Source organism: Saccoglossus kowalevskii, chromosome 1 (assembly GCF_978046115.1).
Source record: "Saccoglossus kowalevskii chromosome 1, keSacKowa6.1, whole genome shotgun sequence".
In the NCBI taxonomy this organism is placed as follows: Eukaryota; Metazoa; Hemichordata; class Enteropneusta; family Harrimaniidae; genus Saccoglossus; species Saccoglossus kowalevskii.
This window is the reverse complement of record NC_140641.1, coordinates 16,661,064-16,730,943: the sequence shown is the minus strand read 5'-3', so window position 1 is coordinate 16,730,943 and position 69,880 is coordinate 16,661,064. Positions and strand designations below refer to the sequence as shown.

At 38.6% G+C, this 69,880-nt stretch overlaps 3 protein-coding genes and 2 long non-coding RNA genes across 6 annotated transcripts in view; 4 read left to right on the top strand and 1 right to left on the bottom strand.

Moving 5' to 3' along the window:
• LOC100378395 (uncharacterized) overlaps window positions 1-1,691 on the top strand; it is a 3,282-nt gene extending 1,591 nt beyond the window's left edge. Inside the window, exons 2-4 of the long non-coding RNA XR_013422801.2 lie at window positions 12-164; window positions 286-383; window positions 881-1,691. This is a non-coding gene — a long non-coding RNA (uncharacterized LOC100378395). The remainder of the gene's footprint in view (window positions 1-11; window positions 165-285; window positions 384-880) is intronic.
• Window positions 1,692-9,211: 7,520 nt separating this feature from the next.
• Window positions 9,212-23,652, top strand: LOC100378243 (neutral ceramidase-like). Its single transcript, XM_085496521.1, has 20 exons — window positions 9,212-9,356; window positions 10,760-10,845; window positions 11,174-11,323; window positions 12,399-12,575; window positions 12,919-13,070; window positions 13,249-13,326; window positions 13,438-13,564; window positions 13,826-13,951; window positions 16,301-16,387; window positions 16,551-16,664; window positions 16,845-16,926; window positions 17,446-17,558; window positions 17,912-18,006; window positions 18,221-18,260; window positions 18,701-18,805; window positions 19,573-19,668; window positions 19,774-19,917; window positions 20,537-20,590; window positions 21,150-21,229; window positions 21,505-23,652. The coding sequence occupies exons 1-20, from the start codon at window positions 9,212-9,214 to the stop codon at window positions 21,923-21,925; spliced, it is 2,472 nt and encodes an 823-aa protein (XP_085352647.1). The 3' UTR covers window positions 21,926-23,652.
• Window positions 23,653-25,020: 1,368 nt separating this feature from the next.
• LOC146750396 (glycerophosphodiester phosphodiesterase 2-like) lies at window positions 25,021-27,617 on the top strand. The gene is made up of 4 exons (XM_085496519.1): window positions 25,021-25,138; window positions 26,194-26,372; window positions 26,723-26,826; window positions 27,470-27,617. The coding sequence occupies exons 2-4, from the start codon at window positions 26,283-26,285 to the stop codon at window positions 27,615-27,617; spliced, it is 342 nt and encodes a 113-aa protein (XP_085352645.1). The 5' UTR covers window positions 25,021-25,138; window positions 26,194-26,282.
• A 139-nt stretch (window positions 27,618-27,756) lies between these two features.
• On the top strand, window positions 27,757-35,463 carry LOC144364025 (glycerophosphodiester phosphodiesterase 3-like). Its single transcript, XM_085496516.1, has 12 exons — window positions 27,757-27,813; window positions 29,215-29,274; window positions 29,626-29,724; window positions 29,976-30,069; window positions 30,211-30,368; window positions 31,624-31,709; window positions 31,983-32,133; window positions 32,361-32,585; window positions 32,731-32,834; window positions 32,954-33,101; window positions 34,461-34,546; window positions 35,139-35,463. The coding sequence occupies exons 1-12, from the start codon at window positions 27,757-27,759 to the stop codon at window positions 35,194-35,196; spliced, it is 1,326 nt and encodes a 441-aa protein (XP_085352642.1). The 3' UTR covers window positions 35,197-35,463.
• Window positions 35,464-66,464: 31,001 nt separating this feature from the next.
• The window catches only part of LOC144364020 (uncharacterized), a 13,215-nt gene continuing 9,799 nt past the window's right edge, over window positions 66,465-69,880 (bottom strand). Inside the window, exon 3 of one of the 2 annotated variants that reach the window (XR_013422800.2) lies at window positions 66,465-66,865. This is a non-coding gene — a long non-coding RNA (uncharacterized LOC144364020). The remainder of the gene's footprint in view (window positions 66,866-69,880) is intronic. The other variant, XR_014930126.1, reaches the window with a different exon arrangement.

The window sequence follows — 69,880 nt, the reverse complement described above, 5'->3', positions numbered from 1 at the left end:
TTTTTTTTCAGAGCAGTCCTTGAGCAGTGGAGATATAATGAGTGTTAAGACAACTAAAGTTGAGAAGTGGTGCACGATTGCAATCACCATATTTGGCCTGGCTGCTCTCGTACTCTTTATTTGTATGGCTATATGGTTTGTACCTGAATGGGAACAAGAAACAGGTGAGTGTATATTGATTGGCGCCACCAACGTCGACGTTTTACAGTTATATTGTCTTTTGCATTTACATTGTTTCATTTACATGGACACTCAACATGTTTTATTTGTTGTTGTTTTTTTCAGTGGAGTCAACGACAATCGTAGGAGTGAAAAATATACTTGGCGGGATAGAAGATATTGCGGCAAAAGGGGTCGTTATCGACGGAGCCAGTTCGTTAAAGGTATGTTATCTTAGTAAAAGAAGTTGTTCCACTTTATTTATGTCATTTACGGGAAATTTATTTATGTCATTTCCAGATCACTCTAAACATAATGATGTCCTTTGGTTCAGTCGATTTGGTTGATATTGCATAAACAAGCACAACTACGTTTACTGAATAGACTACTGCGCTCTGGCAAAGATGCTTTCGGTGTTCTAACCGCAAGGAACTCTGGGAGGGAGAATTCGACAAACGCGAAACTATTTTGTTTTTGGATTTCCACGCTTATTAATACACGTTTTATGGGGGTCAATTTTGACGAAGTAAAATATCTCAACTTCATATTCCCCTCAGAAAGATAGAATATTGAACTGTAAAAATGAAAAATTAAAGTTCAAAATCTAATCATTCGATTTTTGCGGCAGGCGTTGGATCCTTATCTTTCACGCATTACGCGAGATCTCGCAGTAAACTGAAAATCACCTATTAATTACCCGTACTTGTTTCTTTCTTCACAGGATCAATATGTATGAACAGCATGAACACACTGGCGTAATGATTCAACCAAACAGTGCCTGGATATATATGAGTTGTACAAGATGTTAGAAACACAAACACATTATATAATACACGTGGTTATAGTCGGTCAGGTCTATTCGACCTGCAATAGTGTATATTATGCGTACGTCAAATTTTTAAAAAGTTGCATTCTCACTTTGCGTGTCCTGTGAAAAATCTCTCACTGTCCCCCGACATTTCCACTTTGTGTGATCCGTAGAACACCTTTCACTGACCCCTGTAAACATAAGGGCTTTGGATTTTGTACAGTTAATTGAGAAATCGTATCCAAGGGAATCCAAAAATCAAATATACAAAGACATCAAAAATAAAGTGGGCTTGAATGATTACAATGATGGCAATTATGTTTGATTTTGGTGATGAAATACGTCGACTTTTTGGGCAGGCTAGCTTTAGTACTAGAATACTTCATGATGATTCATTACTAAAGCAGCTGATTGTAATTATTTTTTCACAAGTTGATCACAACAATTAGACTAAGTAGGAAAGGTTCTTTATATATTACAAAGTGGAAATGCAACTTATATTAACATACACATCCGTAATAAATCCAAACAGCATACGTTGCTTCGAATTTGTCCGTATGTCTGCATATGCGTGTTTCTAACGACTCAAAGTTTACAATATAAATTAAGGGGTTAGCATACGTTCGCTGGTTCATTTTTTTGGCCTCAATTTACAGACTGAAACATACATTTTACCCATGCATGTTATATACCATAATAAAGATCTTGTTTCAAACTTTGGAAATATGGCAATTTCTTTAAATTATGCAAATACCAAGTCACGTGATCACAAGAATACGCGAAAATGGAGTAAAACGGTTAATGACGCAATTAATAATTAATTTGCAGCACGATTGAATATATTTTTTTATGTAAATATTATAGAAGGGTGCTTCATATATAATGTTCTTCGTTTTTTTGCAACTATAATTTGTTTTTATGTAGCCTTATTTCAAATGTTTGGACGTTAATACCTGAGTAAAAACAACATGTCTCTATATAAAAATAAGCAAAAAAATCAAAACGAAGGCAGACAGAAAAAAATCCAGGAACATTCCTCCAGTACTCTATATAGCGGTAAAGTTGACCAAAAATTGCGACGATCTGAGCTTTCGTTTGTTAGAAATTGCGTACTGAATCTGTAGAACTACTTAGAAATCAATTTCAAGATAAACGCAAAAAACGTCCAAGGTCAATGAATCTCAAACTAGGTCTAAAAAATTTGAAAAATATGAAGTTATAATTATTGAAACATGTCTGCCTAGCGACCAGCTACTAAATAATGCCTTTTAATGGCGGGGCTAAATGTTATACGCGTTAAAGACAGGATGAAATATGTTTTGAAATCTCAGAACGGCCCTACCGTGTGTCAACCGACAACGTGATGACTTCCCGCGAAAGTGACGTAGTGATTTGCATATTACTAATATGGTGTGGAGGCGGAGTTATTCCAAATAAAGAAAATGGTTTAAGCCGTGTGCACAAGATATTTTCAAGTTTGTTTTGATTACTGTTCACTGTAAAACTGATAGCCGGTGGCACGTAGTAGCAAGCGTGCGAACACGGTTTCTTTTTTAGTAACCGTTGTGCGAACAAGAGCAATGACTTCGCCTTTTTTCGCTCGTTTTTGTGACCGCTTGTTGAATTCGACTGGACAATTTCCGCTTTATTTTCGATCGCGAAAACCCCGAAATATCACTGCCCGCTCGCTCGCAGAAAATTTCCGAGGTTCACATGGTCTTATAATAGTCTTACTGGTTTTTATATATGTTGAACAGCCGACACAAACTCAAATACTTTTCGTTTTAACTACCTATAATTATATGCACGCAATCTGACCCTTTGACTTCGATTTGGCTTGGATTGAATATTTTATTTTAAACAACATTCTGACGTGAAATACAAAATGTATTTCAACACAAGTACGACATGGTTGTCTGGGTTTTCTTGCCCGATTATTGAGTCTTCGCAATGTGTTTACGGTTTGTATAATTATTGTTGTTTTCCTCAAGGCGAAGACAAGCTGAAGGACAATGAAGCTAAATGGCAGTTCCATGCATGGGCTGAGTGAAAGAAAATATTTAATCTAAGCCTAAAATAAAACCTAATATTACACTTCTTTGTGTATTTGTTAATTTTACATGTTTGTCATGACAGTACATCTATAAAATCTCCTCTTTCGTTGATAATTTCCATTGTTTGGAATGTCTGTCGACCGTGCCCCAATAATTTGTTCGGGAAATCGATCCCCGTTGGTTTCTCCATACTGAGTTTAGGACGGACGTCGGTCCCGACGTCCGGCATTCATCACAAGCAGCCGAGACAAAACATTGACCGTAATTTGTGGGCTGAAAACCCAAATAATTAAACAAGTATTATTATTATATATATTTCATTTTACATCGCGAAACTACAACAGAGCTTGGTTGTTCGCGGTGAAACAGCCGCCTTGAAGTCGATACAACTTCAACTAGCCATTTCTTACCTTGGAATCAAAAAAATAAAGATTCCAAGAGCATCGGGGAATATATTAATAACCATTTTTAGCAATCGCTAGATTTATTTTATCCGAATACATGAAATGCACGAGATTTTCGACATTTATTGGCAACTTCCGCGGGGAAAATGGTTGAAAATGTGGGTGTGGTTCTCTCGCAAAATACTGTTGATAATACGGACAAATATGGTTCTGTGACCCAGGTCGTGCTCCGATCAGGTGACTTTCAGCAAATCAATGATGTTGTAACAAAGCATATTTGACGCTAATTGAAGGGTCGTTATACCGTCCAATCTCCGGCTTCGATTTACATAGTTTTTTTGTTCTGTGACAGGCTTCAAAATTATTTACTGAAAAACATCGGTATATTTTGATTAACGGAGGGGATTTGACCTCAGTTCAGAAAGAAGAAAAACTAAGCTGAGTCCACGGTGAATCAGTTTTCTTTGCTAGTCGTGGAATAAGGTAACCCAGAGTAGGGTCGATGATTTTCAGCCCTGAAGGACTTCCGCGTGAATCCTGATTTTCGAATTGTTCATTGTCTGGCCACCAAATATTTATGGCTATAACTAAATTTGACACGTTTTTTTTTCTGAATTATTCATTTATGTCAAGCTCTGTTCTATTTTTTCAGAGCACATGTGGCCGTTTTAGTCAAACTATTTTTTGTGGGAACACTTTTACGGTACACATATAGATCGAGCTCATTCACTGATCGTGACTTAATTTTGAAAATTTAATGAAAATTATACCAGACCGACCGCCGTGGACCGACGTGGTTTTGGTATCGTTATTTTTGGAATTATTCATTAACATTTTCCTCGTTTCTCTGCTCTGTCGAAAGAAGTTACCTATGCCCTTTTCTCGTAACTGTCTCATTAAAATAAAATATTACATTTAGAACAAGCATCGAAAACACGTAACAAGAGGTCCCAGTTAAGTTGCTTTGACCATGGACGTACTACTACTAGTACGTCCATGCTTTGACGATTGAGTGTCATGCAACTATTAGATTTGAAAAACCACCATTTTGACTACTCATGTGTGATCAGTGTTTTGGCGAGCAGTCAATGTTTTCAATGAGCGAGGGAAAAAAAAAGAGCGATTAAAATGCTGTCGGTTTCCGGTCGGACAAGACCGCGTGGTCGAAAATCGAGCAATAAGCTGTGGGTGTAAAAGCGGAAGGCTGGGCGAAATTAGTACCGTAATTACATAAACTTTGTAGTATTGATATGCAAATCGGATTTTTCATCAAGTGTCAATTAGGATTACTTTCATGCGAGTGTTGTGCTTATGTTGGTGGTGTTTATAAACAATCACACGTGGCAATGTTTTGAAATAGAAAAAACGTCGAAATATGCCTTATAAAATGGAGTTTTTGTTTAGACTAAAAGCACAGTCATAGATACTGTCATGACCATCAATAATTTAAAATAAAATAAAATATTGAAAAAAAAACACATTAAACGTATGCTAACCCCTTAAGATTAGTATTTGTTGGTCGATTTCAAATCGGCACATAAAAATATTTCAGATTATTTTATTCTTTGGTAATCTAAATTGTGTTGAAGGTGATGAATAGTTTATTTTGTTTGTAATTTCAGATTTTTTATATATGTATTTGTTATAGTAATTGTAAAAAAATTGCATGGTTTTGTAATAAATATTTTAATTTACCCCGTCTGCTTTTAAAATAAAAAATGATTTGTTCCATATTGTGTAATGGTGATTTCAAATCGACGTGCCGCTAATTCACGTTCTCGTAATGTCCCGTGTGACTCGAGACTATATCACTGCATGTCTCATGACTACTCATTCTCTCCTTCATACGTCTTGTTCTCTAAAGTGACAAAGACATACATTTTTCTCCAGGGTGCCGTTCTCAAAATCGATCTTTTTTTTTTAATTCGTAATATGCCTCATCATGTCACGCACTCACTAATTAGCTAAATGTACTCGACTTGGAAAAACAACGATTTCTCTATATGAATTGTTGATTTCAAAATACGCACCGCTTATGTTTGGCGCCATGGACAATACACGTCCGACGCTATGTACCCGGGGTTGTAAATGTGAGTAAATTTGCCCTATATATTCCCACGAAAGGACGAATTTGAGTCACGTGTCTGGCATCACAGTTATTTGTGGATGTGTCAGATAGGTAGCGTTATCTCCTTTGCTTATCGAATGAAGACATCGTCGACTTCAGTGAGCGAATTGCAACGCACGGGGAGGAGGTGCCAATTTTCATAATTTACGGTAGGTTTGAGCTATTTACCAGCACGTTTTTGAAAATATGTACATGCTTATTGTACACAACGGTCTGTCGAACAATCTCATGGGTCAGCCTGTACGATATAGATGCCTAAATTGACGACATTGATCCGACGTAGATTACCGAATTGATTAAGAATATATCTCCTGTAATAATAGATTATGTATGTATATATGTATAAAACACAATGGTGGAATGGTATCAGGGAATAGTTATTCGGCTAGGGACTCTTACTGTATAGTATTGTCACAGAAAATATAAACCATGTTATGTTAAACACGGGTTAAACAAGGAGTCTTGCTCCTAAATTATACTTTTATAGCTAGGAATTTGGATCATGTCCAAACCACAGCATCTGCAAACTGCGAATTCAATTGCTGTCAAGGTATGCAAAAACGACTCCCACGGCACACACTGTCACCAAGCTTCGTATGTTTCATAGTAGAGAGCATTTAGTCTCCAAGGTGTTAACTATATACTCATACCAGCGTGATTCAATAATATTATGTACCAAACATTTTGGGGGCAAGACGTCTAGAAAATATTCACTGACTTTAATTCAATAATACAAACACAAGTTGATCTTTATTACCACTATTTTGCCATCGACCCCCAAATAAATACTTAATGATTAGAAATACAGTAGCCCGATGGCTCCCCTCCTGGTATGGTAAATATACACAAAATATGATAAACAATCATCGTGTAAGTAAATTGAGAAATTTGGTTGAAGTCGAAGGAGTGAAGAAACAAATGTAGTATATGTATATCTCGAATATGAAATATAAAAACCGCCAATGCCCCATCCCCCAAAAAACGAGAAGTCAATAATACAATCATTGGGCCATGAAAATATAAATGAAAGACGCATAATAAATTATCGCGAACCCATAACTATATTGTGGTGGTTCCAATATGAATCATCGTGTACACAGGAAGACAGCAAATGTTTACTTTCATGGAGTAAACATCATTACAGTGCTACCCTATTTACTGTATCATCTTCACATATTTATATTAGCTTTTCTGTCAAGGACTCACACCATTATCGGAGTCAATGCAAAAGCTACATAGATTGTTTCTAATTGGCAACACGACGCTAACACCCAACAGTCAGACCAATCAGAGAGAGTCGTTTGTTTGTTGACAGTTTGTTTCGACGTATCAAATCTTTTCTTGCATATATGCTCCAACGCGTAACTGGATTATCGATCCATCAAATGAGCTCATTGTTATCGATGCATGGTACGATGTAGAGCAACAATTGTGATCTTTGCTCGGAACTTCGGACTTTTTTACGAAGTTCAATCAGCCTCCGATATCACCACTTCTGCTCTATTATGATTTTCTCCGCTGTGACGGATAAGCTGACCTACCCGTATATTTATATTTATATAATGACACCGACAGATAGTCAAATAAATCTCGTGTCAATCTCGGATGACTCAGAGATTAAAAATAATAACTATCAGTATCAGCCAAATCAACAAAGTCAAGGACACGCGTAACACAGCAACCTTGCCCATCTAACAGTAGTAAACCTGAGTGTGTACATAACCTCTGCAATACAAAACAGACAATTTTTGAATTTTGAATTTAAAGGGCTGTAGTCGTCGCGCCGCGCATGCGCAAGATATGGGTCTCAAAAGAAACAAAGATGGCGATTTTGACTGTCGCGCTCACCAACTAGCACAAACTGAGAGGTTACTAAGCTTTAATTAATTTTTTTTGTGTGTTTGGGAGGTATCAAACGAGTTGCCGTTGGTAATTAGTGAAAGTGACGCCCATGACAAGACTTGTACCCATGATTTCATTAGAAAAAACGCTTTGGATTATGGGTAAATCAATGTTTATCAACACAAATGTCGCACATGTGCGGCGCGACGACCACCGCCCTTTAATGGGGTATATGTGGCCAATTGTTAATTGCTTTCCTAGGTCCGGTCCGTGTACAAACATTACAGCGTAATACTGAAAATATAACAGGCCCAAAGTAGAATAAGATTCTATATCTCTCAATTTTAAAACGCTTGGTGCAAAGGCTACTATAACTTCTTTGGCGGTAGCCCAAGCAGTATGAGCTTATTCACTTTGGTCGTAATATTGAAACCTCATGTCGATAATCTCAGCACCGTAACAATATAATAAATTCAAATATTATATATGAAATAAAAAAGTCGGCGGAATAGCAAGAAATTGCGTCTCCAAACGAGTAAACTGGCTAAAATCGCATATTCAACTTCTACCTCATGCAAGATAAATGATGACAGGTATAGTTGACAAATACACAAATGTCTGGTACGAGGTGGTGGACGACGGACCCTGTGGTAAACATAGATGTAGGTCATATTCTAGAATTAACACAGCTTTAAAAGTGGTCAATACTAGTATATCTGATAGAAACCAATCTCCGATTGTTTATTTGTCTGGCCAGTAGCCCGATGCGTGTACGTTATCAGTGGATGTGTGGATGTCAAGCTATCTCCCCTCGCTCTATTGTGTATTTATTTAGTTTACAAGGCAATGACATCAATACATAACAAACAACAGTAAGGAAATATATTAAATGTACAGTTTTGTATTAATATAATAGCATTTAGCTACTCTTGGAAACAGACTATACTGAACAGCCCCCACGCCAGTTACATCACCAAATTTATTTAAAGGGGCATTTGGAAGATTCCCCTTCAAGTCACGAGGCTTATGAATATGCTGGAAATTGTCGAAATTCACGGCCTGGTGGCAAATGTGAGAGTATGATCTCAAATAACCTTAATGCACGGAGCTAAATGATATTAAAGGCTCTTTTCATAACAAAATATTTGCTTCTTCGTTATAAAACCTTAACTTGTTTTTAGTACCTTAGCATCTATTAGAACACTTAGCAGCTTATTTTTATTTACTTTAGTATTTTGAAGATCAATGGAAGCCACTGTCATTCATAGGCTCAATTAGATAATATTCCCGTTATTCGAATGAAAACTACTCACTGCAACAACATTACTGTGATTTTGTTTCGGTGCACTAAGAACACTATCACTCGGAACGGACAGTTGTTAACGCTCCAATTCGGCTGATCTGCACTGGCTCGGAAGATGAATTCTGATTGGCTAAAAAAACAAAAAAACTTGTGGCGTTGAATGCACGTTCATTGTCAGTATTGTTATGCAAATTCAAACTAGCTAATCATTTACAACCTTCCGAGCCAGTGCAGATTAGCCCCTCCAATTCGATGCAAAGCCAATCTCTCAAAGTTGTGAGCCTCACAGAATACAGTGCAGTCGGATAGGAATATCGTACCCACATCATCCGTAACGCCAATGTACGCTAAACATTGTACAGTACCCACGTATTTTGATGTGTAGTCATTGCGTACCGATATAGATTCTTGACAACAAATTAATACATCGACACTTCCACACGGAAAAGCGGAACCACATAGTTATTTTTGTGTGTGTTTTTGCAGAGACACAGTTGCGACAATACCACCACAATGGTCGTTAAGGAAAGAACGACAGCAGAGAAATGGTCAACTCTTGTCATCACATGTTTTGCCTTAGCAGTTTTAGGTTTGTTCATCGCCATGGGTGTTTATTACGTATCACCCGCCGACGACCAAGACGCCCTCGCCCAAGCGAGTAAGTGCATCCTATATAACGTTTAACTTAAATGGACTTTCACATGTAGTATACTTGTCAGGTGATTTTATTTTATTTTGGACTTGTGGTGTCACTTTCCGGATTATGATTGCTGATTCCCACCACTCTTCCTCTTTTATGTTTATCCATGTGCCTTATAACGCCTAAATGTCTGAAATCCTGACTATTTCTAAGAGTAATGTTTTTTTTATTGGCTGTTTGATACAAGGTGATTCATAAAGCAACCCGACGGACAACACCCGAGGCAACTGATTAATTAATTAATTAATTATTTTTAAATGACGGATTAATTAATTAATTAATTAATTAATTAATTAATTTATTTATTTATTTATTTATTTATTTATTTATTTATTTATTTATTTATTTATTTATTTATTTATTTATTTATTTATTTATTTACATTGTTAGGGATACAGGTGACATGCTACACATACAATAAAGCAGTCACCCATGATCCTCCATGATCTTTAGCCGTCATTTAAAAATAGATGGAAGGCAATCATCAGATTTCCATATTAGATTTACTGGTACTGTAACGTAAACAATCTAATGTCGCGCGTTTCATAGACTGGCGTATAAAGAAAGTGATACAAATTATGCGGCAATGGATTTGCGATACATAGTCTTGATTAAGCACACAACCTTGCCAGATACGAAGCGTGTTTTCACCGAGTTGTTTCTGACCAATGTTACTGTAGTAGCAAGCTCGACGTTCTATACATTGATCGATGCGTTACATCATGAATTACATCATCGGCATTGAACTCTTGCTACTACTGCATGATTAAAGTGTTGTTTTTTTTAACTTCAATGACAAGTGTTTGCAATTTTCGAGAAACAAAAATAAGTCAGATTTTTTAAAATTTTTTAGTGAACTAGTTTCCTCAAAAAAGTAAGCGGGCGTGCGACATTTGTATAACCGACGCATGTCTTCGTTTCTGAGTTTGTGTTATTATTGGTGTCTTTCGTCTTGATCTCTAATGTTCGAATTTTACTAATTATTAATAAATACAAAATTACGCACGAACACCACCCTGGGCCCCGAATTGGCTGACCCATAAAACAACGAGTGACACCAATTTAGAGCAAAAAAAAAAAAAAACAAAAAAAACAACGGCAGAGATACTCGCAATAGGGGGTAGGATGTTCTCAATAGGCTGCAATAGGGGGTGATTTTTCTTCAATATGTCTGCTCTACTAAATTTAAATTGTGTCCGCAATAGGGGGTATGGTTTGCCAATGTTCTGCCAGCCCCAGGGGCCTTTTTTTTTTTTAGCAAGAATGCACATGGTGTAATGTTTTAATATAGGGTGACCCCCCCTGCGTGTTTCGCTAACTAAACGTGTTATCTACATGACTATTGTGTTGATATTTTACAGGGGCGTTGCCGGCTACGACTGGTACCAAGTACATGATCGGTGTTGGAATCGCTGATGTTACGGGACCTGCAGCCGATGTCGGCATGGTACGGATTGGACTATTATTTCTACAGGGGTTGGTGGGGCGGGGTGGCATTAATTTTGTGTTAATATTTCACAGTTATGTCAGGGAAGTGTGAAGATTCTCTGTAACTAGTTATTATCGCTATTTTAAGCAAAAACCACCCCATAAACCCAGACCACTGAAAGATATCAGATACACCCTTGTTATGTTGTCATAAGAAGTGACATCCTATAATTTAAACATTGCTTTTAAGAAATAACATACCCTCGTTGTGTGTCGTCACTTTTTATGTTTGAAGCATACTAAATGTATACATATTCTTTACATTTCCATATACATGTGACATTTAGATGGGGTATGCGAAGCTCAGTCAGCAGACAGGAGGAATTCACCAACGGCTATACAGTCGTGCTTATATTGTCGGGGATGAAAATGGTGGCAATCGTTTTGTGTTCGTCAGCGCCGATATTGGTATGGGATCACAAATCGTCAGACTGGAGGTGAGCACATTGCAACGAACACGCCATAGTCGCCACAACGTGCCATGCGCATGACACAGGTTCCATCCAGTTGACGTATGCAATGGATTGTTCTGTTTTCCTATTTGTTTCGAAATTACGTTCTAATTTCTGAATACCGGAGAGAACCAGATCGCATTGTTTTTTCAAGATAGCTAAATTATTATTTCTTTCCCAACTATCATGTTGATATATATCTCAAATAGCGCAGAATGGTGGTGAGCGTTTTCTGAAAAACTGTTTTGTTGCAAATGTTCTACTAAATTTGTTCATTCATTGGACAGTTCAATTATTTTTTGACCGAAAATGTCATTCTGTGTTTACACAGAGATTACGTGACTATACTCGTGAAAAATAGGCTTTCCATCAATATATTGCTTTTCGTGGTTCAGTACATTTTATATGGAAACATCAGTTTGGAAAAACAATACCAAAGGCGTATATAGCACCCTTAAATACACTGAAACTAAACAATGGTATTACGTCGATGGTGGTGCTTCAAACACACAGACCAAAATATTGGTATATTACTAGGACGCAGTTGTCAGCGTGACATGTATGCGCCTATAGGCTCTTGTGGAATCTGATGTTGTCACAAATAAAGCAATCGCGTTCACCTTTTTTTCGCAATCTACTCTGAAACTATTTGTTCAATAAAAAACACAAAAATAAGAGCCTGTTTGCATATCTGCATCTTTCCTTGTTTTCCTTGTTATTTTTTTTTCTTTTGTTTATTTTGCGGTAACATTTTATTTTCGCGATAGCCCAGCTTTCGCCATTTACACACTCGCATGATATTTTATTTGATTGAAAAAAACACCAACAAATAAACAAGAGACCGTATGCAAGTCTCATTTATAGTCCACGTCACCAATATTGAGCCAGGGGCTCATAACTTACGATTCATTTCCTAAGAAATGAAATAACTTCTTATAAGGAGCTTTCTGAACATATGTGCATATATAATCCGATTATCAACTTACATAGTACGTACACATCTATCCATGACACTCTAATACTTAACTATAATACTTAAATAGTACATCTATTCTTATAGGTTCTTAAGCTACTAGAGGCTAAATATCCAGGAGTTTACACCAATCAAAACGTGGCATTCAGCGGTCAGCACACACACTCTGGTCCAGGTGGATATATGCAATACCTCTTGTACGATGTTACAACGATAGGATTCAATGAGCAAAGTTTTCAAGCCATAGTCGATGGACTTTTTCTGGTAAGACACCATTATTAAAGGGCGCCAGTCGTCGTGCCGCGCCCTGTTCGATGTGGGACTCATAGCGACGTATACAACGCGTGTAAAATACATTGTTTATTTACATGAAATCGAACACGCGCTGCGCGACGACCACCGCGCTTTAAGCAAATACGTGTCTACGTACCACTCTATCAATAGTTCCCTCCACTTCATACACCTCACGTTGTTTAAATCACATATTAAATAATTTAGTATCCTGTCTGTTTATTTGAAAATTGAAAGCAAACCACCTGGAAGTTGGAAGAACACCTTGTGACTGTTCTAATGAATCACCATGTATTATTTTTCCTCGTAACCATAGAGCATACAAAGAGCACACAATAGCATCCAACCTGGATACATTTATATGAACAAAGGCGACGTAGTGGACCCTACTGGAGCCGATTCACACTGGGCAAACAGAAACAGAAGTCCAGCAAGTTATGAGGCTAATCCACAAGAAGAAAGAGACAAGTAATTACATAATATATAAAACAACCGCAACCATTTATTGTCACTCAATCAGTAAAGTCAAGTAAAGCATAGTAAAGAAACACTAAATTGTATTCATTGTTTCTGTCACACATGTTAACCTGACTCGAGGCGCGACAACTGTGTCGCTATGAATGTTATATACTCTTCTTCTATGCAGGTACACGTATGACGTAGATAAAACCATGGTATTGCTGAAATTCGTTGCTGAAGATGGTAGAGACATTGGAGCACTGAAGTAAGAACATTGCGATACATGCAGCCTAATGTATTCAACATTTATTGTTTTGATTTTGTTACCCAAAACATAGACGTAATTTGATAATGATTGACTGATTGTATCTTGTAGTTGGTTTGCTGTCCATCCAACCAGTATGAATAATACCAATCACTTGATTAGTGGAGACAACAAAGGTTATGCTGCTTATCTAATGGAACGACATTTCAGTCCAGACAAAAGACCAACAGATGAAAATGTGGGTAGACTGCTTTTGTTGTTAGTACACTTAGTTTGGGAAGTATGGTGAGAGTGACTTAATCATAAACTAACATTCGTTAGCTAGGATTAGCTGTAAACCACACTTTCACAAAATTGGCAAATAAAAAAAAAATCAGGAAGTTCATAAGTTTTGAGTTGTTGAAACGTATGTTTTTTTTTATAGATTTTGTTTTCAAAGAATGCAAAGTAAATTAGTAGACTAACATATCTCAATGTAATGGCTATATATATATTGCAGATTTTTGTAGCAGCATTTGCTCAAAGCAACCTAGGTGATGTCACACCCAATACAAAGGATCCTCATTGTTATTATGCCGGTGAAGATAGCCATTGTGACTATTTGACGAGTGATTGTCCAGATAAGGTAGGATTGGAAGAACTATGGATGATTGGCTTGACATGGCGGGATGGGGGAACTACGGGTGATTGTCCTGACATTGTAAGATATCGAGAACTATGGATGATTGTCTTGACATGGTTGGATGGAAGAACTATGGGACATTGTTCTGACATGGTGGGATGGGACAACTATGGGTGGTTGTCCGGACATGATAGAATGGGAGAACTATGGATGATTGTCCAGACATTGTAATATGGAAAAACTATGGGTGATTCTCCTGACATGGTAGGATATCGAGAACTATGCTGATTGTCATGGCATGGTTGGATGGAAGAACTATGGGAGATTGTTCTGACATGGTAGGATGGGAGAACTATGGGTGATTGTTCTGACATGGTAGGATGGGAGAACTATGGGTTATTGTTCTGTCATAATAGGATGGGAGAACTATGGGTGCTTGTCCTGTCATAATAGGATGGGAGAACTGTGTTTGATTGTCCTGATATGGTATAATAGGGAGAAATATGGGGTATTATCCTGACATGGTAGGATATAGAGAAATATTGTGTGATTGTTCTGAAAGGATGGATGCGGAAAATATGGGAGGCTGTCCTGATATGGTAGGAGGTGGGAGAAATATGGATGATTGTCTTGACATGGTAGTTGGCAAAACTATCGGTGATTGTCCTGACATAGTAGGATGGGAGAATTATGGGTGATTGTCCTGACATGGTAGGATATACAGAACTATGGGTGATTGTTCTGAAAGAATGGATGCGGAGAAATATGGGCGATTATCCTGACATGGTAGGATGGAAGAACTATGGGTGATTGTCCTCACATGGTAGGATGGGAGAACTATGGGTGATTGTCCTGACATGGTAGGATGGGAAAACTATGGGTGATTGTCCTGACATGGTAGGATGGAGAACTATGGGTGATTGTCCTGACATGGTCGGATGGAAGAACTATGGTGATTGTCCTGACATGGTAGGATGGGAAAACTATGGGTGATTGTCCTGACATGGTAGGATGGGAGAACTATGGCTGATTGTCCTGACATGGTAGTTGGCAAAACTATGGGTGATTGTCTTGACATGGTAGGATGGGAGAACTATGGGTGATTGTCCTGACATGGTAGGATGGGAAAACTATGGGTGATTGTCCTGACATGGTAGGATGGAGAACTATGGGTGATTGTCCTGACATGGTAGGATGAGAGAACTATGGGTGATTGTCCTGACATAGTAGGATGGGAGAACTATGGGTGATTGTTCTGACATGGTAGTTGGCAAAACTATGGGTGATTGTCCTGACATAATAGGATGGGAGAACTATGGGCGATTGTCCTGACATGGTAGGATGGGAGAACTATGGGTGATTGTCCTGACATAGTTAGATGGGGGAACTATGGGTGATTGTCCTGACATGGTAGATGGGCGAACTATGGGTAATTTTATTGACATAGTAGGATGGGAGATATATGGGTGATTGTCCTGACATAGTAGGATGGGAAAACTACGGTTGATTGTCCTGAAAAGGTAGGATGGGGGAACTATGGATGATTGTTCTGACATAGTAGGATGGGAGAACGATGGGTTATTGTCCTGACATAGTAGAATGGGAGAACTGTGGGTGATTGTATAAGATATAATAGGGGGAAATATAGGCCATTATCCTGACATGGTAAGATATAGAAAAATATGGGTGGTTGTATGGAACAGCTATGGGTGATTTTACTGACATAGTAGGATGGGAGAACTATAGGTAATGTTCCTAACATAGTAGGATGGGAGAACTATGTGTGAATTTCTTGACATAGTAGGATGAGAGAACTATAGGTGATGTTCCTAACATAGGAGGATGGGAGAACTGTGTGTGATTATTCTGACATGGTAGGATGGAGGAGCTATGGGTGAATGTCCTGACATACTAAGATGGGAAAATTATGGGTGATTATCCTGACATGGTAGGATGGAAGAACTACGGAAACTTTTTCTGTCAAGTTTGAATGGGGAGAACTACAAGTGTTTCGCCCAATATGATGAAATTGGGATAACTATGCACGATTATCCTGACAAAATAGGATAGGGAGAATTACACATGATTGTGTTTAGGCGAACTACTTAAGGAGAACTGCATGTGATTGTCCTTACACGTAGGATGGGGAGAACTACCCTGGATTGTCCTGACCTGATAGTATTGTGAGGACGTGATTGTCTCACGCTCTCTGTCTGTCAGTCATTTATTTGTTTGTTACTATATAATCTAGTAGTCTTATTGTCGTCATTTATATTGTGACGTTCTATATCATCATTTTAGTGTCATTTTGCAACAAATGGAATAGTTGTTAACTTTTTCCAAATCCAACAGGAGGATTTCTGTGTTGCATTTGGTCCAGGGGACAACATGTTCGAAAGTACCGCTATTATTGGTGAGCGGCAATATGCTAAAGCACTGGTAAGCAGAATATATGCTATACTTAATGCTCCCAATATTAATGTCGATGCATTAACAAATATGTGTATAATTTCGAAATAGGAGGTTTGGAGCAGGATATTTTCACATCGAATATTTCTTGACAGTCTTATGTAATCATTGTCGATTCCAACTGATTTAACAGGAATTATACGAAGACGAGGCACAGACGAGTGTACCTTTGACAGGGCCAGTTGGTTACATTCACCAATATGTAGATATGGGTAACTTCACTTTTCCTTTGAAAAACGGAACCGAGGTGGGTAACTCTCGTAGAATGTGGGTCGTGCTCGTCTAAAATGTGTCTATATTCTATGACAGGCGTTTTCACTGACATTTCTCTAGCATTAAAGTTTTAATTTAGTTGTACAGAATTTAAAAGAAAATTTATATTTAACATTATATCATTCGAATAGAATACATTTCAATTTCATTCCAGGTAACCACGTGTCTACCTGCCCTTGGTTATAGTTTTGCTGCGGGAACCATCGATGGTTCAGGAGCTTTCAATTTCACTCAAGGTATATCGAACTACTCTAATGACACGATAGACTACAAACTGTAATAAAAAATTAAGGACTTCAAGACGTACTAATATATTTTGTGACACAAAGCCCCGCAAATGTTTTAACGGCAAAGGATCGATGTTACCCAATGACGACGAAAGTGCGTTATACACCTGCACGGATCAATGATATCACCCAAACTGACAAAATCATTGAAACATACTTGATTGAATTGCAAATGCCTAAGTGATTAGACATTGGAATTTATTAAATTCACATGTCACAAGCTCTGGGGCAATTATTTGTAACTGGTAGTTAAAGGGCGACTGCAAATATGCTAATTGTACTTAACAGGGTGTTTAGGTCGATGTTCTAGTAAATTAGCCATATTCAGACACGCATGAATCGCCAATGATGTGATTTGGGTTCATGACCCCCAAGATTACTACATATGTTAACAAATTTCAAATAATGTAATAGATAATGCAACGTTAATTTACTATATACATTTTTTTGTTTTTTTTTTATCAAAAGGTGATACTACCGGCAGTGCATTTTGGGATAGCGTCCGTGACGCAATTAAAGAGCCTACGCAAGAGCTTATTGATTGCCATGAGCCTAAACCAGTACTGTTGCCCACTGGAGAGGTTAGTTCACTGGTTCAGAACAGATATACAACATTATCAAATGCCTCTGTACTTTCAAATAACCACAGTTAGTATAATCGTATGAGCCGTACATAGTTATCTGGACATTCTGGTGCAATATTTCTATGTATTTACCTATAATGTCTTGGTAATTTTTTTTATTAACTGAATATATTAATCGATGGTGGGTTCAATAATTAGAAAAAATGCGAAATTTGACTTTCGTGGAAATTTTCGAGGAATTTAAAGATGACTATTATTTGCAAAGACAAACCTCTGGTATTAAGAATGTACAGCTGTGTTGTGATAAACTCAAACCAAAGATTATTACGTTTGTATATTGTTAATATCAGGCCGATGCTACCTGGGACTTCCATCCAACGATTGTCGATACGCAAGTGCTAACCATTGGGGGCTTTGTCCTACTGGTGGTACCAGGCGAATTCAGGTGAGACATGCATTCGTAGGACTGTCTGAATACATTTTCATATCACAGTGATTTGGAATAAACTATTATGACTTCCGTTTACCCTTAAACTTGTTTCATTTCGCATTAGTATTTAAATGCGCAACACAAAAACCCAGTATAGAAATGAGTAATTACTTTCGCTGTTATTATTAGTTACTTCTACCTTAATTTTGTTTAATCGTTTGTTTGTTAGCACCATGGCTGGAAGAAGAATTCGAGATTCCGTGAAGCAGGTAAATAAACTGTTTGCTGGTTTCAGCGTCACGTGATCTTGCTATCTGAGTATGTCACGCATTCCTATATTGTTCATTGTAATTCGTAGCCAGTCGGGGTATAATAACTAACATATTCCACAGTATGTGTCATATGTATCACAGAACAACAGCACGATTTGGTGGGCAATTGTTTTTTTGAAAGTAAAGCTGAAAACACTTTAAATGTATAGTCGATTAGTACAAATTTGTGTATAATCGAATTTGCCACCATGTGACTGTGAATTTTCTTGGAACGAAGCTACACGTGATGACGTAATCGGAGACAATATATAACACACACGAGGAAGCTTCATAGTGGCTTCCGTACAACAAATGCATCGATTTTCCATATCAAAGTTAGTTCAAGTTAGCACGCGCTCGCTTGGCACCAAAGTATGACATTTTCTCTCGATTCGCAGAAACTCGTTGATGAAAACAAATGGGTGGAAGAGGACACAGAGGTTGTGATAGCTGGTTTGAGCAACCTATATACTCACTATGTTACCACCTTTGAAGAGTATCAGGTATGAACAACCTGTCTAAAAACGTGATCGGGAGGGGATGGTCTCCCGTATGTGAGCGTTGTACTAGTATACATCTCAACTGGGTTGCAAATACGGCACCTAATCACCTAGCTTTACGTAACGACACATTTTCCCCACGGCCACCAGACATCCTCCAAAAACAGGACGCTTAATAACCGAGTTTATTACGTGCAGAGAGCGTGAGAGCTTAGCCAGACATTGCTTCAAAGGCCTGTACAGCCAGATATGTAGCACCGGTTTGAGTCGCACATGCAGTACCCATTTACTTTGATTTGATGTATCATTTACCATGCCGTTTATTCGGTGTTATTTGCTTACTTTACTTTCTATGTCAGCAGCTACTATGAGTTTACAATTTATTCCCCGTTTTAGATTTTTTTCTGAAATAGGGACTATACTTTCTTGGCCATTGGTTGATGGACAGAATATTTTTAACAAATCTTTAATCGGCTCTCTTTCCAGTTTAGACATAGAAACATCCTATACGTGTATATTCTTCGGTAGTAATGAGTATGTGTATTTATTTTGTGTGGGACCGGTTATAATGTTTGCCAATTTTGCTTTAGACATGATACACATTTTGACAATTTAGCTCCAGACATGGCCAACATTTTGACACATTGGTCTCAATCCAGTATCACGTCTTTTACCATGAACACTTATTCCCGGGTGATAGCTTCTGTCACGGTTGTTGATTTCTTCTACATTACGTTGTGGGTATAACATGTGTGTCTATTTATTCACAGATTCAGCGTTATGAAGCTGCTTCCACCATTTACGGTCCGCACACCTTGGAAGCATATCAGTACCAATACGAAAATCTGACACAAGCCATTGCAACGGTACTGTTTTCGTAGATTTAATACACGCCTAAACATTCTTAGAATCCTTCTTCTTTTCATTGAGACTGAATTTAGACAATATGTGTTCTTATTTTGCTTACACAGGGTGAAGAACTAGATTTGGGTCCACAACCACCAAATTTTTATGAAGATGGTACAGTTTGGGGTTGGCCATTAACAGTAATAGTAGATGATGAAGGAGAAGAATTTGGTACGGTTCTGCGAGACGCTGATGCATATTACGAAAGGGTGTGTGTTCATTTTCTGTAGCTTTCATAAGGGATGCCTCTCGCTTTACTCACAAAAATCGTCACGTATTCCTGTACGGTAGTTATCCAGACGCGTCACGATTTATGAATTCTAAGTAGATTTCATTTTCTAATGAAAATATCTTGGTATTTGATGAATGCGTAACGGATCGAGATCTTGTAAACAAACAATGCATTTTTATGTGTATACATTGCACGGTTCCCATATTTAACACGACTCTTGTGACGCTTTGATCAGCTCGAACACTGATGATTCCATAGTACAATCCAAGGAACGGAACGCATTCCCTTTCAGTCACTCTGTTTACATACTGACTGATATTTTGAAATCACATGACAAAGCAGATTCAGAATGTAACTTTGAATAAATTGCAGAAAGGTTTCGCTATCTGGGGTCAAACTGTGCACAGACACATTTTGAGCTGCAAAACAAATATTTTAATTTCTGTACTTAAATATTCACTAAATAATCAATTACGTCATATTAGGGGGTCTGTGCAGAGTGACACAATATGTGACAAAGGACCCACAGCCGACACCGAGTTTTATTTATTGTGAACAAAATGCACATACAAATAATACCGTATGTGTCGTTACAGGGTGACCGTGTTAATGTGACATTCCAAGCTGGAAACCCTAGAAACGATTTGAAGGTACGTACATCCATGAAATGTCATGATATGATACTGTTAGTTTTGGGACATCACGTGAAGCAATGCAGTGTTTTGTTCCATGGGTACTATACCTTTAAACTACTACGTAGAAAGCCAGTGGCGGATCTAGAGGGGGGTTCTTGCGGTCCGGACCCCCCCCCCCTGTTGGAAAATTTATTCAAATTGTGTTTGTATAATATAACAAAATCATTAACTTAGTCTGGCGATTTTAAAGTTTGAACCCCCCATAAAAAATCCTGTATCTGCCCTTGAAAGCACATGTAACTATGTGAGCTACGTGATTCTACATTAACGTCTCAATGGGTGTGGTCCTCTTCATCCCACACCGGGCGGGACATAAGGCTGCAATCAGGTTCTTCCATTCCTGTCTATCCTTGGCCACCATCTCTGCTCTACTCCAGTTCACATAATTTTTTTGTGCTGCATATTATTTTTACTAAACTAACCAATGACTTGACTATTCTTTCATCCTAAACATTTACTAACGTCATGTATGTCTGAAACTTCCATTTGGATAATGCTAAGATTTTGTTTCTAGTTGGAAGATACCTTTATCAAGATATTTGATGTAAACAACTTTGGCACTGTCATCCACACAGACTACGACTGGTGCACCAGGTACAGTTTAAAGCGCGGCGGTTGTCGCGCAGCGCGTGTTCGAATTTCATGTAAATAAACAATGTATTTTACACGCGTTGTATACGTCGCTAGGAGTCCCATATCGAACAGGACGCGGCGCGACGACTGCCGCCCTTTAATTAGTGTGTCCACCCATGAGCGATGTATAAATTTATTTAATTGTGCGATACCATGAATGAATGAATTATTTAATTAATTAATATATGAATGCATTATATAATTAATTAATTACCTATTTTCAATTGAATACTTAGGTTTTACTGGAAATCAACAACACGAATGACTGTCCCTGAGTTAATAGAATTAATTCCGGACGTTATACTCCCAGATGACCCGCCCACGTTACCGATCACTCTACCAGAAAACTTCACCCTCCCTTTGGATGGAATCCCTGGTACCGGACAAAGTATCGCGGAGATAATATGGGATATTCCCGACGACACACCGTATGGAAAATATCGGATGTGTTACTACTTTGATTATAAAGACAGCATAGTTGACATCACATTTCCACCCGGAATAGATCCTGTTGAACCGGTATCGGCAAGCGCGTGCTCCTCTACTTTTGAAATTGTCGAACCGACGGCGGTTGCGGGCGCTGTTGGCATATATGGCCATCTGCATCTCTCTTGCTTCATGCTCTTCTTTTTGTTCATCGAAAAAATGTTAATGTAATATTGTATTACGTGTAAGTAGTTTTATTCAATAGATGATTTTCGATTCACTGCGAAATTTCGCGTAATGCGCGAAAGACGCGAATCGATCGTCTGCCGAACCAATTCGAATGATTCAGATTTTGAACATTTATTAACTTCTCATTTTATAGTTCAATGTCGGAATGCCCATCTCCCAGAGAGGAATACGGCGTTGAGTTATCTTTACTTCATCAAAATTTACCATAATTAAATGAGTATATTAAGATCGTAAATGCGTCAAAAATAGTTGCGCGTTTGTCGAATTACACGCGATGTTTTGCGACCAGTACGACGCTATGACCCTTGTTAGTCCAACTTTTCATTCGATTTCACACACAACGCGGGATCTCGCAGTGATAGCTTCAACATTAAAGCGCGGTAGTCGTCGCGCTGCGCATGTGCGAGATATATGGGTCTCATGTAAACAAAGATGGCGACTTTGACTGTTGCGCAGATCAACGAGTACAAACTGACACGTTTCCAAGCTTTAATTGGGTAAATTTCATATGATTTCGAAGGATTCACCGGCGGTAATCAGTGCAATTTGCGCTCAGGTCAAACCTCATACTTGTGATTTCCATTTGAAGAGCGCATTGGATTGTGGGAAAATCAATGTTTATCAACACAAATGTCGAACATGCGCAGCGCGACGACTACTCCGCTTTCACCCTTGGAAGTTTCACCACGATTTACTGTATGTCACACGCCCTCAAACGATTATAAGATTCACTTGGACTCATTTGCTTCACCCAATCAGACCTCATGATAGAAACGACACATTACTCGGTAAAATTAAAATCATAGTATATAGAAATCAACGTGTTGCTCGGTTTTTGCTCTGTGAACGAGTTTACTGACCATCAAAAGAAAGCGCTTAGCGCTGTATCTGAGGGAAATGATGTGTTTATTGCAACGAAACCGGATTGTCAGTTTACTAAAATGCGGATTGCACAAATACGGATCGCATGTCATCATTTTAACGGTTGTTAATGTTTAATATTCGTTCACTTGCCCACAAACAATTTTCAACGCTGGAATAAAACATTTTGGAAACGCGTCAACGAATATAGACCTCCAGTTCTTGACGCCCGGTGAATAAGCGCAAAGCCTACACGCCGATATTGTTTTAATCTGTGATGACCCCAGACGTTCACATTTATGATACAGCAACGCTGATTGGTGGCGCCAGCTCTTTGGTGCGCCCAATCAAATGACTCAATTTAACTGCAGTGAAATGCAGCTTTTCCTAACACAATCACGCACGGGTTCGTGGGACGGTTATGAATGGCCGTCTTTAGTGAAACCGTGCGATTCGGACGATGATAGTGTAAAACGTACAGTTTAATTTTTGTTTTTTTTCCTATTTGATTTTAAGTGATTAGAAACATGTTACACACTCACGGAAAATAGCGCATTGAAAATGACTGAACGCAGATCTATTTTCGAATAAGTCATTTAAAGCGAAGTGTTGTCACGTGCGCTTGTGCGGGAATTGAGTCCAAAGTGACTACTAGTATAACAACGCATGCTAAAAACGAAATGCCACGCTATGGCCGTGTTCCGCATGCGCAGGTGACGACTCCCTCGCTTTAAATGACGGCACCACATTGTGGTACACACAGTTTGCCACACACATCCCTACTTTAGTATGATTGTTTTTATCACTTGTATTTACGCAATAAAACATAACCATGACAATGAAAAGAACAGCGTATTCATTTTGAAAATATATAGTTACGGAAACCTGTCTAAACCCAACAAAATCAAAGAAATGAGAACAGAGTACCTAGTACAAAAAGGGTCACGCGATACTATTTCTATATTAATCGTTATTGGTAACCTAGTAGAAATAACCTACATCTATGATATTTACTATGTTTTTAATATGCTTGTTAATAAAGCACAAATCTTAGAAAGTGTAGCAGCAGATATTAAAGTAAAATATAGAATTAGTGTATTAAATGAAATCATAAACATGGAATACAAATAGAATAATTCATCATTTCATGAACGATTTTGAATAAAAAAGATAGCTATTAATTTTGAAGCAGTTAATTTTCGGTAAATATTGTTTCTTTCTCTCAGTTAGAAATGTCATATGTACATGTAGTTCTATACCGATGACTGTCTAATTTATGTGACGTCACAAGAAAAATGTTCACTGCAACGGTGAGCTAGGGGCCCGCCTTGCATTATGGGTAATATATCAGTCTTGTAGAATATATTTGTATTTCTGTTAGTCAATCTGGACTTATTGTGAAGGATTCGTTATTTGATTTGGTGAGCAAATTTCTCAGGCTGCTGACTTGCAAAATTTTGCCGCACCGAATTTTTCTCACCATTCACCTACCCTGTTTAAATTCCATTGACTCAGATATACACTACAGCTGTGGCAAACTTCCATACAGTCTTCTGTTTGTAGCCTGGTAACCATTTAGTGATATTTTATTTTATTGAAAAACACACCAAAAAAACGAACAAGAGACTGTATGATGCAAGTCTACAGCTGTTACTCCAAAGCTTGTATTCATTTTCGTTATTTGCAGAGTTCCTTTTCTGCGATTTTCCGATTTTGTCGGTGCAGTGGAGCTTTACCATAGTCTAAAAAACGAATGACGACATAACCGAGCATGTATTTTGTATGTTTCCATCCTCCCAGAAACGCTTCGCCACTGGAGGGCGTCACTTGTTTATCAAAACACGATTTTGGCCTTGCGTTTACGATTAATCGAAATTTAGTGATTGTGTCGTCATTTGTATTTAAACTCGGTTGGATTGATGCGGGTCTAATGGTGTTGCCTAGAACACACTGAGTGTAGTCAGAAATTTAATTGTTATATGACACGCGTTATTATATATGCACTATTCGGAAGTAAATGCATGTATTATCAGCACTGCCTCTGACCAAGATATAATTAACACAGAAATAAAAGATAAAATATAATCGATTAAATTATGATTCGATATAATCTAACGTGGTGATAGTCCATGTATTTTCTCATGTTTCATTGTATATATATATATACATGTATATATAATACAAACGCGCACGCATGCGCTGCTCACATGTGTATAAATAACCAGACATCGAGGTCGCAATATGGTGCTGAACTGTGTACATAGATAATTATAAACACACATCTCCTCGCTGGACATGGGATAGGTTTATATGAACGCGCTGTGTCCTGGCCAGGTATGACTATAAGATTAAGTAAACAATTATCTCTTTATTTAACTTTTATCAATGTACTGATGTCGACTTTGCTCCTAAGTTATTCATCACAATCGGCGCCGCCGCGCAGCTATCGCCACGGTCGCGATGAGCACACGGGTGAATTATTTATTTAACGAAATACCGTGGTACAAACCGTCATACATGTGTTAACACACGTGTTAGTTTTGAATTAACGCATAGAATATATTTAGTGGGGCGGTGTCGTCACTCAGTTAATCTGCATGCAGGTATTCGTGGGGGTTACAGATCACGTGATATCTATTATTATCATCACTTTTAAAGCATGTCATCATTGTAACGGTTGTTAATGTTTAAATTATAGTCTCTTACCTCACAATGACCTGCTGGGTACATTTTTAGATTGTTGGATTACATTTAGGCCAATCCGACTACCTCCCCCTCAGTTTGATATACCATTGGAGACGTACTTGATACGCAGTGTTCAACACTTACTTGTAATACGTATGGAAATACGGTTTCTATTTTTATTAACCGTGATGGGATGGATTAAATTCAACGGTACTTGACGCGCCATTATAAATGATGACCGTTTTCACTATATGCTCATTTTATTACCCGGCAACAGATGTTGCGAACACATCATCGCACCGTCACCGCTCCGCACAGATATAGAGCCCATGATTTCACGAGAATTGTGCATCTATCACCTCGTTTCAGAAATTCCATTTGAACTTGGTTGGGTGGATATGAACTAGATTACGGTATAGAATAGACCAAAATATTACGGTACTACTAGATGGTGTGTACTTAGTAACACCGAGCTAAACTCTTCCAACGCGTGTAGGCACATCGTGAGGGTACGCCTACACGGTACTGTATATATGCGCACCTAGTAACAGTTGTGGCGCCCTCACATAAATGCACGAGCATTAGGAGGAGGTATGTTTAAACACACGTGACTTGAGTCAAGCAAAAATAAAACCCATATCTACAGAATATTATTTTATTTCAATATTAAGTTTTACTGATGTTATCGTTTTTTAATGTATCAGTTTGGCGGAAATAATATACCGGGTAATAGGTGAATGTATTCTGCTATAGTCGAGCCGAGAACGACGCAAAAACCTTTTCCGTGGTAACCATGAGTAACCATTGTTGTATTACCTGCGTCACCTGTTCATTGGGTTGCCGATGGAACGTGGCCCATCGATCGACAAGTCACACGACTCTGGTGAGTATAATAGGTAATGCACAAATACGTAATCGCACGATGATGATGATGATGATGATGATGATGATGATGATGATGATGATGATGATGATGATGATGATATTTTTTATTCATATTTCCTTCCATTTCCTTACATTTTGCTCATGGACATTTACATGTTGTTGTCTTCATTTTCGACATTTTTTTTTCAAAATCCTCCAGCCCACCTGTTTAATTTTATTAAAGAATCGCTTACCTGCTTTGCATGACGTAATGCGTCACGTTAATACAACCCATTGGTTTAGAATACAATTTACCTTGATGTGTTACTATCAGTTATGCCAATTTATTCATATTTCTGCAAATACCAGATGGAGTGGATTTTCTTTATTTTTCTCGTGTTGGCATTCATCCTGGATATGACGGCCATGTATGTTTGGATTGTGGCTGAAAACAACAGCCAAAATTTTAACTGGTAAGTAACATTACAAGTATTCACCAAATGTTTTGCATCTTAGTGCTCGTGTATTGGAATGCCGACGATATATGCATATGCAGTATATTATCGTCATTGAATCAAATAAAATCGAAGGACACACAAAGAAAAAGGGCACGATTCTCTTTACCATCCTAGTAGTTTATGCACATGTAACAAGAATATGAGGTTATTACGAGGATACTTCAAAATAAGCACGAAGACAGCACAGCGGGAGTATCGACTGGAGCGCAGCGGAGATCGATGCGACGGCGTACTGTCTGAGTGCATATTTCGAGGTATACTCGTAATAACCTTATTCAGATATCTTTTCCTTCCAAGGATACATCATGGGAATGCCGAAATCCAAAACGTTTAGAACAGTATCAGCGATTTCTTTGTGTGAATTCCGGTCAAACCCTGGTGCCATGTTTTTTTTTTATTATTAGATGACTCTTACACGCGTAATCATTCCATATTTGGAATTCGAAAATATATTTGTATGTTGTTCTTCCATTTTGTCTTCAACATGTAAAATCAGCGTTTAGTTTCTTAGGTAATTCAGAGGTAATGCTGCTTTTTCAATCGAAATCCAAATATCGCAATTTATTATCAAAACTCGTCTGCTTTATGTTTTATTTAGGAGAATGTGGAACAAAACAGGAAGTTTGATTGATGCATATATTTCCTTCTTAGGCGTGTGTATATTCGTTTTTATCGTGGCTTCTATACTGACAGTGAGTATATACACTTTTCCTGTAATTCCTGTGCGCCTTCTAGTGGCTAAATAAGTCCACAACTCGCCATTGCTTTGTTTTGATATGTGGTTATCAGACAAATATCTATCATCTGTCAGAGATTTGTTACATTCTAAATACTGAATGAACAGCATTGTCGCTATGAATGACATTGCTTATATTCATCCACGAAATGTTGCCAACACAGAATCGTTCAGCACTAGATGGCGCTACCTCAAGGGAGGCATTGGTACACTCATGATTTTAACGTACATATGAATTTAACCACCGTCCCAGAACACCGGTGATTTGACCAAGGCTGCTCAGTTAAACTGAACACAACCTGTGCCATGGTACAGTGGTATTAATTTTAACAATTGTTTTTCACTGTGGAACCTGAAACATGCAGAATGTCTCTTCGCAACTGGTGCTCGTCAATGTTTTCTGAATTGAACCCCCCCCCGGGGTGGGGGTACTCACATTGAAGTGCTATATGTATATGTGCCGCCAAAAGGGGTTCCAAATTCACCACTTCTGTCTGAAAAGGAGTATCCTTTTTTTATTATTTCTGTCGGGAAAAGGGTCCATATTTTCCAAAGACTGACTTTAGGACTTGAGTGATCCAACAATCAGGAGAATGAAGCTGATTTTTCTTTCTGTAACTACATTTCGATCGTCAAAGTCCATCCCCGGGAGTCTACTTGCTTTTCCCTTGGTACCATTTATGCTTACTGTCTGGAAAGGGGTGTAACAAATCCACAGTTTGTCTGAAAAGGGGTAGGCAATTTGAGTATATTTCTGTCTGATAAGGGGTAGGGGGTTTCAAACAACCATATACACACCCCGCCAGTAAAACGTTGCCAAACCAACAAAAATACACCATTCCTATATGTTGCGCCTAGTGACGCTCATGTGACGTCAAAATGACGTAAATTTGTAAAGCAATATTGTTCAAATAAACAACTGTGTTTGGTTATGTAGTCATTCGTCACCTATATCACACAATATCTATCAAAATAGAATCTTCATTGATGAAAAACTACAGATCAAAACGACACTGAGGCTTTGAACGGCCTTCGTGTCATCCATTTACTTCATAAAAGTGCATGGCCACTGGAGGGCGCGATTTATAGAACGGGTGTATTCAAAGAGCTAGTTTGTTTGAGTCGCCAATATTTTAAAAACAAATCGCCAGCAAAGATATGCTTGATGAACATATTACAATAGAAAGCGAATTTAGACGACTGAGTGGGAGAAAGGTATATGGGCCAATTGCGAAGCGATTTATGTGTTGACTCAGTAGCAACGCTAATACGTGCTTCATAAGAACTCAGACCACTAAAGAAGTGGTCTGAGATAAGAATTACTTTGCATGACGTTAACCTCGTCAACTACAGAGGGCGCAGACACTGCAAATAGTGCTGTGCGACGCGCGCTCGTGACGCGCGTTCCGCCAATCACCACGTGCAGAAACAGTCGCGTTATTCTGTCCTTGCTTGTACATTACCCGACATATATTGGTATCAGTCATAATTTAATTACATCTGACACGTGACATTATTGTCTTTCGAAATTCAACATGTATGTATAGACGTATATCAGAATCATTCATTTAATGTCATTTTATACTTTCTGATCTACCTCTTTGAAGATACTAGCCGTTTGCCATTTTGTTATAAAACAGAAACTGTACATACATTGGCTTAACAAGGTTAGTCGAAAATATATTGTATATTATACGAGTACATAGTATGTGTGTTTTTTTGACAATTTTGATATTTCATGTCAAGACATATTTCGGATATCGATAACAGGCAGTCATAAACCCGATTATAAGATACTTCATGTATGAAAAGATGACATCGTATTTTAGGCACGATATCGATTGAAATAACTCAAAACTTTCAATTGTGTATGCTTATTATTTGGAACTGTTTTTAAGTATTATTGTACCAGTAAACGCATAGTAACATTTACATAATTTAATAATAATTGTTCAAATATATCGTCTATTTTAATTTTAGGGTTTGCTTTCAATACCTTGTTCTGTTTTTTTTATCAGATTTTGGTCCTGTTGTGTCTCTCATGTGGAATAGTGTTTATTATAGTGATCGACGTTTATTTTAGTGAGGCGTGGACCCACGCTTCCCTTTCTTTGAGTGTAAGAAATATTACTTATGTACAATCAAATATAAACAAAAACCCCTAAAAAACAATTACTAAACACCTATCATTAAATTCCTATAATCTTGCCCAACGAAGGGAAAACATTAAATATATATTGATTTATATCGCTGCCATTTAATATTTGTGAAATAACGGAATGTTCACATTTAAGTCGAAAATTTCATCTGCCTGTCATTGTTGTCCACTGGAATTAATTTGATTCCAACGTGTGATTCATACCCACAGTTTCTCGCGCCGTTTTATCAAATAGTCGCAGTGATACTCGTGACCTTCCTGTCATGGCCAGCATCGGGAGCCCTTGCCAGGCTATGGGGACGAGGTAAATTAATTCCAATTTGAATTCGTTCATCTATTTTATTCAATCATAAGTAGATATTGTGTTTTGATGCACTGGTCACGTGTTACATTACTACTTTACATGTACATACATACTTTCTGTTTCTGTATGTTGATCACACAGGTCAGGAGATTGGATGCATTATATTAACGCTGTTATACTGGATAGGGTTAATCATCTTGTATCTGTTGCCCCTGGCAATCAAAAATTGTCCATGTATATTGGAGAACGATGCATTGCCATTAAAACCCCACATATATGCAAATCGTGGTGCTGAAGAGGTAAGTATATTTATCAATATCCTTTCTGGGTTCTCGTTTAATACATTAAAACCAAGATGCTTAATTTTCTTTGCCGTAGCAAGGAAGATGGTTACAAACACACACATTATACAGCTATGAAAAACAAGACAAAAGAAAAAGTTATAAAACGTTGTGTACAGTGGTGTAATATTACTGTTACAAACGTTGTTAATATATACTTGTTAACAATTACTTGTTTCTATTGCGGGATATTTCGCGTTGTTTGTTTTGCTTACAATGACCCAGTCCAGTCATTGCTGGGACATTATTGAATGCATATTAACATAATACTAAGAATAAATTTCCCACAATGCTAATTGTTTGATTGATTATCGATGAACCAAAAGATTGTCAGTTTACCAACAGCCAATACAAAGAAATTAACATTTGCATGCCACATAAATAATGAAACAAAAGATATTTTGACAAGAATGAAATAATACATCGCTTGTTCCCTTCCAAACTGTTTGAATACGGCAATCGAATAAGGCTATGACCATACTTTTGGAATTGTCACGTTTTTGTGAAGGCGCGTGAAGACGATCACATTGGATAACATTAAGCGACCCTTTTGCCGATCCTCGTTGAAAAGTACAAGTCAAATCAACAAACGACTCTATTCTTAATTCAGACACTCTGCGAAATATTCCGACAATGTACACGTACATACGCGTTACACTTTACAGCATCGTTAAAATGACAACCAAATATAAATATATAAATATAAAAAGTAAAAGGAAGATTGCAAATGTCAATCTATTTTTAAAATGAAGTGAAATTATTAAAAAGCAAATAAAAATGTTAATAGTGAATGCGTGAAATGCGAAAAAAGTACAGAAAACGTGTAACTTTTCAAAAAGCATGGCCGTGACCCCACATGCCGTATTTTAACTTGTAACTTGTAATCCATCCTTGAAAATAATATAGACTAATCTCTCATTTGCGATATTGCTACAAACGCATTAACACTACGGGTATGTGAAGAAAAGAGAAATGGTATAATTGAGCTGGTATATGTGCGATAATTACTGTGTTAACAATTCACTAACAATCATTTTTCATCGTCGTCTATCCAATACCGACGATGTGAACGATCTTTATTTGAACTTTTTACGTCATAGAAGCGTATTGTCGCTAGAGGGCGCGGCTCATATGAAAGATGTATTGCTTGGTGATCGGGAAATGTGCATTCATGTAGTAATTTTTGTATCATTTCATTTCGTACATCGTGTAGATTGCGCCGGAGAATACTATCATATCATTCCAGCGAGCCATCGAAGAGTGTGAAATATATGGATTGAAAACAGACGTAAGAATCAGGTTTGTCACGCTGTATGTACGATAACGCTGTAGCACACAACAGGTGTGAATCGTAATTCAAAGATGAACAATAAATAATTAAATAAAGCAATGCAATATGTACTTCTTATTTTCAGGCATTCCTATCTAGCATTAAAACAAATATGAAAGTGTTTATTTAATCAAATTATAATTTCGCTTGGTTGAAATTGAATCATATTTATGAAACAAAATAACGCAATTCATGTTGATAGTGTTTACAATTTAACAGTTTGACGTTTATCTCACATACAGTTTCGATGGTGTCCCATACATACACCACGGGCGTATTCTAACAGAGACCACGAACGTTGAAGACGTATTTCCGCAACAAGCCCAAAGAGGAGCTGACCAGTTTTCTATGGCTGAACTGAAGCAGTTGGATTCTGGTTCCTGGTTTTTGCAGGTATGACAACCCCAATGACTGTGAAATATGGGTTGAGCAGGGTAGGGTCACCATGCAGACAATATTTAAACAATAATGTACGACTCTCCAACCCATAAAGCACGCTTCGTGCGACATATATGTGCGAAGCGTTAGAGTTTATAACTTATATACATCACATGGAGCTCATATCGACCACGAAGCGGTCCGATGGCTATGGCATATTAATATACGTATCACTTCTGTAGACAGACCCACACGGTAGCGTATCCAGTCTATCAACAGCCATGATTGACATATACAGTAACCAGACAATCCCAACCTTGACCGAGGTGTTGTACGTCATCAATCCTTATAACATGAGTATTTTGCTGGATGTGAAGCAACCAACAGCAGGTCATCCCTATGACAACGACTGGATCTACATTACTTTACAGGCCATATACTCAACGGGTGTGAGCGAGAATGAGGTTGTAAGTTCACTTTTATTTCTGAATAAAGTTCAATCGCCTTTATTTATTTGGTATTTGAAATATATGATTTAAGATAATAAATGTAATTGGTAATAAATTGAGATTGGCCATGTTTGTTTGTATGTTGTTGTTGTTGTTGTTTTAGGTATATTGGGATAATGATGGGGACCATGTTAATATAGCTATTCGAAGACAATCGTCATACCGAATTACGAATGAATATGTTGGTTACCCATTCGATTCGATCAGGTATAAATTATTTTTATTTTTCAGACACGCTTGAAACTTTACAAATGGTTCAGAATTCTTCTAAACATAACACTTATAATTGTTTTGATTTTTTTTAAATACAAATTTCCTATTTGCAGCGTCAACTGGCAACACAACATTAGTACGAATATTCTGTCTGTCAATACGAACTGGATTCTTTCGCTTTATTGGTGCGCTGGTGCGCCCTCTGTGACTACAAATGGATGCCAGAGAAGTACAGCACTGGAGGCGCCGCTGTGGATTTTAGTAAGTATCGAATTGCTGACATCCCACGAAGCTGATCAATTTGACGGTATTATAACCCAATTGTTCAACACGATTATAAAAAAGTTAACACATTAAAAAACATTGATTGAGAGCAACATTTGTAACAGTTCATTGATTCGTGTGTGTGAATTTTAGGTATTATGGATAAGATTGAGTATTTGAAAAAACAAAACAAAAAACTATTAACAAATGAATAATGAAATAAAATAAAATATAATTAAATTGAAACAGTACGCTGCCGTTTTCTTGGGGGGCATGGCGTCATCGGCATAACAGTCTTATTTGCATACATCAATAACTCATAAACAATGGGCCAATAGAACGCTGACTATGGTTGTAAAGTATTGATTCTACAAATGATCCCCAAATTGCCGAAATGCGGTCATTAAAATTCGTTTTTATCAATGTCTAGAAATTGTTGATACTAGTATTCATAAGATTATTTTTGATATTTGACTCTAGTACTTTTGCTAACATTGCTTGTATCGGTCATCGTCCGAATCGCACGGTTTGTTGGTGCCTACTCACTGCTGACTCCACCAACCTGTGCGGGATCAGCCTGGGTAAACGCGTATTTTATGTTAAACAAATGGCCAAGTTTGATTGGATACGCCTGTTGGAAAGGCGCCCGATCAGACGCTGTGTAGCATTGCGCGGAAAGCTAAAGAACAAAATGTCGGAAATAGCGACGTGTAGTAGTTTGAAATGGAACATCTTTGAACGCAATAAAATCACCCGTAGAGCTAAAGACACTGGTGTATTCTTTAGTGTAATTTGTAGAACGCACTGCAGCCAAGAAACTAGTTGCGTAAACTGATTGCCGATTGAACTTAGCTATTTTTCCATCTTGAATTTGCAAGGTATAATGTTCCAACTTACTGCTTTTACAGATAGATGAACGGATATGAAATCGTGCGAGTGAACATTACTGATTCGCAATTTTAGGATCTGTTTATTTTTTTGTTATTTTTATTTTAAATGCTTCTATATTTCATTGTTCATAATTTAGTAAAATAAAATAGCAGAACCGATTTCGTATATCCGTAAACAGAATGTTGTTGCTTTGAAACGTTCAATCAGGTCAGACAGCGCCCCCTGGTGTGACCTAGCCTGCGAATGGACAAATTCAAGTCGTACTACTTGTTTACGATAAACCATACCATATTGTGTTTATAAAATAGAAAATATCAAACTAAAGTACATGTATCTAAAAATACTATATTGTAAAACACAATGATATTCACATTGCCCCTTTAAAACACCATGGTCGTCACGCAGCTGTGATCGCTCCAACAAGACACTTTGCATAATAATAATGTTTTTTTTTCAATGTTGCAGAGTCCTTCTCAATATTTGACAATATGGCTGATTTTTGACTTTGTCTCTCTATTCTGGGTTATCGTAATATTTATAATTCAATTCAGGTAAGTTCGAACGGAAAATACCAAATCCGATTGCAATCTAACTAGATTATGGAAAGAGGCTAGTCAACTTTCGGTTATCCTGAAATAGTTTATTTTAGTTTTTTTTTCTTATTTATCACGGGTTTAAAGTGGAATTTTTATTTTACCAGATGCATTCAGGTCTATAAAATGCCAAAAAGTTTCAAATTTACCGGTGTTTATTTTATGACAATGATTATGATTTGTGGCGGCCATATTTGATTTTGCCAATAACTCAATAAAGTGGTTCAATTGAACTGAAAGTTCACTGCAAACGACCTTACAAAAAATGATGGATTACTTTGTGAATAAGTGGGATTTATTCAACTGGCTCGACGAAAGTTTTGCATTTGTGATATCGAGCCAAACGTTAATACTTTCGCTTCATTACATCACGCTACCAATCACTGTTACTAGTATTCAATCCGTTAAATGATGATGTCATACGAGGAGTAATAGATGATATCACATGACATTTGTTCAATTGCAGCAACAACAACAAATAAAATCAAATAAGGTAATTAGGCAAGCAAATGCAGTGATATTAACAAATGTATTATTAATTTCTTTTTAGGCGAAACAGACATAAGCGAGACGTCTACACAGACTCGTCAGAAATGTCCAAACATTGACGTATTCGTTAATTTTAAAAAAAAATGCTGCAGATTGAACAGAGCAGGGAAGCGAAGTGATGGAATGAGAAGAAATACATGTGACACGTGACAGCCTACATACATTTGTCTTCTATCCAAATAGTATATTTATTATGCAATTCGCATCTACGAGAAGTATTATTTATTGCACAGCCACAGGGATACATACAGTCAGTCGGGAAAGGCGACAATGTGTAACTATTTACAGTGAACATATAACAATATAACGATATACGACACAAGTCATCCCTAGTATAGTTTGAAACAAAATCTCGTGACGGTCCCGCGACACGTGAGAGAGGTGGGCGCGAAAATTCATACTGGTATTGATGTCCACCTAGATCCGTAAATAATATATATATATATATATATATATATATATATATATATATATATATATATATATATATATATATATATATATATATATATATATATATATATATATAACGATGTTAATGTATATAACGAAAGAGTGGTTATATTGGTTTAAAGCACCATAGTCTTCGTGTCACGCATGCGCGATAAAGTGTCCTACAAACCAACGTTAACATGGCGGCAAGTAAGTGTGTCAATTTTAATTATGGCGAAATGGAAACAGTGTTTATTGTGATTAGGGAGCAGACAGCAGATACAAGTATCGGTGAGACAGACCAATCAGAATGCAGCTTGTATATATGCTTCGACTCAACTGTCTTTGTACACTTTATTCGGTATGTAACGGTATATAATGACAATCTATCAACACATAATAAATTGATAGGTTAGGATTTAATCCAATAATTAATTTTCATAATAATATTTGTAAACGGTAGTGGTTTTTATTTTTTTTAGTTTAATTAAAAAAGTGGAGTACGATGAGCGATAACAGGCGCACATTTCAATATTGTTGTTTAATACTGTATGATGATGAACACCTTGTTTTATGAGTTATCAACTAAGACGTTACTCTCGTACGTTACTAAATAAGCGTTCGATGAAACAATGCAACATTGTCTTTGATACGTACAGTACGAACAATCGCTTCACATGCATATTTAATGTTATTGATTTTTCAACCAACAAATACGATACGTAAACCACAGCACATACGACAGTGTTCATAGGAGCCTCCATTCAGATTATTTAAACATTAAATGGTACGCCCTATTGGGCGAATGATCGACTTTGAATCAAATATTGGATGTTCAAGTCAAATAAAACGCAATGGTTGACCAAAACAGCGGAAGTATCAGACCTCTTAACTGCACGGTGACAACTTGACCATTATTCTCAATAATGTCTTTCAAAGTTCATTAAATTTATTAATTTTCTCGATTAATTATGATGAGAAGCGATGCCCCAGGATATCCGTACCATCCCGTGTCACGATTGACTCTCATGTAAATAAATTCAGCTCAATTTGATGTGGTATGGGAAGTAGGAAATCACAGTCCAGGGAGTTGGCTGCAAAAATTAACGGTTATTGATCACTCGAATGAAGGAAGGGAGGGACGTTGTTATTCGAATGGCAGTAGAATGACAATGCTCCGTTTAAAATCAGTTGATTTACTGGCATGTAACTTTAATTGACGAGCGTCATTTGCGTTATCACGTCTCCCAATTTCCGGAAATTAATTCACGCATTTGTTACGAGAGCCACCGGTTTTCAATTGTGACATTACAAATATGTTCACGCTAACACCATCAAATCATAACAATCCAGTTTCTTTTAGCGTGGTGGTTTCTAAGGAGGGTTTCTATCACATATATCTAATCTAATGCTACCTGACAATGTGCATCTCGTATCTCATAAAACGGGGCTTACGGTAAGGTAATCGAACTAGATAATGTCTGAGTATTCGTATTTACACCTTCAGATAAAATAATCGTCGTCAAGAAAACAGACTTTATTACCAACCCGGGTGTTTTTGAAGACTACAAATACATGTTTCTATAATTGGCAGTTACTGTAATACTAGAAATGATTATGCTAATTATACACACTTATTAACATAATGCTATGCCCTTGTGGGAACTTTCTACATATGTACATATGTCCACTGACACTGAAAGTCTGATGTAATCCGGCATAGACGAGTTGGGGTTATCTGGTTGCTACGTTACTGGGCGGGCGTCTGCGTCACCTGCGCGTTTACTGAACTTTTTCACAGTTTAATATTTTCTTTGGATGTTGTTCTCTAGAAACGGATACACACGGATACTAGAATGTCGCAATTACAATGTGATTTTGCTTTATCGGTGTATCCGCAAACAAAAACGTATGTTATATTTCACGAACATTTCTTCCATTTTTAAACGAAATTAGAATACAAAATATTAATGTACTGTGCAAACTTGAAGCCAAGACAATGAAACACATCCTTGGTCAGATGAAGTATTACAATTCACAACAACAATTTACTTTTGTTTCGAAGTCAGTGGTTTTGGCAACTTTAATTAGAGATAGACCGCTTTAACACTGCATGGCCAATTAGACGAAAGACGTGCAAGTTATATTCTCATAGTCACCGTGCAGTTTTCACTTCATATTCATAAAGGCATGATATAATAAGACTGTGCATCCAAACACCGGATTTTAATTTGTGACATCTAATCTGCGGTTATCTACAAAACAACATTGTTTATTATTTAGGTCACATGTCCTTTCACGACATTTTTGGCTCATTCTATAAATATAAATGTATAATGTAAATATGACAATACAATTTACATACTGTATGCTGTTGTAAGTCTTTTCAAAATGAGGCGAAGAACGGTATGTCTAACAGTGATGTCTATATTACTGGTTTCGTCTGAAATTTTATATAAAATTCCACAATACATTGTATATAATGTACATCATATTTATATGACACGTGAGCTATATCCGTCTCGGAAACTCGGAATCACGTGTTAGACGTTGAAATAAACACCCTGATTCTTTCATATGCTCACAGAACATAACAGGCTTTCTATGCGACCTGGGTCTTCTGAAATGTGCATTGTGATCAGGATTGATAGAATGTTTTGTGATGACGCGTCACCCAATGGGTGGTATATTTCACCATATGAGCACGCGGTTTGACACGAACACTACATGAACGATACGAATACTAACTACAAATTATCACACATCTTTCTTTCACCAACTATATAGGTCAATCAGATATATTCTAATGATACATTCCAACTGAATATTTGAGTGTAAAGTTGAAAGGCAATTAGGAGATTTGAACCGTCATCTCTAGCAAAGTATTGTCTCGTATCTATTTACCGAATGGGAGTGGGCGGCGTGGTCTTTTCCACGTTCAGCGAGGTGGTGTTTTTCTTTTATTCAACACAAATGGGGCCATATCTTACTTCGACGAAATCGTTTTTTTTTTAATTCCGCACCATTCACCTACTTATTTATACAACATCATTTAAAAAAAAATCATAAATTATAAGTCAGTCGTGAATCCGAGAATGCGGATGTTTTCGACAACGCCACTCTCATGAGGTGCATTTGCTTCAATACAACGGTGTTACCATGTTAGGACTGTAATGAGATTAAACGATCTCTTGAAGGTGGGCGCGATAACTGACGTGACACTCTTACCTTTTAACTCACGATCAACGTCACGGCATTATGTCAAAACCAATTATCTTTATGCCAAGAAGTATACCAGTGTCGTTTAGGATATTGCCTCAAAATCTTCCTAAGATGGCTATACTATTAGCTACAAATGTCTTGGAGCATTACATGCATGTGTGCATGTGATGTTTATTTGAAAGCACATACGACAGTGTTCATATGAGCCTCTATTCCGATTTTTTAAACATTAAATGGTACGCACTATTTGGCGAATGATCGACTTCGAATCAAATGTTGGATGTTCAATCCTGTTATTTTGATATGTGATGCTATTAGCGCTATAATAAATAAGGAGTTGGAGTTGGTGAGTTGTTTATATCAATTCCCAGAGAGGAGTTTATCCCAGTAAGAAGTCGACAAGTTTCTAGGTAAAAGGATGCCAAAGTACGATTTAGGGATAGTTCAATTCTTAGATAGTATTGTATTCAAGAAGATGCTAAGTTGAAGTTGCAGGACAGTTTAGATTCATTCTCAGAGGGGATTGTATTCAGGTAAGGAGACGTAGAATTAAAGTTGGTGGATAGTTTAGACCCACTCATTGTGGGGATTGTATTCAGGTAAAGAGACGCAGAGTTGGAGTTGGTGGATAGTTTCGATTCTCAGAGGGGAGAATCGAAACTCAGAGGGGATTGTATTCAGGTAAGGAGACATAAAGTTGAAGTTGGTGGATAGTTTAGATCCATTCTCAGAGGGGATTGTATTCAGGTTAGGAGACATAGAGTTGGAGTTGGTGAATAATTTTGATCCATTCTCAAAGAAGATTGTATTCAGGTAGGTAAGGAGACGTGGAGTTGGAGTTGGTGGATAGTTTAGATCCATTCTCAGAGGGAATTGTATTCAAGTAAGGAGACGTAGAGTTGGAGTTGGTGGATAGTTTAGATCCATTCTCAGAGGGGATTGTATTCAGGTAAGGAGACGTAGAGTTGGAGTTGGTGGATAGTTTAGATCCATTCTCAGAGGGAATTGTATTCAGGTAAGGAGACGTAGAGTTGGAGTTGGTGGATAGTTTAGATCCATTCTCAGAGGGGATTGTATTCAGGTAAGGAGACATAAAGTTGAAGTTGGTGGATAGTTTAGATCCATTCTCAGAGGGGATTGTATTCAGGTTAGGAGACATAGAGTTGGAGTTGGTGGATAGTTTAGATTCATTCTCAGAGGGGATTGTATTCAGATAGGGAGACGTAGAGTTGGAGTTGGTGGATAGTTTAGATCCATTCTCAGGGTGGAATTGTATTCAGTTAAGGAGACGTAGAGTTGGAGTTGGTGGATAGTTTAGATCCATTCTCAGAGAGGATTGTATTCAGGTTAGGAGACGTAGAGTTGGAGTTGGTGGATAGTTTAGATCCATTTCCAGAGGGAATTGTATTCAGGTAAGGAGACATAGAATTGGAGTTGGTGGATAGTTTAGATCCATTCTCAGAGGAAATTCTATTCAGGTAAAGAGTCCTAGAGTTGGAGTTAGTGCATAGTTTAGATCCATTTTCAAAGGGAATTGTATTCAGGTAAAGAGTCGCAGAGTTGGGGTTGGTGGATAGTTTAGATACATTCTCAAAGGGAATTGTATTCAGGTTAGGAGATGTAGAGTTGGAGTTGGTGGATAGTTTAGATCCATTCTCAGAGGGAATTGTATTCAGGTAAAGAGTCGCAGAGTTGGAGTTGGTGGATAGTTTAGATAATTCTCAAAGGGAATTGTATTCAGGTTAGGAGACGTAGAGTTTGAGTTGGTGGATAGTTTAGATTCATTCACAGAAAGGATTCTTTTCGGGTAGAGAGACGTAGATTCGGATTTGATGGATAATTTAGATCCATTCTCAGAAGAAATTGTATTCAGGTAAGGAGACGTAGATTTGGAATTAGTGGATAGTTTAGATCCATTTTCAGAGGGGATTGTATTCAGGTAAGGAGACGTAGAGTTGGAGGTGGTGGATAGTACAGATCCATTCTCAGAGGGGATTGTATTCAGGAAAGGAGACATAGAGTTGGAGTTGGTGGATAGTTTAGATCCATTCTTAGAGGGGATTGTATTCAGGTAAGGAGACATAGAGTTGGAGTTGGTGGATAGTTTAGATCCATTCTCAGAGGGGGATTGCATTCAGGTAAGGAGACGTAGAGTTGGAGTTGGTGCATAGTTTAGATCTATTCTCAGAGGGAATTGTATTCAGGTAAGGAGACGTAGAGTTGGAGTTGGTGGATAGTTAGATCCATTCTCAGAGGGGATTGTATTCAGGTAAACAGTCGTAGAGTTGGAGTTGGTGGATAGTTTAGATCCATTCTCAGAGGGGATTGTATTCAGGTAAACAGTCGTAGAGTTGGAGTTGGTGGATAGTTTAGATCCATGCTTAGAGGGGATTGTATTCAGGTAAGGAGACATAGAATTGGAGTTGGTGGATAGTTTAGATCCATTCTCAGAGGAAATTCTATTCAGGTAAAGAGTCCTAGAGTTGGAGTTGGTGGATAGTTTAGATCCATTCTCAAAGGGAATTGTATTCAGGTAAAGAGTCACAGAGTTGGGGTTGGTGGATAGTTTAGATACATTCTCAAAGGGAATTGTATTCAGGTTAGGAGACATAGAGTTGGAGTTGGTGGATAGTTTAGATCCATTCTCAGAGGGAATTGTATTCAGGTAAAGAGTCGCAGAGTTGGAGTTGGTGGATAGTTTAGATACATTCTCAAAGGGAATTGTATTCAGGTAAAGAGTCGCAGAGTTGGGGTTGGTGGATAGTTTAGATACATTCTCAAAGGGAATTGTATTCAGGTTAGGAGACGTAGAGTTGGAGTTGGTGGATAGTTTAGATCCATTCTCAGAGAGGATTGTATTCAGGTAAGGAGACGTAGAGTTGGAGTTGGTGGATAGTTTAGATCCATTCTCAGAGGGGATTGTATTCAGGTAAGGAGACGCAGAGTTGGAGTTGGTGGATAGTTTAGATCCATTCTCAGAGAGGATTGTATTCAGGTAAGGAGACGTAGAGTTGGAGTTGGTGGATAGTTTAGATCCATTCTCAGAGGGGATTGTATTCAGGTAAGGAGACGCAGAGTTGGACTTGGTGGATAGTTTAGATCCATTCTCAGAGGGGATTGTATTCAGGTAAAGAGACGCAGAGTTGGAGTTGGTGGATAGTTTCGATTCTCAGAGGGGAGAATCGAAACTCAGAGGGGATTGTATTCAGGTAAGGAGACATAGAGTTGAAGTTGGTGGATAGTTTAGATCCATTCTCAGAGGGGATTGTATTCAGGTTAGGAGACATAGAGTTGGAGTTGGTGAATAATTTTGATCCATTCTCAAAGAAGATTGTGTTCAGGTAGGTAAGGAGACGTGGGGTTGGAGTTGGTGGATACTTTAGATCCATTCTCAGAGGGAATTGTATTCAGGTAAGGAGACGTAGAGTTGGAGTTGGTGGATAGTTTAGATCCATTCTCAGAGGGGATTGTATTCAGGTAAGGCGACATAGAGTTGAAGTTGGTGGATAGTTTAGATCCATTCTCAGAGGGGATTGTATTCAGGTTAGGAGACATATAGTTGGAGTTGGTGGAGAGTTTAGATTCATTCTCAGAGGGGATTGTATTCAGGTAGGGAGACGTAGAGTTGGAGTTGGTGGATAGTTTAGATCCATTCTCAGAGGGGATTGTATTCAGGTAAGGACATGTAGAGTTGGAGTTGGTGGATAGTTTAGATCCATTCTCAGGGTGGAATTGTATTCAGTTAAGGAGACGTAGAGTTGGAGTTGGTGGATAGTTTAGATCTATTCTCAGAGGGGATTGTATTCAGGTAAGGAGACATAGAGTTGGAGTTGGTGGATAGTTTAGATTCATTCTCAGAGGGGATTGTATTCAGGTAGGGAGATGTAGAGTTGGAGTTGGTGGTTAGTTTAGATCCATTCTCAGAGGGATTGTATTCAGGTAAGGAGACGTAGAGTTGGAGTTGGTGGATAGTTTAGATCCATTCTCAAAGGGTATTGTATTCAGGTAAGGAGACGTAGAGATGGAGTTGGTGGATAGTTTAGATCCATTTCCAGAGGGAATTGTATTCAGGTAAGGAGACGTAGAGTTGGAGTTGGTGGATAGTTTAGATCCATTCTCAGAGGGGATTGTATTCAGGTAAGGGGACATAGAATTGGAGTTGTTGGATAGTTTAGATCCATTCTCAGAGGGAATTCTATTCAGGTAAAGAGTCCTAGAGTTGGAGTTGGTGGATAGTTTAGATCCATTCTCAGAGGGGATTGTATTCAGGTAAACAGTCGTAGAGTTGGAGTTGGTGGATAGTTTAGATCCATTCTCAGAGGGGATTGTATTCAGGTAAACAGTCGTAGAGTTGGAGTTGGTGGATAGTTTAGATCCATGCTTAGAGGGGATTGTATTCAGGTAAGGAGACATAGAATTGGAGTTGGTGGATAGTTTAGATCCATTCTCAGAGGAAATTCTATTCAGGTAAAGAGTCCTAGAGTTGGAGTTGGTGGATAGTTTAGATCCATTCTCAAAGGGAATTGTATTCAGGTAAAGAGTCACAAAGTTGGGGTTGGTGGATAGTTTAGATACATTCTCAAAGGGAATTGTATTCAGGTTAGGAGACGTAGAGTTGGAGTTGGTGGATAGTTTAGATCCATTCTCAGAGGGAATTGTATTCAGGTAAAGAGTCGCAGAGTTGGAGTTGGTGGATAGTTTAGATACATTCTTAAAGGGAATTGTATTCAGGTAAAGAGTCGCAGAGTTGGGGTTGGTGGATAGTTTAGATACATTCTCAAAGGGAATTGTATCCAGGTTAGGAGACGTAGAGTTGGAGTTGGTGGATAGTTTAGATCCATTCTCAGAGAGGATTGTATTCAGGTAAGGAGACGTAGAGTTGGAGTTGGTGGATAGTTTAGATCCATTCTCAGACGGGATTGTATTCAGGTAAGGAGATGCAGAGTTGGAGTTGGTGGATAGATTAGATCCATTCTCAGAGAGGATTGTATTCAGGTAAGGAGACGTAGAGTTGGAGTTGGTGGATAGTTTAGATCCATAATCAGAGGGGATTGTATTCAGGTAAGGAGACGCAGAGTTGGAGTTGGTGGATAGTTTAGATCCATTCTCAGAGGGGATTGTATTCAGGTAAAGAGACGCAGAGTTGGAGTTGGTGGATAGTTTCGATTCTCAGAGGGGAGAATCGAAACTCAGAGGGGATTGTATTCAGGTAAGGAGACATAGAGTTGAAGTTGGTGGATAGTTTAGATCCATTCTCAGAGGAGATTGTATTCAGGTAAGGAGACGTAGAATTAAAGTTGGTGGATAGTTTAGACCCACTCATTGTGGGGATTGTATTCAGGTAAAGAGACGCAGAGTTGGAGTTGGTGGATAGTTTCGATTCTCAGAGGGGAGAATCGAAACTCGGAGGGGATTGTATTCAGGTAAGGAGACATAGAGTTGAAGTTGGTGGATAGTTTAGATCCATTCTCAGAGGGGATTGTATTCAGGTTCGGAGACATAGAGTTGGAGTTGGTGAATAATTTTGATCCATTCTCAAAGAAGATTGTGTTCAGGTAGGTAAGGAGACGTGGAGTTGGAGTTGGTGGATACTTTAGATCCATTCTCAGAGGGAATTGTATTCAGGTAAAAAGACGCAGAGTTGGAGTTGGTGGATAGTTTAGATCCATTCTCAGAGAGAGTTGTATTCAGGTAAAGAGACGCAGAGTTGGAGTTGGTGGATAGTTTAGATCCATTTTCAGAGGGGATTGTATTCAGGTAAGGAGACATAGAGTTGGAGTTGGTGGATAGTTTAGATCCATTCTCAGAAGGGATTGTATTCAGGTACGGAGATGCAGAGTTGGAGTTGGTGGATAGTTTAGATCCATTCTCAGAGGGGATTGCATTCAGGTAAGGAGACGTAGAGTTGGAGTTGGTGGATAGTTTAGATCCATTCTCAAAGGGTATTGTATTCAGGTAAGGAGACGTAGAGTTGGAGTAGGTGGATAGTTTAGATCCATTTCCAGAGGGAATTGTATTCAGGTAAGGAGACGTAGAGTTGGAGTTGGTGGATAGTTTAGATCCATTCTCAGAGGGGATTGTATTCAGGTAAGGGGACATAGAATTGGAGTTGTTGGATAGTTTAGATCCATTCTCAGAGGGAATTCTATTCAGGTAAAGAGTCCTAGAGTTGGAGTTGGTGGATAGTTTAGATCCATGCTTAGAGGGGATTGTATTCAGGTTCGGAGACATAGAGTTGGAGTTGGTGAATAATTTTGATCCATTCTCAAAGAAGATTGTGTTCAGGTAGGTAAGGAGACGTGGAGTTGGAGTTGGTGGATACTTTAGATCCATTCTCAGAGGGAATTGTATTCAGGTAAGGAGACGTAGAGTTGGAGTTGGTGGATAGTTTAGATCCATTCTCAGAGGGGATTGTATTCAGGTAAGGAGACATAGAGTTGAAGTTGGTGGATAGTTTAGATCCATTCTCAGAGGAAATTCTATTCAGGTAAACAGTCCTAGAGTTGGAGTTGGTGGATAGTTTAGATCCATTCTCAAAGGGAATTGTATTCAGGTAAAGAGTCACAGAGCTGGGGTTGGTGGATAGTTTAGATACATTCTCAAAGGGAATTGTATTCAGGTTAGGAGACGTAGAGTTGGAGTTGGTGGATAGTTTAGATCCATTCTCAGAGGGAATTGTATTCAGGTAAAGAGTCGCAGAGTTGGAGTTGGTGGATAGTTTAGATACATTCTCATAGGGAATTGTATTCAGGTAAAGAGTCGCAGAGTTGGGGTTGGTGGATAGTTTAGATCTATTCTCAGAGGGGATTGTATTCAGGTAAGGAGACATAGAGTTGGAGTTGGTGGATAGTTTAGATTCATGCACAGAAAGGATTCTTTTCGGGTAGAGAGACGTAGATTCGGATTTGATGGATAATTTAGATCCATTCTCAGAAGAAATTGTATTCAGGTAAGGAGACGTAGATTTGGAATTAGTGGATAGTTTAGATCCATTTTCAGAGGGGATTGTATTCCGGTAAGGAGACGTAGAGTTGGAGGTGGTGGATAGTACAGATCCATTCTCAGAGGGGATTGTATTCAGGTAAGGAGACATAGAGTTGGAGTTGGTGGATAGTTTAGATCCATTCTCAGAGGGGATTGTATTCAGGTAAAAAGACGCAGAGTTGGAGTTGGTGGATAGTTTAGATCCATTCTCAGAGAGAGTTGTATTCAGGTAAAGAGACGCAGAGTTGGAGTTGGTGGATAGTTTAGATCCATTTTCAGAGGGGATTGTATTCAGGTAAGGAGACATAGAGTTGGAGTTGGTGGATAGTTTAGATCCATGCTTAGAGGGGATTGTATTCAGGTTCGGAGACATAGAGTTGGAGTTGGTGAATAATTTTGATCCATTCTCAAAGAAGATTTTGTTCAGGTAGGTAAGGAGACGTGGAGTTGGAGTTGGTGGATACTTTAGATCCATTCTCAGAGGGAATTGTATTCAGGTAAGGAGACGTAGAGTTGGAGTTGGTGGATAGTTTAGATCCATTCTCAGAGGGGATTGTATTCAGGTAAGGAGACATAGAGTTGAAGTTGGTGGATAGTTTAGATCCATTCTCAGAGGAAATTCTATTCAGGTAAACAGTCCTAGAGTTGGAGTTGGTGGATAGTTTAGATCCATTCTCAAAGGGAATTGTATTCAGGTAAAGAGTCACAGAGCTGGGGTTGGTGGATAGTTTAGATACATTCTCAAAGGGAATTGTATTCAGGTTAGGAGACGTAGAGTTGGAGTTGGTGGATAGTTTAGATCCATTCTCAGAGGGAATTGTATTCAGGTAAAGAGTCGCAGAGTTGGAGTTGGTGGATAGTTTAGATACATTCTCATAGGGAATTGTATTCAGGTAAAGAGTCGCAGAGTTGGGGTTGGTGGATAGTTTAGATCTATTCTCAGAGGGGATTGTATTCAGGTAAGGAGACATAGAGTTGGAGTTGGTGGATAGTTTAGATTCATGCACAGAAAGGATTCTTTTCGGGTAGAGAGACGTAGATTCGGATTTGATGGATAATTTAGATCCATTCTCAGAAGAAATTGTATTCAGGTAAGGAGACGTAGATTTGGAATTAGTGGATAGTTTAGATCCATTTTCAGAGGGGATTGTATTCCGGTAAGGAGACGTAGAGTTGGAGGTGGTGGATAGTACAGATCCATTCTCAGAGGGGATTGTATTCAGGTAAGGAGACATAGAGTTGGAGTTGGTGGATAGTTTAGATCCATTCTCAGAGGGGATTGTATTCAGGTAAAAAGACGCAGAGTTGGAGTTGGTGGATAGTTTAGATCCATTCTCAGAGAGAGTTGTATTCAGGTAAAGAGACGCAGAGTTGGAGTTGGTGGATAGTTTAGATCCATTTTCAGAGGGGATTGTATTCAGGTAAGGAGACATAGAGTTGGAGTTGGTGGATAGTTTAGATCCATTCTCAGAAGGGATTGTATTCAGGTACGGAGATGCAGAGTTGGAGTTGGTGGATAGTTTAGATCCATTCTCAGAGGGGATTGCATTCAGGTAAGGAGACGTAGAGTTGGAGTTGGTGGATAGTTTAGATCCATTCTCAAAGGGTATTGTATTCAGGTAAGGAGACGTAGAGTTGGAGTAGGTGGATAGTTTAGATCCATTTCCAGAGGGAATTGTATTCAGGTAAGGAGACGTAGAGTTGGAGTTGGTGGATAGTTTAGATCCATTCTCAGAGGGGATTGTATTCAGGTAAGGGGACATAGAATTGGAGTTGTTGGATAGTTTAGATCCATTCTCAGAGGGAATTCTATTCAGGTAAAGAGTCCTAGAGTTGGAGTTGGTGGATAGTTTAGATCCATTCTCAGAGGGGATTGTATTCAGGTAAACAGTCGTAGAGTTGGAGTTGGTGGATAGTTTAGATCCATTCTCAGAGGGGATTGTATTCAGGTAAACAGTCGTAGAGTTGGAGTTGGTGGATAGTTTAGATCCATGCTTAGAGGGGATTGTATTCAGGTAAGGAGACATAGAATTGGAGTTGGTGGATAGTTTAGATCCATTCTCAGAGGAAATTCTATTCAGGTAAAGAGTCCTAGAGTTGGAGTTGGTGGATAGTTTAGATCCATTCTCAAAGGGAATTGTATTCAGGTAAAGAGTCACAGAGTTGGGTTGGTGGATAGTTTAGATACATTCTCAAAGGGAATTGTATTCAGGTTAGGAGACGTAGAGTTGGAGTTGGTGGATAGTTTAGATCCATTCTCAGAGGGAATTGTATTCAGGTAAAGAGTCGCAGAGTTGGAGTTGGTGGATAGGTTAGATACATTCTCATAGGGAATTGTATTCAGGTAAAGAGTCGCAGAGTTGGGGTTGGTGGATAGTTTAGATACATTCTCAAAGGGAATTGTATTCAGGTTAGGAGACGTAGAGTTGGAGTTGGTGGATAGTTTAGATCCATTCTCAGAGAGGATTGTATTCAGGTAAGGAGACGTAGAGTTGGAGTTGGTGGATAGTTTAGATCCATTCTCAGAGGGGATTGTATTCAGGTAAGGAGACGCAGAGTTGGAGTTGGTGGATAGTTTAGATACATTCTCAAAGGGAATTGTATTCAGGTAAAGAGTCGCAGAGTTGGGGTTGGTGGATAGTTTAGATACATTCTCAAAGGGAATTGTATTCAGGTTAGGAGACGTAGAGTTGGAGTTGGTGGATAGTTTAGATCCATTCTCAGAGAGGATTGTATTCAGGTAAGGAGACGTAGAGTTGGAGTTGGTGGATAGTTTAGATCCATTCTCAGAGGGGATTGTATTCAGGTAAGGAGACGCAGAGTTGGAGTTGGTGGATTGTTTAGATCCATTCTCAGAGGGGATTGTATTCAGGTAAAGAGACGCAGAGTTGGAGTTGGTGGATAGTTTCGATTCTCAGAGGGGAGAATCGAAACTCAGAGGGGATTGTATTCAGGTAAGGAGACATAGAGTTGAAGTTGGTGGATAGTTTAGATCCATTCTCAGAGGGGATTGTATTCAGGTAAGGAGACGTAGAATTAAAGTTGGTGGATAGTTTAGACCCACTCATTGTGGGGATTGTATTCAGGTAAAGAGACGCAGAGTTGGAGTTGGTGGATAGTTTCGATTCTCAGAGGGGAGAATCGAAACTCAGAGGGGATTGTATTCAGGTAAGGAGACATCGAGTTGAAGTTGGTGGATAGTTTAGATCCATTCTCAGAGGGGATTGTATTCAGGTTAGGAGACATAGAGTTGGAGTTGGTGAATAATTTTGATCCATTCTCAAAGAAGATTGTGTTCAGGTAGGTAAGGAGACGTGGAGTTGGAGTTGGTGGATACTTTAGATCCATTCTCAGAGGGAATTGCATTCAGGTAAGGAGACGTAGAGTTGGAGTTGGTGGATAGTTTAGATCCATTCTCAGAGGGGATTGTATTCAGGTAAGGAGACATAGAGTTGAAGTTGGTGGATAGTTTAGATCCATTCTCAGAGGGGATTGTTTTCAGGTTAGGAGACATATAGTTGGAGTTGGTGGAGAGTTTAGATTCATTCTCAGAGGGGATTGTATTCAGGTAGGGAGACGTAGAGTTGGAGTTGGTGGATAGTTTAGATCCATTCTCAGAGGGGATTGTATTCAGGTAAGGAGACGTAGAGTTGGAGTTGGTGGATAGTTTAGATCCATTCTCAGGGTGGAATTGTATTCAGTTAAGGAGACGTAGAGTTGGAGTTGGTGGATAGTTTAGATCTATTCTCAGAGGGGATTGCATTCAGGTAAGGAGACATAGAGTTGGAGTTGGTGGATAGTTTAGATTCATTCTCAGAGGGGATTGTATTCAGGTAGGGAGACGTAGAGTTGGAGTTGGTGGTTAGTTTAGATCCATTCTCAGAGGGATTGTATTCAGGTAAGGAGACGTAGAGTTGGAGTTGGTGGATAGTTTAGATCCATTCTCAAAGGGTATTGTATTCAGGTAAGGAGACGTAGAGTTGGAGTTGGTGGATAGTTTAGATCCATTTCCAGAGGGAATTGTATTCAGGTAAGGAGACGTAGAGTTGGAGTTGGTGGATAGTTTAGATCCATTCTCAGAGGGGATTGTATTCAGGTAAGGGGACATAGAATTGGAGTTGTTGGATAGTTTAGATCCATTCTCAGAGGGAATTCTATTCAGGTAAAGAGTCCTAGAGTTGGAGTTGGTGGATAGTTTAGATCCATTCTCAAAGGGAATTGTATTCAGGTAAAGAGTCACAGAGTTGGGGTTGGTGGATAGTTTAGATACATTCTCAAAGGGAATTGTATTCAGGTTAGGAGACGTAGAGTTGGAGTTGGTGGATAGTTTAGATCCATTCTCAGAGGGAATTGTATTCAGGTAAAGAGTCGCAGAGTTGGAGTTGGTGGATAGTTTAGATACATTCTCATAGGGAATTGTATTCAGGTAAAGAGTCGCAGAGTTGGGGTTGGTGGATAGTTTAGATACATTCTCAAAGGGAATTGTATTCAGGTTAGGAGACGTAGAGTTGGAGTTGGTGGATAGTTTAGATCCATTCTCAGAGAGGATTGTATTCAGGTAAGGAGACGTAGAGTTGGAGTTGGTGGATAGTTTAGATCCATTCTCAGAGGGGATTGTATTCAGGTAAGGAGACGCAGAGTTGGAGTTGGTGGATAGTTTAGATACATTCTCAAAGGGAATTGTATTCAGGTAAAGAGTCGCAGAGTTGGGGTTGGTGGATAGTTTAGATACATTCTCAAAGGGAATTGTATTCAGGTAAAGAGTCGCAGAGTTGGGGTTGGTGGATAGTTTAGATACATTCTCAAAGGGAATTGTATTCAGGTTAGGAGACGTAGAGTTGGAGTTGGTGGATAGTTTAGATCCATTCTCAGAGAGGATTGTATTCAGGTAAGGAGACGTAGAGTTGGAGTTGCTGGATAGTTTAGATCCATTCTCAGAGGGGATTGTATTCAGGTAAGGAGACGCAGAGTTGGAGTTGGTGGATAGTTTAGATCCATTCTCAGAGGGGATTGTATTCAGGTAAAGAGACGCAGAGTTGGAGTTGGTGGATAGTTTCGATTCTCAGAGGGGAGAATCGAAACTCAGAGGGGATTGTATTCAGGTAAGGAGACATAGAGTTGAAGTTGGTGGATAGTTTAGATCCATTCTCAGAGGGGATTGTATTCAGGTAAGGAGACGTAGAATTAAAGTTGGTGGATAGTTTAGACCCACTCATTGTGGGGATTGTATTCAGGTAAAGAGACGCAGAGTTGGAGTTGGTGGATAGTTTCGATTCTCAGAGGGGAGAATCGAAACTCAGAGGGGATTATATTCAGGTAAGGAGACATCGAGTTGAAGTTGGTGGATAGTTTAGATCCATTCTCAGAGGGGATTGTATTCAGGTAAGGAGACGTAGAGTTGGAGTTGGTGGATAGTTTATATCTATTCTCAGAGGGGATTGTATTCAGGTAAGGAGACATAAAGTTAGAGTTGGTGGTTAATTTTGATCCATTCTCAGAGGGGATTGTATTCAGGTTAGGAGACATAGAGTTGGAGTTGGTGAATAATTTTGATCCATTCTCAAAGAAGATTGTGTTCAGGTAGGTAAGGAGACGTGGAGTTGGAGTTGGTGGATACTTTAGATCCATTCTCAGAGGGAATTGCATTCAGGTAAGGAGACGTAGAGTTGGAGTTGGTGGATAGTTTAGATCCATTCTCAGAGGGGATTGTATTCAGGTAAGGAGACATAGAGTTGAAGTTGGTGGATAGTTTAGATCCATTCTCAGAGGGGATTGTTTTCAGGTTAGGAGACATATAGTTGGAGTTGGTGGAGAGTTTAGATTCATTCTCAGAGGGGATCGTATTCAGGTAGGGAGACGTAGAGTTGGAGTTGGTGGATAGTTTAGATCCATTCTCAGAGGGGATTGTATTCAGGTAAGGAGACGTAGAGTTGGAGTTGTTGGATAGTTTAGATCCATTCTCAGGGTGGAATTGTATTCAGTTAAGGAGACGTAGAGTTGGAGTTGGTGGATAGTTTAGATCTATTCTCAGAGGGGATTGCATTCAGGTAAGGAGACATAGAGTTGGAGTTGGTGGATAGTTTAGATTCATTCTCAGAGGGGATTGTATTCAGGTAGGGAGACGTAGAGTTGGAGTTGGTGGTTAGTTTAGATCCATTCTCAGAGGGATTGTATTCAGGTAATAAGACGTAGAGTTGGAGTTGGTGGATAGTTTAGATCCATTCTCAAAGGGTATTGTATTCAGGTAAGGAGACGTAGAGTTGGAGTTGGTGGATAGTTTAGATCCATTTCCAGAGGGAATTGTATTCAGGTAAGGAGACGTAGAGTTGGAGTTGGTGGATAGTTTAGATCCATTCTCAGAGGGGATTGTATTCAGGTAAGGGGACATAGAATTGGAGTTGTTGGATAGTTTAGATCCATTCTCAGAGGGAATTCTATTCAGGTAAAGAGTCCTAGAGTTGGAGTTGGTGGATAGTTTAGATCCATTCTCAGAGGGGATTGCATTCAGGTAAGGAGACGTAGAGTTGGTGTTGGTGCATAGTTTAGATCTATTCTCAGAGGGAATTGTATTCAGGTAAGGAGACGTAGAGTTGGAGTTGGTGGATAGTTTAGACCCATTCTCAGAGGGGATTGTATTCAGGTAAACAGTCGTAGAGTTGGAGTTGGTGGATAGTTTAGATCCATTCTCAGAAGGGATTGTATTCAGGTAAGGAGACATAGAATTGGAGTTGGTGGACAGTTTAAAGCCATTCTCAGAGGAAATTCTATTCAGGTAAAGAGTCCTAGAGTTGAAGTTAGTGGATAGTTTAGATCCATTCTCAAAAGGAATTGTATTCAGGTAAAGAGTCGCAGAGTTGGGGTTGGTGGATAGTTTAGATACATTCTCAAAGGGAATTGTATTCAGGTTAGGAGACGTAGAGTTGGAGTTGGTGGATAGTTTAGATCCATTCTCAGAGGGAATTGTATTCAGGTAAAGAGTCGCAGAGTTGGAGTTGGTGGATAGTTTAGATACATTCTCAAAGGGAATTGTATTCAGGTTAGGAGACGTAGAGTTTGAGTAGGTGGATAGTTTAGATTCATGCACAGAAAGGATTCTTTTCGGGTAGAGAGACGTAGATTCGGATTTGATGGATAATTTAGATCCATTCTCAGAAGAAATTGTATTCAGGTAAGGAGACATAGATTTGGAATTAGTGGATAGTTTAGATCCATTTTCAGAGGGGATTGTATTCCGGTAAGGAGACGTAGAGTTGGAGGTGGTGGATAGTACAGATCCATTCTCAGAGGGGATTGTATTCAGGTAAGGAGACATAGAGTTGGAGTTGGTGGATAGTTTAGATCCATTCTCAGAGGGGATTGTATTCAGGTAAAAAGACGCAGAGTTGGAGTTGGTGGATAGTTTAGATCCATTCTCAGAGAGAGTTGTATTCAGGTAAAGAGACGCAGAGTTGGAGTTGGTGGATAGTTTAGATCCATTCTCAGAGGGGATTGCATTCAGGTAAGGAGACGTAGAGTTGGAGTTGGTGCATAGTTTAGATCTACTCTCAGAGGGAATTGTATTCAGGTAAGGAGACGTAGAGTTGGAGTTGGTGGATAGTTTAGATCCATTCTCAGAGGGGATTGTATTCAGGTAAACAGTCGTAGAGTTGGAGTTGTTGGATAGTTTAGATGCATTCTCAGAGGGGATTGTATTCAGATAAGGAGACGTAGAGTTGGAGTTGGTGGTTAATTTTGATCCATTCTCAAAGGGAATTGCATTCAGGAAGGAGACGTAGAGTTGGAGTTGGTGGATAGTTTAGATCCATTCTCAAAGGGTATTGTATTCAGGTTAGGAGACGTAGAGTTTGAGTTGGTGGATAGTTTAGATTCATGCACAGAAAGGATTCTTTTCGGGTAGAGAGACGTAGATTCGGATTTGATGGATAATTTAGATCCATTCTCAGAAGAAATTGTATTCAGGTAAGGAGACGTAGATTTGGAATTAGTGGATAGTTTAGATCCATTTTCAGAGGGGATTGTATTCCGGTAAGGAGACGTAGAGTTGGAGTTGGTGCATAGTTTAGATCTACTCTCAGAGGGAATTGTATTCAGGTAAGGAGACGTAGAGTTGGAGTTGGTGGATAGTTTAGATCCATTCTCAGAGGGGATTGTATTCAGGTAAACAGTCGTAGAGTTGGAGTTGGTGGATAGTTTAGATCCATTCTCAGAGGGGATTGTATTCAGGTAAACAGTCGTAGAGTTAGAGTTGGTGGATAGTTTAGATCCATTCTTAGAGGGGATTGTATTCAGGTAAGGAGACATAGAATTGGAGTTGGTGGATAGTTTAGATCCATTCTCAGAGGAAATTCTCTTCAGGTAAAGAGTCCTAGAGTTGGAGTTGGTGGATAGTTTAGATCCATTCTCAAAGGGAATTGTATTCAGGTAAAGAGTCGCAGAGTTGGGGTTGGTGGATAGTTTAGACACATTCTCAAAGGGAATTGTATTCAGGTTAGGAGATGTAGAGTTGGAGTTGGTGGATAGTTTAGATCCATTCTCAGAGGGAATTGTATTCAGGTAAAGAGTCGCAGAGTTGGAGTTGGTGGATAGTTTAGATACATTCTCAAAGGGAATTGTATTCAGGTAAAGAGTCGCAGAGTTGGGGTTGGTGGATAGTTTAGATACATTCTCAAAGGGAATTGTATTCAGGTTAGGAGACGTAGAGTTGGAGTTGGTGGATAGTTTAGATCCATTCTCAGAGAGGATTGTATTCAGGTAAGGAGACGTAGAGTTGGAGTTGGTGGATAGTTTAGATCCATTCTCAGAGAGGATTGTATTCAGGTAAGGAGACGCAGAGTTGGAGTTGGTGGTTAGTTTAGATCCATTTTCTGAGGGAGTTGTATTCAGGTTAGGAGACGTAGAGTTGGAGTTGTTGGATAGTGTAGGCCACACTGATTAAATTTTATGGATGATATCCTCTGAAGACGTAAGGGGACTTCGGCCAAGGAGCTTCTGCTGCTTTCGTTGCAGTTTTGTCGACTTTAATGCGAACAAAGCAACCGAACTGATTTGTCGCCTGACCGACTTTTAGGCCACCATACACCTCCACTCCTCTCCCATTTCTCTCGTATTCAGGTAAGAAGACATAGAGTTTGAGTTGGTGGATAGTTTAGATCCATTCTCAGAGGGAATTGTATTCAGGTAAGGAGACGTAGAGTTGAAGTTGGTGGATAGTTTAGATCCATTCTCAGAGGGAATTGTATTCACGTAAGGAGACATAAAGTTAGAGTTGGTGGATAGTTTAGATCCATTCTCAGAGGGAATTGTATTCAGGTAAGAAGACGTAGAGTTGGAGTTGGTGGATAGTTTAGATCCATTTTCAGAGGGGATTGTATTCAGGTATTGAAGACATAGAGTTGGAGTTGGTGGACAGTTTAGATCCATTCTCAGAGGGGATTGTATTCAGGTAAGGAGACATAGAGTTGGACTTGGTGGATAGTTTATATCTACTTTCAGAAGGGATTGTTTTCAGGTAAGGAGACATAAATTTGAAGTTGGTGGATAGTTAGATCCGTTCTGAGAGGGGATTGTATTCAGGTAAGGAGACGAAGAGTTGGAGTTGGTGGATAGTTTAGATCCATTCTCAAAGAGGATTGTATTCAGGTAAGGAGACATAGAGTTGGAGTTGGTGGTTAATTTTGATCCATTCTCAGAGGGGATTGTATTCAGGTAAGGAGACGTAGAGTTGGAGTTGGTGGATAGTTTAGATGCATTCTCAGAGGGGATTGTATTCAGATAAGGAGACGTAGAGTTGGAGTTGGTGGTTAATTTTGATCCATTCTCAAAGGGAATTGCATTCAGGAAGGAGACGTAGAGTTGGAGTTGGTGGATAGTTTAGATCCATTCTCAAAGGGTATTGTATTCAGGTTAGGAGACGTAGAGTTTGAGTTGGTGGATAGTTTAGGTCCATTCTCAGAGGAAATTCTCTTCAGGTAAAGAGTCCTAGAGTTGGAGTTGGTGGATAGTTTAGATCCATTCTCAAAGGGAATTGTATTCAGGCAAAGAGTCGCAGAGTTGGGGTTGGTGGATAGTTTAGACACATTCTCAAAGGGAATTGTATTCAGGTTAGGAGACATAGAATTGGAGTTGGTGGACAGTTTAAATCCATTCTCAGAGGAAATTCTATTCAGGTAAAGAGTCCTAGAGTTGAAGTTAGTGGATAGTTTAGATCCATTCTCAAAAGGAATTGTATTCAGGTAAAGAGTCGCAGAGTTGGGGTTGGTGGATAGTTTAGATACATTCTCAAAGGGAATTGTATTCAGGTTAGGAGACGTAGAGTTGGAGTTGGTGGATAGTTTAGATCCATTCTCAGAGGGAATTGTATTCAGGTAAAGAGTCGCAGAGTTGGAGTTGGTGGATAGTTTAGATACATTCTCAAAGGGAATTGTATTCAGGTTAGGAGACGTAGAGTTTGAGTTGGTGGATAGTTTAGATTCATGCACAGAAAGGATTCTTTTCGGGTAGAGAGACGTAGATTCGGATTTGATGGATAATTTAGATCCATTCTCAGAAGAAATTGTATTCAGGTAAGGAGACGTAGAGTTGGAGGTGGTGGATAGTACAGATCCATTCTCAGAGGGGATTGTATTCAGGTAAGGAGACATAGAGTTGGAGTTGGTGGATAGTTTAGATCCATTCTCAGAGGGGATTGTATTCAGGTAAAAAGACGCAGAGTTGGAGTTGGTGGATAGTTTAGATCCATTCTCAGAGAGAGTTGTATTCAGGTAAAGAGACGCAGAGTTGGAGTTGGTGGATAGTTTAGATCCATTTTCAGAGGGGATTGTATTCAGGTAAGGAGACATAGAGTTGGAGTTGGTGGATAGTTTAGATCCATTCTCAGAAGGGATTGTATTCAGGTACGGAGATGCAGAGTTGGAGTTGGTGGATAGTTTAGATCCATTCTCAGAGGGGATTGCATTCAGGTAAGGAGACGTAGAGTTGGAGTTGGTGCATAGTTTAGATCTATTCTCAGAGGGAATTGTATTCAGGTAAGGAGACGTAGAGTTGGAGTTGGTGGATAGTTTAGATCCATTCTCAGAGGGGATTGTATTCAGGTAAACAGTCGTAGAGTTGGAGTTGGTGGATAGTTTAGATCCATTCTCAGAGGGGATTGTATTCAGGTAAGGAGACATAGAGTTGGAGTTGGTGGATAGTTTAGATCCATTCTCAGAGGGGATTGTATTCAGGTAAAAAGACGCAGAGTTGGAGTTGGTGGATAGTTTAGATCCATTCTCAGAGAGAGTTGTATTCAGGTAAAGAGACGCAGAGTTGGAGTTGGTGGACAGTTTAGATCCATTTTCAGAGGGGATTGTATTCAGGTAAGGAGACATAGAGTTGGAGTTGGTGGATAGTTTAGATCCATTCTCAGAAGGGATTGTATTCAGGTACGGAGATGCAGAGTTGGAGTTGGTGGATAGTTTAAATCCATTCTCAGAGGGGATTGCATTCAGGTAAGGAGACGTAGAATTGGAGTTGGTGCATAGTTTAGATCTATTCTCAGAGGGAATTGTATTCAGGTAAGGAGACGTAGAGTTGGAGTTGGTGGATAGTTTAGATCCATTCTCAGAGGGGATTGTATTCAGGTAAACAGTCCTAGAGTTGAAGTTGGTGGATAGTTTAGATCCATTCTCAGAGGGGATTGTATTCAGGTAAACAGTCGTAGAGTTAGAGTTGGTGGATAGTTTAGATCCATTCTTAGAGGGGATTGTATTCAGGTAAGGAGACATAGAATTGGAGTTGGTGGATAGTTTAGATCCATTCTCAGAGGAAATTCTCTTCAGGTAAAGAGTCCTAGAGTTGGAGTTGGTGGATAGTTTAGATCCATTCTCAAAGGGAATTGTATTCAGGTAAAGAGTCGCAGAGTTGGGGTTGGTGGATAGTTTAGACACATTCTCAAAGGGAATTGTATTCAGGTTAGGAGATGTAGAGTTGGAGTTGGTGGATAGTTTAGATCCATTCTCAGAGGGGATTGTATTCAGGTAAACAGTCGTAGAGTTAGAGTTGGTGGATAGTTTAGATCCATTCTTAGAGGGGATTGTATTCAGGTAAGGAGACATAGAATTGGAGTTGGTGGATAGTTTAGATCCATTCTCAGAGGAAATTCTCTTCAGGTAAAGAGTCCTAGAGTTGGAGTTGGTGGATAGTTTAGATCCATTCTCAAAGGGAATTGTATTCAGGTAAAGAGTCGCAGAGTTGGGGTTGGTGGATAGTTTAGACACATTCTCAAAGGGAATTGTATTCAGGTTAGGAGATGTAGAGTTGGAGTTGGTGGATAGTTTAGATCCATTCTCAGAGGGAATTGTATTCAGGTAAAGAGTCGCAGAGTTGGAGTTGGTGGATAGTTTAGATACATTCTCAAAGGGAATTGTATTCAGGTAAAGAGTCGCAGAGTTGGGGTTGGTGGATAGTTTAGATACATTCTCAAAGGGAATTGTATTCAGGTTAGGAGACGTAGAGTTGGAGTTGGTGGATAGTTTAGATCCATTCTCAGAGAGGATTGTATTCAGGTAAGGAGACGTAGAGTTGGAGTTGGTGGATAGTTTAGATCCATTCTCAGAGGGGATTGTATTCAGGTAAGGAGACGCAGAGTTGGAGTTGGTGGTTAGTTTAGATCCATTTTCTGAGGGAGTTGTATTCAGGTTAGGAGACGTAGAGTTGGAGTTGTTGGATAGTTTAGGCCACACTGATTAAATTTTATGGATGACATCCTCTGAAGACGTAAGGGGACTTCGGCCAAGGAGCTTCTGCTGCTTTTGTTGCAGTTTTGTCGACTTTAATGCGGACAAAGCAACCGAACTGATTTGTCGCCTGACCGACTTTTAGGCCACCATACACCTCCACTCCTCTCCCATTTCTCTCGTATTCAGGTAAGAAGACATAGAGTTTGAGTTGGTGGATAGTTTAGATCCATTCTCAGAGGGAATTGTATTCAGGTAAGGAGACGTAGAGTTGAAGTTGGTGGATAGTTTAGATCCATTCTCAGAGGGAATTGTATTCAGGTAAGGAGACATAAAGTTAGAGTTGGTGGATAGTTTAGATCCATTCTCAGAAGGAATTGTATTCAGGTAAGAAGACGTAGAGTTGGAGTTGGTGGATAGTTTAGATCCATTCTCAGAGGGGATTGTATTCAGGTATTGGAGACATAGAGTTGGAGTTGGTGGACAGTTTAGATCCATTCTCAGAGGGGATTGTATTCAGGTAAGGAGACATAGAGTTGGACTTGGTGGATAGTTTATATCTACTTTCAGAAGGGATTGTTTTCAGGTAAGGAGACATAAATTTGGAGTTGGTGGATAGTTAGATCCATTCTGAGAGGGGATTGTATTCAGGTAAGGAGACGAAGAGTTGGAGTTGGTGGATAGTTTAGATCCATTCTCAAAGAGGATTGTATTCAGGTAAGGAGACATAGAGTTGGAGTTGGTGGATAGTTTAGATCCATTCTCAGAGGGGATTGTATTCAGGTAAGGAGACGTAGAGTTGGAGTTGGTGGATAGTTTATATCTATTCTCAGAGGGGATTGTATTCAGGTAAGGAGACATAAAGTTAGAGTTGGTGGTTAATTTTGATCCATTCTCAGAGGGGATTGTATTCAGGTAAGGAGACGTAGAGTTGGAGTTGGTGGATAGTTTAGATGCATTCTCAGAGGGGATTGTATTCAGATAAGGAGACGTAGAGTTGGAGTTGGTGGTTAATTTTGATCCATTCTCAAAGGGAATTGCATTCAGGAAGGAGACGTAGAGTTGGAGTTGGTGGATAGTTTAGATCCATTCTCAAAGGGTATTGTATTCAGGTTAGGAGACGTAGACTTTGAGTTGGTGGATAGTTTAGGTCTTTTCTCAGAGGGGATTGTATTCAGGTTAGGAGTCGCAGAGTTGGAGTTGGTGGATAGTTTAGATCTATTCTCAGAGGGTATTGTATTCAGGTAAGGAGACATAGAGTTGGAGTTGGTGGATAGTTTAGATCCATTCTCAGAGGGGATTGTATTCAGGTAAGGAGACGTAGAGTTGGTGGATAGTTTAGATCCATTCTCAGAAGGAATTGTTTTCCGGTAAAGAGACATAGATTTGGAGTTGGTGGATAGTTTAGATCCATTCTCAGAGGGGATTGTATTCAGGTTAGGAGACGTAGAGTTGGAGTTGGTGGATAGTTTAGATCCATTCTCAGAGGGGATTGTATTCAGGTAAGGAGACGTAGAGTTTGAGTTGGTGGATAGTTTAGATCCATTCTCAAAGGGTATTGTATTCAGGTTAGGAGACGTAGAGTTGGAGTTGGTGGATAGTTTAGATCCATTCTCAGAGGGGATTGTATTCAGGTAAGGAGACGTAGAGTTTGAGTTGGTGGATAGTTTAGATCCATTCTCAGAGGGGATTGTATTCAGGTAATTTCAAAGGTACTGAAATTTTAAAACAGCTAGAAGAATTCACAAGGGCAGTGGGTAGCTTTTCTAGTCATACAGTTAGACACATTGAATGAAGTAAGTGAATTACCAAGCAACTTTCAAATTGACAGAGCAATAACTGCTGTTGCTGCCTGCTGTTAAAAGTTGCTGACATCCTTTCCGAACATCGTTCAGAGCAGGAATACAACATAATTACTGTCACAGTGATGGCATGACTCAGTAGTAAGGGAGCATCTGGTCTTGTACAACAAATAATGGTAAAAGGTTTGCAGTGGTGTCAGACCAATTACACAATTATGTTGGCAATTTAAGGCACTTGAAGAGTAAACTGAACGCATCAACAAATGCACGCTCTGTCAGAGGTGAGTGTCAAATATATCATCAAACCATCACCATAGTCATACGTAGATGCTTACACGTTTCCACTGTTGTCGCTGTGGTTCATATGCCCTGCATAAACCACAATAGACTGACAATGTCGTGCTAACACGATATCGCGGAATTGGCCGGGAAGGTTAAATGGTTTTCCCTACTCCTCAGTTTCCAGCTAAAACATCTGAAAGGATATCATCAAACACAGACAAATCTGCAGGTAAGAGAATACAATAGACCATTTTGCGTTCACTGCGAGAATCACGCGTTATGCGTGAAATCGAACGTAAAAACAGGACAAACAAAGGTCATAGCGTCGTAGTGGCGTCAAACATCGCGTGGGATTCGACAAACGCAAAAGTATTTTGGGGACATTCCCATGCTTAATAATGTGCTGTCCACATTTGATGATAGACAATTTCGATTAAGTAAGGGTATTCGGAAGCAATATTCCTCTGTCGAAGATCGGCCGGTCGATGTGAGCTACGAAATAAAGAAATTCGAGTTCAAAATCAAATCGTTCGATTTTTGCGGCAGACGTCCGACGCGCGTCTTTTATGCATCTCGCGAGATCTCGCAATTGTACGGAAAATCACCTTTTACAGTTTTGTATATCAGTTTTCATTCTCTAAATATTCGACTGTTTTACTTTACTTATAGTTCTTTGCTGGTACATCACGATGGTGGACTATACACAACTGATGAAAAGTTTAATATCTAGAGAATGGAAAGTAAATAAAACAAATGTAAATTGCATTTTCCTACATTTGTAGAGTATTATGTTGTCTGTCTGGGATTTTCCTTTAGGTAAATAACATTTATTTAGCTCAAACGTGAATATTGTTTCATGGTTTTGTTATTGTCATGCGTATAATCACTAATATCAACAACAGACAATCAAAGCCTGTGTTTAAATGTACTCATATGCCTCTACAAAAAACAAAAAACAAATCCTCGCTAATCTCATGTAATTTATAAATCATACAAACATTCCTTTCAAGGAAGAAATAGATAACTTGCCTGGCTTGTGTTGCATACCCGAACTCCACAGAAACTATACAAAGCCAGATTTATTGCTGGATCATTTACATGTTCAATCAAAGAGTCTAAAATATTAACATCTATTGTGTTTACTATTATCGGAAACTAATATCGCGTTTTCTAACCTACCGAGCTTGATGTCAATTTGTGATACGACAGGCTGTCTAATTAACCAATCACGATTATACCTTCTTTCTTAAGAGCAACGCAACGCATTTCTGCACTGACGATGACATTCTCTGCATGCTGGAATTTCTTATTGACAATATATTTATATTAATTATTACTCGTTTCTCTATTGGTCAATTTGAGTTCTACCAATTATTTTGATTAATAAAATAATAAATTTATAAAACGTTTATAACATCCCCAACTTTATGTATTTCACTTTATACACACATAAGCCATGTATCCAGCATGCGCTCTAAGATCATAGTGTGCTGCTGTCTACTGATTGTTAACAGAATACGATAGTGTAATCAGTACAAGCATATAATATTGAAAGTTCATTATAAATGTGACACTGATCTCTAAATGTAATTTCGCAGCATAATGGATTATATCCAGAACAAGAAGCCGTATCACAAGAAGTAACGACTTACAGAATATCACCACACTCTCGACACATGATTAGAATGACTCCCAATACCGTCAATAAAAACAGGTGCAAAATACGAACCATGAATCTGTACGGTGGGTTGTGATGTGAGGTAGTGAGATGTATTTGCAATGTCTTGGCCATGGAGCATCCCGTTTTTGTCTGGAAAAGGGAGAAATTCGAAAATAAACAAAGACACAATGTGGAGGGTCCAAATTCTCCCGGACAAGGAAATTCTTCTGATTCGCGACAAATTGTTGAAGAGTATGTGCTTGAGGGGAGAGAATTTGAATATTCAGTTACAGGGGGGTATAAACAGCGTTTATTTTCCCATGTGGACTAACAAATCAAGTGCCTTTATTTTAGAATTTTAAAAATATCGCTCATAGCTGTGGAAAAAAATATGAAAAGTTTCGTTCTAAGATCAATCAAGTATACGATGCACCGTTCGCTTCTATTCCTATCGTGTTGTATACACTGACTGCTATATGGAATAATTTATTTAAACCTTTCATAAGCGATTCCACGCACAAACATTTAGAAGCATTATTCAAAATAGCCTATATTATTCTATGCACGATTATTCTATCTCCACGAGGGATGATGATTCCTTAATGACCCCTTTCAGGTACCAGGCTGCAAACCAGGGAATATCGCGTACATCATTCAGGTGTCAGTGTCAGTTTATATTATATAAAAGTCTACAGGGGTAAAATTCCTGAAGACTTAGGTCATCATAGTCTTGTACTTCCTAGTATTATGTGTGCAGGTGCTGTATATAGTTTATCATACTGGGCTGAATAAGTTGAGACATATTGCCGATTGCCAGCCAACGTCAGGGGGGGGGATGTTACATGTTCACCTTATCGTGTTCCGTGAGTATACGATGCGATTCGAACACTCAGAATAAAATATAGACTTAGGTTTTGTGTAATGAATATTTAAAATTCGTTTCAGCACAGTGTTGTTTGGTTTTCTCAATAATGTTATGCATTTTGTTTTCGATTTAGAGTTTGAAACAGTTGGTTGTTAGGCGAAACCATGGATACCACTTTAGAATATAAGATCGTATAATACCAACTGAATGTGTTGGATATTTATTTTTACTCGCATCACTCATCGCTCGAACGTCAGGGCGAGGTAATTGTGACTTATTATGTTCAGTGATTGGTTAACCAGGTGTTCCATCCTATTCATATGCAAATTTTAATTTTCAAGTCATTTTCAAAATAAAAACAATTTACTGTAATCCCCCGCCATTGTGAGAGACATACTGACTTTCTTAACGTATTTTCACAACAACATTAAAGAATAAACGTGTATTTCAATTATGTCAAGCCCTGGTATTCAGTCAATATTTTCGTGTCATGTCAGTCATGAAAATAACATTACCCCCCCCCCCCCCGTAATTTGCATGGCGCCAGTGAAAATACCGTTATCCATTGGGATACTATACAAACATAAACAGACCGAATTATGTGATATGCTCATTTGCAGCGGAAATACCGAGTGCAACAAAGTACATATGCAGTGATACGTATGTATTAGGTATATTAATCCTGTATATAATGCCAGTCTATTGTAACAAAGCAGTGTAAAAATTTTCGAAATCTCTATACTATGTACTGTGATCCAAATCCCGGCAATCTGATTAGACCATGCAAGCAGATTGAACATTTGACATCAACGTATCGCAAAATACGCCAACATCTCTGAATGTTGGTGGTTTTCCTCAATATTTCTTGAATTGTTATTATTATGTTCATCGATAACTATATTTTTTAATTGCAATATGGCAAGCTAACGGTAATTGATGTTCATGAACGGCGACAATTTATGCAAGTGTGCCAGAATGATCTCTGATGTCTTGAATATGCGCTAACAAATTACGACCATTGCGTCTGATCTCAGGCTTTTGAAGATACAAAATGGATACATGAGATAAACAGGTCATCAAATTCGGGAAAGGTTCGTAAACACGTAAAGATCCTTGGCACGAATGTATCTGTGTCAATTGATACCATCGTCACATAATGGCCGGGGAATACGTCATGATCGGAGACTACATTAGAAGATAAAAAAAGTCTCGTAGTCTTCTCGTTCTCAACGTGATCCCAGCGACAGTTTGCGTTTGGGCTCAATTGCATATCAATGCATGTTACAGCACCGACTATCGGCAAAAAATTATGGCCAAGAAAAAAACGACTGACTCATTTATACCATTCATCATTCTGATATTTTTTTCGCCACAATGGAGAAAGGTAAATATTTGTTTAATTTGTGTGGTTAATTTCATACATCACCACTAAAACAGATGTTAGTTTTATGAGCACCTGTGGGTTACACTATGTATACTAATCATTGTGCTTGCTCATTGAACTATATTTATATGTAATTTCGGAGTAGCGTCACTCCCCCAAAGCTGAAAATTGCTAAGGAGCGTGCATCAATATTTGCTAGAGCTTACACAGGCAGGTGTTCGACAGATTGATCAATTAAACCAACTCAAGTAATCTCTATTCATAATAGGCCTCTTCTTAAGTAATTTGAGCCCCGATTTGATTTGAAAATCGATGTCATTCCTCAATTCACTAGCAACTTTTAACCTTTTAATGAGAAGGATTATCGGAAAAAAATAATTGTCTTGTCTACAGTAGAGATTGAAACATGAACAATACCGAATACGTGCAAATATGCGGATATTCAATGCATTTACTAATTGTTATTTGCGAGCAAAATCCTTTCCTAACTTATAAGTACAGGACAATTACGAACATATAAACATATAAACAGATGCGACTCGAACTCAAGACCTCGACAAGGGGTCTTGCCACTGTAGATGCGCAACTTAGTAACCCCTCCCATAAATGCAAACTCCGAACGGCGTTTTATGATCACTGACTTACAGTTGTCAAATGACATGCGTAAGATAAATCACTGACACCACAGGCTGCTACAGACATATAAAGCCACGCTCTCATGGTCAAATTATGCTAGGTAGTATTTTTTTAAATGTATAGCGATTGTTTTTGTAATATAAGGATACTTATGCATACAATTATAGGTATATGTCGACATGTCGATATTACACTGCTGTAAGTTCGTGGCGTTGCATGCGTATATACGGAGTTCATGGGCGCAATGAATCAGCCACGTTCAAGATGGCAGAAATTCGAATGTGTTTCTGTTCCGTTACACACTGGTTATTTCCTGCTATACACGGGAATACCTCTATCACGCAGAGACAAACGCTTTATACTTTTCACAGAACATCACACAGAATTACGAGGAAATTATGGAAAGCTGAACTAATACAATTTATTACAAATTATCTCTCATTTAGATGAAACTGACTATACGTTAAATTATATCAACAAAAATACACTATATAGACAGGGGAATTGGGGTATGTGTTCTCAAGTTTGTAATTACAATAAAACTCCTATTATGCGGATTTGACCTTATTCTACTTAATATACAATGCAGAAAATCAATCTCTAGTACCAATGAAATAATACGACAAGTAATGTTTCAGACGAAAGTATCGCCTAATGTGCCGATCTTTATATATTTAATGTAATTCAAAGTTGGTGAAACTAAATACGGTGATATGTGTTTCAATATATATGATACGTTTACATGCAAGAGCAAGTTTCAAATGTAATATTATATAATCCTTGTCCTAAATAACTACCAACATATCTAGATGTTTCACTCAATTGCCCTTCATTTTGTTAGTATATGAAAAGGTAGAAAATTGGTGAAAGCAAAAACGAAAAAATACTCATAACAACTCTATCTAGGACTGGGTAAATATTCTAGGTGTCAAGCTTAGACATTTCTGAGCGGGTTGACAATTCCCCGCAGTTATATAGTACCTCAGCGGTATATAGTCTCCTCCTCGTATCATTTATATCGATCCGATCAGTTTTTTTTATATATATTTACCATTTTCATATGTAGATCAGATGTCCCATTTTGTAAAAACTGAACACAGCCAAACTGACTCTTTGTTTACTTAACACACTCGCCAGTCTGAAATACAATATTTTACCGATAATAAATGTTTTTGGTGGTTGGAGAGGTGTGCAATCGTTAAGTAGGTTGCTGTGTGCTGAGAGACCACTGTAATTGTGACGTATACTATGTTTTCACTAAGAAGAAACAAAAATAATGGAATAAAAGCTGGAAGGAATAAACCACTGTTAGTGGTAATTCGTGTAGCTTCATTCAATGTCAATCTCTGCAAATGCGCATATAGCTTGCCTATTTAATAACGGATGCGTTGCATGAGTTCTCTTACAGAGATTGACAGTGAGCGTACCGTGTGTAAATACTACAGAAATTGTAAACAATTAGCCGATAACATAATGTGAAAAGTACATGAAAACAAAACTATTGCACTGACAAGAGTTTCCGATTGATCTTCCTACTAGAGTGTCCTGAAAATCGGCATGGATGTAGTGGCCGAAAGTCTGATACTAGTATAGTGCCCATTGTAATAAAACTGTTCGCTCCAAACGTCGTCGACTTAACATAGGGTTTCCATCATAATTTTTTCGAGCCAGCTAGGTGCTGAACGTTTTCCGAATAACAGTCCCGAACTTTTGTACGGATGCCCAACAGATCCCGTTTTGCCAGGGCTCTGAAAAAAAAGAGACTTCGTATTAGTGAAACTTGTACATTTCATTTGTGTAGTTTCAGTCACTAATTGCATTGCGCATCGAATGAAGGATATCAACTACAATAGTGACAAAACAAGATGTTAGAAAATCGAGCGAATGAATAGTCGTCGCGCCACGCATGCGCGAGATAAATGGGTCTCATATAAACAAAGATTAGCTGAGCGCATTCAATCAACCCAAATGTCACACATGCGCAGCGCGACGACTGCCACCCTTTAACGTTACGAAAATGCGTATCTGCTCATTCGTGAAACGATATATTCAACAAATTCTGTTCTTAGCGGTGTCAAATTCACTTAGACGCAAATTATTGTCGAGATATCGTTGACAGTGAGAGTGTTCCTCAAAGTATTTCTTTCCCTCTTTCTTTAGTTCACGCGCGAGTTGAGCGTGATTCAAGATGGCGTGATAAATGATTTGTTGAGTCGCCGCTGATCAACATGACTCGAAACACTATTTCCATGCCCGTTAACAAAAACCGATCACAATCGATCAAAATTCTGAAGATATTTTATCATGAATGAGCTGATTCGCTTCGCATAATTTGTGAAAAAACAACAAATTGCGTTGTATATTAGGAAGTGCATCATATACAAGATTTTAGGGAATATAGACGTCATTCAAAGACGTCATCTATACTCTCATGTATACACATGCTATCTATAGACCTCACTTCGCGCTCGCTCTATTCAACGCAATTTATCAAATCCACATTCGCTAAAAGAGATACGCAGCACGTCTAAGTACGCGCCGTAATTACTCATATAAGATTCACCATGAAACCGTTTCTCGATGTACTTTGTTAGAAATCACGTCATTCGTCTTCATTTGTGATGACAGTTGTAAATTGTCATCTACCAACATTAACAGATTGAACGTCGGAAACGAACACTTACAAACTATGCATTATTGCAGTGATACCGGTAATTACGATATGTGCACTGGATACAGTACAGCCGTGGAGATTGTATTTACTTTTTCACGTTTTATCAATACAAATGCCGAAAAAAAAAACGTTTAGTTGTTTTCTCCGTGTAAAACTTACGATATAATAATTGTTTTTTTTCGCTCTAAATCATCGAAATAGAATTGAATTTCACTTTTTGAAAGAGAATAAAGAGACAGAGATCTCCTCGAAGGAGACTACATCCTTAGCATAATCTCCCATTACGTCTTTTATCACGGGTGACAGCATTATTAGAAAAATAATCATTTTAATAAGATCGTTAAGGTGATCATCTCATGGCTACAATATCATCTAGGACATCAACTAAGATCTAGCTATTGTGAAGAACATAAGCCTAATTGGATCGCAAAGGGTTAAAGATCTGGGCGCATGTCCTCCGTAATATACGTCGGAAATCCAGAAAGAAAAATTGAAGAAACTTTATGCTAGCCTAACACAATTCTAAAAGCATCGTAAACAATATGCAGGGGGTGTAGTTACTTCATGTAATAACCATTCTGTGTCATTCCAATGCCAGATCGGAAGTGTGTTATATTTCACTGCACAATGGAATCACGCACCCTAATATCTCAATGTCCCTGGGCGCATATGGCATTTGGACTCAAACTGTCCTTGCCACCTAGACACTATTTGTAAACTTATTTTACTAACATGAAAACACGCATTTATCTTCAAGATGTATGAATAAACAACATTAAGAAATTCCCCTGCTTTCAGACATGTAGCGCAAACTGTTTTCGGTGGAACTGAGGCAGTGCATATGCTTGGGTACACCGAGTCGCTTCGATTCAGACCACAAACGGAAGCTCGTGACACGCAAAATAAACGAGTATCCTATTTCAAACATTCCCATTTCGGGTATTGAACAAGATAAGTCCGAGGCAAGCGGGCTTTGTATTATCGAAAGACGGTGTATTTAATTTAAACTGTTCTTAAGACCGATAGACATCTACAGATTATGTCAGAAAAAATTGAAATAACGGAAATGCTGAAAATGATTGATATCACTGTGATATTACTGACAATAATGCGATGGTAGCTCGGGGCAAATTTCTTGAATTCACTCGTGTTCATTTCTCAGAAGGCTCATAATGAAACATCAGCCTTGAAGGTGCGTGTGGATGGCTTATTAAAAATTCGCGTCCTCGCGGCATAACCGGTTACAAATGAGAGCATTACAATCGTATAACATTCGACGTTTAGTGGGAGGTCACACCTCACTAATTCGAGCATAAAAGTTGATAGTCATTCACGTTACACAATAACAAGTATAAATTTACCAGAAAACTAATTTCTAGGTCATAATTCAACGTTTAATATTTCAAATATACACATGATGCATACGAAAGTTGGATTTTTTGAAATCTGAGTACAGACATCGCAAATGCAAATTGCTTTGAACATTTTCGTATATATTTTAGTACTGTACACGCAATAAATTACGTTCATTGTGAATTCGCACTAATCTCATTTTCACTGCCGTGGCAAGAAAAAGAACAAATACAAATCGGATGTACCGGAAACAGTTAAAATTTTGTGATCCCCTAACGCGAGTGCTATGTTTTGTGTATATTATTGTTTCTCGGGTTCGAGACACGCTGTATAATATTGCAGCAAGTGAAATTGCTTTCACGCAAACTGACGTTAAGTGAACATATAATTTAGCGAGACTTAAAACAATCAAACACACACAGTCGTTACCACACCGAGTGTATGTTTTTTTTTCGAATGAAAAAATCCGTTTTATTATTCGCGTTAATCGGTGTCTATCACAGTTGTTAAACAATCATATTAACGGCTACAAGATACTTAGTACGCAATATATTACTGGACAGTTAAGCTTATTTGTCTTGAAAGTACGTGTCTGAAAGCAGTAAAAGCAAAATCCGATGCGAGATCACATACTGTGCGATAAAGTGTGTCCTGTTGTTTTAAACATTGGTTTATGCATAAACAGCTATAACTTTGAGGTGCGCACTGCTTTCTAAAATACGGGAGCAAGAACCTC

Coding starts and splice junctions, on each gene's coding strand:
- LOC100378243 (XM_085496521.1), top strand. CDS start 9,212: ATGGTCGTTAAGGAAAGAACGACAGCAGAGAAATGGTCAACTCTTGTC. Junction 13,565..13,825: donor AAAGACCAACAGATGAAAAT/GTGGGTAGACTG, acceptor TATATATTGCAG/ATTTTTGTAGCAGCATTTGC. Junction 21,230..21,504: donor GACTACGACTGGTGCACCAG/GTACAGTTTAAA, acceptor TTGAATACTTAG/GTTTTACTGGAAATCAACAA.
- LOC146750396 (XM_085496519.1), top strand. CDS start 26,283: ATGAGTAACCATTGTTGTATTACCTGCGTCACCTGTTCATTGGGTTGC. Junction 26,373..26,722: donor CGACAAGTCACACGACTCTG/GTGAGTATAATA, acceptor TGCAAATACCAG/ATGGAGTGGATTTTCTTTAT. Junction 26,827..27,469: donor AACAGCCAAAATTTTAACTG/GTAAGTAACATT, acceptor TGTTTTATTTAG/GAGAATGTGGAACAAAACAG.
- LOC144364025 (XM_085496516.1), top strand. CDS start 27,757: ATGTTGCCAACACAGAATCGTTCAGCACTAGATGGCGCTACCTCAAGG. Junction 27,814..29,214: donor CTACCTCAAGGGAGGCATTG/GTACACTCATGA, acceptor ACCTCTTTGAAG/ATACTAGCCGTTTGCCATTT. Junction 30,070..30,210: donor TGCCAGGCTATGGGGACGAG/GTAAATTAATTC, acceptor TTGATCACACAG/GTCAGGAGATTGGATGCATT.